Source organism: Cibotium barometz, chromosome 39, assembly GCF_041138505.1.
Source record: "Cibotium barometz isolate CiBa-2024 chromosome 39, ASM4113850v1, whole genome shotgun sequence".
Classification (NCBI taxonomy): Eukaryota; Viridiplantae; Streptophyta; class Polypodiopsida; order Cyatheales; family Cibotiaceae; genus Cibotium; species Cibotium barometz.
In genome coordinates, this window is record NC_141084.1 from 42,882,107 (window position 1) to 42,954,195 (window position 72,089).

Genomic DNA, 72,089 nt, shown 5'->3' on the forward strand with positions numbered 1-72,089 from the left:
GACACGATTGAGTGGGCAAGGTATAAAATGAGTCATAGAAATATATTCTACTTCTTGCGAGATCACTTGGTGCACGACCTTCATATTGAAGTTCCCCCACCTCACCATGTACGACATTCAAGAATCCCGTCAAGCATTGTGCAGGCTCCCACTCCTGAAGATTGGATGGGTACAAATCTGTGCAAGGCAGAAAAATGTATATCAATCACCTTATTTGCAACATTGAAATACAAAACACAAGCACTTACAATGTGGTCTGTGTCTTGGAAGTCCTTCCAATGGTCCCACGTTGATCTCTTTTTGCATGAATACATGCTGGATCAACACTTCTTTGACAGCTTTCCCTCTTGGTGCCATCTTAAAGTCAAGGATCCTTCCTTTCCAATGTTTGGCCAAGTCTTAAGATGCCTTTCCCTTCACTCGGTATAGTGGCCTTGTTTTCCTGGCTGCATAGTGACCCAAGAGTACTTCCTGTATACTTGGGGAATCCATTCTTCGTTCTCGTCTTTTATGTTATACAACACAACAGATGAGATACTGCTCCTTGCTCGTTTCAGTCCACTTTCGGGTGCCATGATAGATTAACAGACGTATGAGAAAGAAGAAGTAGCAGAAAGTGGATGACTGAGCTAACCGCTTTTGTGGATCAAGGAGGGAAGAAGAAATGAGGGACGGTGCGTTCTTTTGGGCGCCAAAGATGTTTCGAGATTCAAAAGTAGAACCAAGTTGAGGGAATAACCAGGAGAATGTGTATCTATCTATTCCAAGCATTCAATCTTCATTAGTTCTAGGAGTGGTGGAAAGAATTTTTTAGTGCTCCACGTCTAACACAGGAATGTGGAGAACATTTTTTTATTGTGTTAGGTTCTGACAAAAAAACGGTTTTAAATATTTTAAGACAAGATGATGGTTTTTTTTAATATTTCATGAAGATAAGAGTTTCTCCACGTTTTGGGTGGGTTTGTACAGAGGTCCCACCACCGGTGAATCTCGTTCGTCGATTACATGTCACTCAATCTATGTATCTATTATTATATTATTGTTGAAACAGCCCTCTTTTGAGTCCAGAATTTTCCTAATGAAAGCCTAGGCCGACGAGAGCACAAAAAGGCAAATGGATCCTCAAATAGACAATAGGTTCACAGAGTGGTCCTACATTGACAATTATGGCAGGTACATCTACAAAGGTATCCCCGGAGGTCCAAGCAAGAGAGTTCTGTAATTCTATCAAAGAATGGGCGTTACAGCTTCAGATTCAATTGTTTGGAATATGTTACCATACAAAGCTACGACACAGTTGTTTGGATGGCTGTGAATTCTACAAACAAAAGAACTAGAATAGCGAGTGAAGAACACTGCATGGTAAGGATGAGTGCACAAGCCTCATCAGCAGAAGCCCTTGGAACACATTGCTCCAAGACCTTCTATTTTTGCACAGCATATCACCTTACACATGCATTGATTGTGAGTGCATATAGGGCTACATTACACGGCCATACATAGACACTTTGTTAAACCCGTGCACACACAATACATAGCTGCCAAACAATCATACATGGCAGAGCTCCCAACCATAGTGTCGAGGGAGGACGGACATCACAATAGGTTTGGGGGAGTTGGCATGTAATGCCAGCACTTCAGAGCTTCAAAGAAGAGTCAAGAGTAATTTGGGCACTGTTTTTTGAGTGTTTTTTAGCATTTGCGTTTGATTGCTTTAATTTCTATTTGAGACTTTGCCCAAACAAGTCTAATAACTTGGGGACATCATCAGACATGAGCCCCTAGGTGTGAGTAATGTATATATTTATGTACATAGCAAATTTTGACTATTAATTCGTAGTCAATTTCAGACTCCGAAACCATTTCAATGAGCCGAAAGTTGATACCATTCACTCCGTCATGTTGAGTTTTCTTTATTGGTAATTGTTGGTATTTTTTGGCGGGTGTTTGGAAATTATTTCTATTTTCGATTACTTTTCGCTATTTTTCTTTAATTTTCACTAGAAAAATAAAAATAACAGGCAAAAAAGCTCAAAAATTGAATACGGCTGCAAACGCTTGATCTATCCCGCGGCGAACAAAGGGGACAGACCATGGCTCATTTCGACAAAGTTGAAAATTTCACTTATCCGTCACGATGCAAAAATGGCAAAACAGGTCTCCGGGACTCCAAATGATGAGCCATTCAAACCGGGAAATATCTGGGAGGTCTAGAGAGTCCATCTGCGCCGCATAAAAAATCATATGCATTAGTCGGTCGGGTCAGGGGTTATAGTCACTTAGAGCATATTTGTCATTCATTGTGTGAAATTTGCATTGTGAGAGAGAGAGAGAGAGAGCTTTGTGACCTAGAGCGCGCGTGCCTTCCGAGCCCTCGTACGCGCTACATACACATCCGACCACCATACCCTTTTACAGGTTTGTTCTTTACTTGTCAAAGAACATGTTTTTGCATACATTTGCATGTGTTTGCACGCATATCATCATTAGGAAGCATGTGTAGGAACGGGAAACCCTAGGTGAACAACCATGCATATCATAGTCAGAATGAAGCTAAAATTGATGCCTAGCATACCAAAAGGGGTCTACAAGATGTCAGCAACATGCTCATATGGTCAAAACATAACACTATGAAGCAGATAAAAAATCGTGATTTTTTATCATCCTTCTAAGTGCATGAAACCAACCACATGGCTGTGTCAAGCATATCAAAATGATGCTATGGTTGAGGTTTTGGATTATAGGATAGCCCTCCCCCTTGGTAGCCATTACATACATGTCCACTCGTGCATCTATGCTGCAAACAGTGACCTTGACCCCTTTTACTATGCCCAAACATTACACACTAGAGTTATTAGCTAGCTTGGCTTGGCATTTTGAGTTTTCCATCACATCTAACCCTAGCTTATGCATAGTCTTCTTTGTCATAACACACATTTGTGCTCCCCCATCTACATACACATTAGAAATCCTTCTACCTTTGATGTAGGCATCAACTATGGGCTCTATATCCTCTTGAGTGCTCATTCTTACCACTTTTATGACTGGGTCACTCTTTTCTTAGGAATCCTTATGCTAACCACTTTAGGCCATTGATGCCTAACCTTAGGGGCTACTTGTAATAGTTGAGGCCAAGTGATGTTAGGCTTTTGTATTTGTAAGTCTTCTAGCAAATTGTATGGTTCAAGGTTCTTACCCATTGGAAAATCATCCATGGTGATTTCTCATTGAGAACGTCAAGTCTTCTTCTTCTTGCTACTCTCAGCTTCTTCCTTCTTGTCCTTCTTCTTCTTTGGTTCATCACTCTCTTCACTCCTCATGTCTTTTTCTTTGTCTTGGGTACGCGTCCTCTTAATTGCTGGCATAATGGTGATATCCTTTGGTAAGACACTTTGAGGTGACTGTAGCTTGATGACATGAACACCTCTTTCTCCTTCATTTGGTGGTATTGGTGGTATAGCTACAGCATGGGGTGGTGGAGGAGGTGGTGGTTGTTGTCGACAAAGAAACTGTCAAGGTTGCTCATTTTGAACTGTTTGTGGGGTACGTTGAGGAGGGTAGAGATCACCAGGGTTCCTTCTTGGATAGGGGCAATGATACATACCATGCCCTATCTCTAGACAATTCCAGCACTTGAATTCTTGGGGTTGGTGCCTAGGAGCCCTCCCTTCATCCCTTTGTACTTCTCTTGGTGCCTGTACTAAATTCAAGGTGAGGGTTTCAAGAGTTTGAGTGAGCTTTTGGATGATGTCTTGTTGGGGATCCCCACTTGTTGGTGGTAGAGATGAAGGCCCAATAATATTTCCCCCAATTGGTTGAGGAGCATCCATAAATTCTCTTTCTCTCCCATCCCTAAATTTTTTCACTTTAAAGTTCAATTTTTGGTATTTTTGTGTGGCAATTTCTTGTGCTTCTTCAAAGGTGTGTGGATACCTTGCTTCTACTTTCTCACAAAGTTCAGGGAGCAAACCTGCTGCAAACCTTTCTTTCTTCAAGAAATCTGGGGCTATTCCATGATCTTCAAATGACGCTGCCCTTCGTTCCCATAAATTCTCGAAATTTGTCTCATAGTTTGCAAAGTCATTGAGATGCATTTGCTTATGTTGTATTAGTTGGTGCCACAATCGCTCAGGAGTCTCACCACGCCCATACTTGGTTGTAAAGGCCATGACAAGTCCTTCATAAGTTTCTCTAATGTTTGGGTTGAGAGCTTCATACCACCAAGTGCGAGCCTCACCTTTGAGCACCAAGGGAAATAACCTTAGTTTAACCTCTTCTTGGTCATGCCCCGAGATGAGATGTGCCATGTCAAGGTTATCTAAGAACTCCCTTGAGTCCTCTCCTTGAAAGCCACGAAATGTGGGAAATGTTCCTGCCATCTTAGTGATACTTCCGACACACAAGGATATATCACACTTACAAAAATTACAATACTAAGCTTAAAATAATATGAAGATGTAAATGTCAAAGCTTATATTGTATTTTATCAATGGAAGTATGAATGGGTTCACAGATGCGTTAATGGCTGCAAGACGTTGAGGACCAAACAAACTCAAAATTTTTCTTTGAAATTGAAACTTTGTGCTTACAATAATGTGAACTGATTGTCTAGCAATTGGCACAAAAGATGCAGTTATATTTTCTTGATTCATAGACTCACCCACAATGGAACGTAAGGATCAAGGCTAAAAGAAACAAATGCACAAGATGCAAATGAGATACTAGACTACTCACAAACCAAACACACTAGAAAAGGATAAACACATGTACATCAAAGGAATACTCATAGTTAATCAAAGGTAAGATAATAGGGTCTAGGGATGCAAGAATTTCTCTTAGTCTATCAGCCCCAACAAACATAAACACAATACGCTACTGGTAGAAGATTTTTCTATCAATATGAACATTGATTCTAATAGCATGAACAAAATGAAAACGGTGTACCACTCTTCCTCCTAGTTCAGGATTCATAAACACACAAACTGAAGTACTTGAAAGGCTCCTCAGTGGGGGCACCAAATTATGAGGGGGCAAAATGGGAACAGCCTCTAAACACTCCCACTCAATCCAAGCTCTCACAATGAACACACAAACCTACTACGAATCACTAGGCAAACTTAAACAAACAAACAATCAATCCCAACTCCCTTGGCATTCAACTCATAGGCCACACACCCTCAAGGATGGGGAACCCTAAATCCTCTAGGGTCTCTATCCACCCACTTCCCTAACCAATGTGTGCCTAAAACACTTGCCAAGGCTAGATGGGGCAACACGCCTCCACACCAACCAAGATGGGACTTACCTATAGTGATTGTAATGGCTCTTTAAATTAAAATAACACCGGCCACTCGTGAGGGCAAGCACACCTAACTCCTCAACGAGCACACAAATACACTTATTTCAACAACAAGAGATGAAAAAAGGGGGGCACCACCTCCGTGAGGAGGAACATAAAGAGAAAAGATGTAGTCCTTAAGCAATCATAAGAGTATACAATGGTTATGAAATCTATACACAATGACTAGGGATTGAGAATAATTCAATGACTTGGACTATCTTAAAGTGAAACCAATGCAAGAAAAGAACAAGAGAGAGTGAACATTGGAAACACACCTTGATTCATTGTTGAAAATACAATTCACTTGATGGAGAAGGTTTTGAGCACAAGTGCAAAGTGAGATTTGTATCCTCCTTAAGAAGTTGCTTTGGTTACTTGACAGAAACGTGAAGGTGCTAAGGAATTCATGCTCTCAAGTGATGTGTTGTGTCCAAACTAGCAAACCTTGCCTTGTGATATCCTCACACACTCAATATCCTAGCATGAGTGATCCCAAACTTGCATGCTATGTGAACAAGGTGCTGCTCAAGAAATCAAATGTGGAAACTCTCACACTAACTTAGATATCTATGATGAACCCAATGTGTGTGATAATGAGCTCAAGGTGTATTTTTGAAGGGAAGGAGGGAGGTATTTATACAAGAAAGGAGGTGCTTGGGTTACCTCTCTTGGATTTAGGATTGCAGAGATGCACACAAAGCTTGGAGAAGAAGAAGACTCAAGAGCACACAACATAGAAGTTGTATTAGATAAGTGTGCTAGTACAAAGATTAATAGCCCTAGAATGAGAATGGGCATATATACAATGCACGGGGGAAAAAACCTCCTAGTGAGGGAAAAAGTGCCCCGGCGGTCCTAAGTGTGTTCACACACATCACTACCATGATCATATCAACAAATCCCCCCTAGGAGTGATGCGGTGAATGAGAGCTCGCACTCATGTATAGGGAAGTGCCATGCCCTATGTGGATCAGTCCACAAAGGGAAGTAAGCCCAAAGCTTTGCAAAAAACTTCAAACTTCTCATGAGGAAGTGTCTTTGTGAAAAGATCAACGAGGTTGTCCTGTGTCGGCACATAGATCAAGCTGATCTCTCCTGCTGAGAGTCTCTCCCTAACATAGTGATAATGCACTTCAATGTGCTTTGTGCGAGCATGAAACACTGGGTTTCTCGCAACTGCCAATGTGCTCTCACTGTTAGTGTAGATAGTGGTGGCAGAATCCTGTCCAACACTCAAATCAGCCATAAGCCGTAGCCATACACACTCAACCGTAGCTGTGAAAGCTGCCCTGTACTCAGCTTCTGTACTCAGCTTCACAACTAGAAGTGGCCATAGTAGGCTGCTTCTTGCTCAACCATGATATACATGAGCTGTCGCGATGAGCATGAAACAAAAACCACTTGTAGACACTCTTGTGTCATAGCATCCAACCCAATCAGAGTCTAAAAATGTATGTAAATCTGGCGACAATGATCCCCCCTTGGGATAAAACAACCCAAGATGTATGGTGCCACTCAAGTAGCAAAAGATCCGTTAAACTGCCTTCCAATGCTGAGACCCTGGGCTATGCATAAACCTGCTCACTTCTTGTGAGATCGAAAACTGAATATCAGGGCTCGTAATGCATACATAAATGAGGCAACCAACAGCTGTCTGATAGAGTGTGACATCAATATGATCTCTAGCATCATGAGAACTGAGCTTTAAACCTGTCTCCATAGGAGTAGCAATAGGCTTGCAGTCCTCAAGGCTAAATCTACGTAGCAATGTCTCAATATACTTTGTTTGACACAAAGCAATACCTCCATCACACTGCTTAAACTGAATCCCCAAATAATGATGCAAATGCCCCAAATCTAACATCTCAAAAGAAGCATTCAAATTAGCCATAAAATCAGCAATATGACTCTCATTTGGTCCTGTGAGCAGCATGTCATCGACATAGAGAGCAATGATTAGATGTACATCATCCACAGATTTTGCATACAAAGTGCTCTCAGTTGGACTATTCTGAAACCATGTGCAACCAAATATGCATGAATCTTCTCATACCAAGCTCGTGGAGCTTGCTTTAATCCATACAAAGCCTTATGTAACCTGCACACTTTGTTTTCCAACCCTTCTTTTGAACAAAACCGTGAGGCTGTGATACATACACCTCCTCATGCAAATCTCCATTTCAAAAAAGCAGTCTTTATGTCCAACTGATGTACATTCCAATCATTATGAGCTGCCAATGCACAAATGCTATGAATGGTAGTCATGCGACAAGTAGGTGCAAAAGTCTCATCAAAATCAATGCCCTTTTTCTGAGCATAACCTTTTGCACAACAAGTCTCGCCTTATAGCGATCAACACTGCCATCTGGCTTACGTTTTAACTCGAAAACCCACTTACATCCAATGGCATTTTTACCAAAGGGCAAATCACATAAAGACCATGTACCATTCTTCATGATAGCATCATATTCACTTTGCATTGCAGCCAACCAATTTTTTGAATTTTGTGCCTCATCAAACGATAAAGGTTCATCCTCATCACACATACTAGACACTGCCAAAGCATAACAATCTGATGCATAAGAGGTATGCTGAAAACCTGAATGAGTACGACTAGACATAGGTGCATCAGTTTTACTATCACGCAAAGGCTGCACTAGCCATTTTGGCATACCTCTAGCCTACTCATTTTTAGCCATATCCTCATAGATTTCATCATGTAAATCTGTATCAGAAATAGTATGATCTGTGACATCATTTGAAACCTGCATAGGCTGTACATGTGCCTTAATAGAACGTACATCAGAACTTCCAGCTGTAAAAAGAGGCAACAATGTATCAAATACATCCCATGAGCTAACACCTGTCTCTTTGGTACATGATAACAAAGGTGGCACAGCATCTTCCACAAAAACATCCCGACTACTTAAGATACGCTTTGACTGCGGATGATACAACCTGTAACCCTTGCTTTCAGAACTGTAACCAACAAAAATACATTTGATAGCCTTGTCATCCAATTTGCGGCATTGTTGCATAGGCACTAAAGCATATGCCAAGCAACCAAATACATGCAAGTGACCAATAGATCGCTTCTTGCAATGCCAAGCCTCATATGGAGTGATAGTCTGCAAGGCCTTAGTAGGACACCTGTTTAGAATGTAAGTTGCACACATGACAGCTTCTAGCCACAAAAAGCATGTGGCAATGCTTGGCTCTTAACCATACATCGTGCCATTTCCATCAATGACATGTTTTTCCTCTCAGCAACACCATTTTGCTGAGGTGTATATGGCACTGTAAACTGGTGTTTTATCCCATGACTAGCCAAAAATGCATCAAACTCTTTAGACATGTACTCCCCCCCTCGATCAGAATGGAGGATGCCCACATTAAAACTAGATACATTTTTAGCCATAAGCAAAAATTGTTTGAAGCACAAAAACACTTCAGACTTTGCCTTCAATGGATATACCCAAGCATGCCTTGAATAATCGTCAATGAAAGTCACAAAGTACAAATGATTCCCAAATGACGGAGTTTGCATTGGCCCACATACTTCACTGTGTATAAGCTGCAATTTGCGAGTGGCCCATACAGAACCATCCTTTGGAAAAGAAGAACGCTGCATCTTGCCCAAAATATAGCCTTCACAAACATGTTTTGATGGTGCCTCAAGAAGGGGCAACGAAGCAACCATATCAAATTTCTACAAACGCAGCAAACTAGCAAAGTTTAGATGACCAAAACGAGCATGCCATAGTTTTACATCTAAAACAACTTTGGAATCAGAAACTGCATTTGCTGAATTTTCCACACACTTGTCATACATGTTGAGCCTATACAGCCCACGAAACAAGGTGCCAGATGCAATAATTGTATCACCAGAAGTCAAATCATGAACAGTACATCTGTCATCCATAAATTTAACTATAAGTCCAGGTCTAGCAAGTGCAGAGATAGACAAAAAATTCTTCTTTATCCCTGGTACATACAAAGCATCTGAAAGTGTGAAAGAACTGCCATTTGCAGCAGTAAGAAGCAATTTTACCAACGCCCTTCACTGGGTAAGAAGCATTGTTAGCACATGTGATAGAATTTTCGTTAGGGACAGCCTCAAGACAAGTGAACAAATCATGATGTGAGGTAATGTGCTTTGTAGTAGCACCACTGTCAAAGTACCATACACAGAGTCAATAGAAACTGCCATACATGCATCATGTACAGATGGGTCATATTGGCAATACACATTAAATGCCCATTTTGCATCCTACACAACATTTGTGGAATCAAATTCTGTAGAAGTGTCCGCAATGGTGGCTGCATTTGACTCTTTCTTCTTTGCCTCTTTAGCCTTTAGCTTAGAGCAACTCTTGATGACATGATCAGTTGCCTTACAATAATTGCATCTCATCTTTTTCTTGCCTTTGTCACCTGTTTTCTCAGATTTATTGCTGCTACCTGTGTAAGGAGATGCAGTGGTAGGCTTGCTAGAATGAGAAGAAGCATTCGAGTTGGCTATTTTGCTACTTCTTCTCTGTTGTGCAGCCATAAATGCCTGATCAACTGCAGATTTTCTAGCCTTGTTTTTCCTAGACTGCGCCTCTTGTAAGAGCTTGTTCACTAAAGTATCATTCTTGACAGCATCAGGTTTGTCCTCAAAGTAACAAGTCTCCAAGTAGAAGCAAAAGTCTGAAACGACTCTGGTAATGCATCAAGAACAGTCTACGCACAAGTGAATGATCTGGAATAATCTTACCTGTAAAAATCAACTGCTCTTTGAGATCTTTAATCTCAGCAAGAAAAACATTCATGTCATCTCCTCTTGCATAATCTTCGACTCTAGCTCTTTACGCAGGTAAGAGATTTTTGTCTCATTTCGGCCTGCATATACAAACCAGTTAGAGTATCCCAAGCCTGTTTTGCTATATGAGTTGAACGAATATGTGGGGTGATATTCTGTTTGACAGAAAGCATAATTAAGACATGAGCCTGCACATCTTTACCATCCCAATGAGCCCAAACATGACTCCAAAAACAAACAATTGATTACCTTGCCAGCACTTGAAGAAATCAAACTAGCACCAAAAATAAAATCAACTTTTAAAAATATTCCCCAAATATCCGAGCCATCCGTAAATTCACCACCTACGCCCTATGATTATGTAGATGCTACCTTGCCACTGGAAAAAACATTATTGCCAACAGCTTGCATGTCGGTGAAGAAAATGAATCGGATTTGCTTGTTCAATTAGGAAGAGGAGGAAAACATATTTTCTTTTCTTTTGTATGTACAAATTTCCCATAATACAATATTATGTGTTCAAATTTTACGAATTGATCATTATGGGTTTTTTGTTTAGATGGATGAATTTTGTGACAATGTACTTAATCTCCCGAGTCCCAGACAATCTTGAAAGGGTTATGGAGGGTGTATGGCAAAAGCTTTTACAACATTGCATGTAAACCTCCAAGACTTTAACAATTATGAGTTAAAGTTTTTAGAGTTGTGGGCAAGATGGATAGCATCTTTGGCCAATAATGAGAATGCCCGAGCCTTTCTTAAACAAGATAATGGGTGTATGGCAAAAGATTTTATAGCATCGCCAAGTAAAGCTCCAAGACTTTAACAATTATGAGTTAAAGTTTTTAGAGTTATGGACAAGATGGGTAGCATCTTTGGCCAATAATGAGAATGCCCTAGCCTTTCTTAAACGGGATAGGTTCATTTCAGGATTATTTACTCCTTTAAAGGAGGAGGTTGAAGTAAAATTTCCCCCCACCTTTGAGGATTCCCTTAGAATCGGTAGGGAAAAAGAAAGGAAGCTAAGTTATCAAGCACGTAGGGGTAGGGAAGAACGTGACCTAGTTAGAGAAGAAGGCATGCATGAGGGACAAGCAGTTCCTATGTAGCCGGTCGAACCTCCAATGGGAAAATTCACAAGAAGAGACTCTAGCTAGACTCACTCGATCGAACACTTAACTTTGAACCTTATGCAAAGACCCGAACCACCTACGAACCAAAATAGAGAACAATGTAGGCAGAATCTAGTTTATCAATGCTATAATTGCAAAGAAGTACATGGCATGACTAATTGCCCACATCCTAGAAGGTAACCTGGTGAACCAATGCCCACTCAAAGGCCTATATATCCTAGGCTACCACCTATGTTTAGACCACCATTGACACCACCTGTATACAGCCCACCATTAGCACCACCCATGTACATGCCACCTCCACAACCACCTGCTATGATACCTCCAGTTCCACCTCATCCAAATCCACCGTAGACTCCTCCACAACCCGCACCTCCAGTGGTAGAGAACATGGTAGTTAACATGATAGGATTAAAGAACTGTGAGAATGAGGATGAGAAGCCAAAGGATTTTGAAATTATGCCTACAGTAAAAAGGACGAGGGGGAATCAAGGTAAAGAAACTATAGATGAATATGAGAACATTAGGAGAACGGATATAGAGACCTCTAGAGAAGAAGGCGAGACCAACAAGAGGCCAAGAAAATCCAACAAGCCGAGGAGAAAGATAACAATCAGAGATTATCCGCTAGGAAGGGGTCATGAGTCCTATGATTTAGCCTGGGATCTAGGAAGTCAAAAATCAAACATTACCTACCCACAGCTCCTTGAGCTATCTCCTTTACTAAGGAAGCAATGGGGAAAACTTTCGAGCACACAAAAGACAAGGAAAAAGGTAGTAAGATGAACCAGTTTAATCAAAGCAAACTTGAGAGGAGATGTTGTTCCAATCCTAGATGCATGGGTAAAGGGGCAGAAAGTCTCAAAGGTGTATGTAGATGGGGGTGCACAAATGTGTGTCATGACTGAGAGGTTGATGAATAGATTGAAGCTTGAGGTAAGTTCCCCTTCACAATTTAAAGTGACCCTAGCAAACAATGCAAGCATAAAGTGTTGGGCGTCATAAAAAACAAGTGTGCGACATAGAGGTAGAAGCTGACATGTACATAATTTTGAGCAAGGGGGAGGGCTACCCAATCATTTTAGGGAGACTTGCTATGAAAGCAAATCCAAAATGGGGTACGGGAGTACTTGTAATGAAACCTGAGGGGTCAAAGGGAGCCAATTCACAAAGGGTAGCGTACGATATGAAGAAAGGAAAGGAGCTAGACATGAGGTATGAAACAACTGTGGATGAGGAAACAAGTACTTATTCCAACACCGGGAGTGAGTAAGGGTCCTCTTACGAAGAGGAGAGTAGCTCTTTAGATTCCATGGGAATTACGTTTTGTCAAGGAGAATTTGGTGAGGTTGAGACTCACAATGAGAGAGAAGATGAGGAACGAGAGAAACGATTGAGGAAAATGTTAGCTGATGATTTGTCAATAGAGGAGCAAGGTGAGTATTTAGCAATGTTGAAAAAATACGTGAATATTTTTATTACTGACTATGCCCAAATTACTGGCATAACTGCCATTCAACATCACATAGAGCTTAAACTAGATACTAAGCTAGTGGCTCAAAAGTTGAGGAGATTGGGAGTAGTGCAAAGGGATGCACTTTTGGTTGAGGTAAACAAATTATTAAAAGCAGGTTTCATTTATCCACCAGTAGAAAATTTGGAGTGGGTGTGCCGAGTTATAGTGACCCCTAAAAAGAATGGAAAATGGAGAGTATGTGTCGATTATAAACCATTAAATGCAACCACAAATAGGGATCATTTTACCCTCCCATTTCAGCATGAAATCCTCAACGAGAGGTAGCTAGGTATGAGAGATATACTATTTGTGATGTGGGTACTCGGGTTATTTTCAAATTCGTAATGTAGAAGAGGACCAAAAGAAAATGACATTCATAACACCTTAGGGATGTTTTGCATATAGGGTCATCCCCTTTGGTCTTACAAACGCACCTGCAACATTCCAAAGGTTCATGAATTTTGTTTTTCAACCCCTCTTTGGTTCCTCCATTCGTGTCTTCATTGACGATTTCTACATATACAGCACTAGAGAGGTCCATTGTGTTGAAGTTGAGAAAGGGCTTCAACGGCTCTACACTCTCAATGGACAACTTAACCTTGAAAAATGTCATATTGCTAAGAAAAAGATCATTCTTCTTGGCCACATAATCTCTATGCAGGGAATTGAGGTTGACCCTTCTAAAGTATCTGACCTTATAGCTTTGTCTGCACCCACCAATGCTAAACAGCTTGTTACATTTTTGCAAAAGGTGAGCTATATGGCTCCTTTCATTCATTTCCTTGCACAATTGGTTTTCTCATTGTAATGATTAGCACATGCTGATCATTTTGAGTGGAGTGAAGCACATGAGGAATATTTTCAAGAAGTTAAAAAGGTTCTAAGTTCTTTGCCCATCATTAAATCCGCACTGTGGGATCAACCTTTTTATCTCTATCCAAGTGTGGGCCCATATGCATTTGGGGCTGTTCTTTTGTAAAAGGATCATGAGAATTCCTTTATGAGACCCATATATTCTGCTAGTAAAATCATGATTCAAATGGAGAGAGGGTATATAGACGTAGAGCAAATGATGTTTTCACTTGTTTTTGCCATCAAGAAATTTAGACCATACCTTTTGTCTAGGCCATTTGTTATCCTTACGGTAGAGCATTGTTTTCCATTTGTGGTTCAACACATCATACCTCTCACCGAGGATATCCAAGTGGGTATTAGAACTACAAGAATTTGACTATAGTTTCACAGTTGAGGAAAGCACGAGAGCTAGCCTAGCGGATGTCTTGACTTATAGACATGGGGAAAAGAGAATCACACAGAGAGAGACACCTAAGGAGATGGAGGATGATGCACTGGTTCAAATAGAGGATACTTTCACTTTGTTTTTTGATGGTGCATATAGGAAGAAGACGGGTATTGCTCAAGGTGAAGTTCTAATCCTTAACCCAATGATGAAATCATTTTAAAACAAGGAAGGTTTTAGAGAATGTTAATTCCAATAGTGAAGCAGAGTATGCAGGCTTAAGTTTGGACTTGAGCTATGTTTAGAATATGGAATTAGGAGGGTGCTAATAAAGAAAGATTCTCTTCTCATAATCAAACAAATCAAGTGTGTTTGGGCCTATAAATGCGAGAATATTTTAGGATGGTTAAAATAGGTGCAACAATTAATTAAGAAATTTGAAATAGCACCTATTCAACACATTCCGAGGGAGCTCAACAAAGAAGTAGATGCCTTAGCCAATCAAGAACTAGCGAAGGTAGTTCTAGGGGGTATAAAATTTCAGGAGCCAAAGATGCAAGGCATAGAAGACCTGCAAGACATTAAACACTTTCTGCTCACTGGGGAGTGTCCAAAGCATCTTGACAATGTACAACAACATCGATTGGTGGCCAAGGTAATTCCCTACCAGCTTATTGGTGATGATCTATATCACAAAGGGAAAGATTTAGTTCTAAGAAGAGCTCCTAGTTTTGGTGAGCTAGTTCACATTATACAATCATGTCATGATGGATTTTGTGGAGGACACTTTGCACAAGACATCACAAGTAGGAAAATTTTAATGACCAGCTACACTTGGCCTAGCTTGCATAGAGATGTCCAACATTGGTGTAGAACATGTAAGACATGCCAAGTAGCACGGGATAAGAGGCTGACCTATGAACCTAGAGTTCCCAATTTTTCATATGGACCTTTTAAAAAATTGGGAATAGATGATATTGGCCCCCTCCCAAGAACCAGCATAAACAAAGTGTACATCATAGTGGGAGTAGATAAAGCATCATATCTTATATCCAAAGTAGAGATGAGTTGGCGAATCTTCTTCCCACATGAACTAGGAACTGTAGGAGGCTTGGGCGAATCTCTTGAATTTTTTGGGGCACATGTTGACATTTAGTATATTTTGGGGTGAATTTTGGCCAAATTTAACCCCAAAAAAATTACATTTTGGGCTAATATATTAATGAAAATATCATTTTTTGCTCTAAAATAGCCCAGGATTTTTGGAAGACAAATAGCCTTTGGGCTAAATTTCGCCCCTAATTTTTACCATGGGGGTGAGGGATTGTTAAGAGAGAGAAAGAGTGGGGAAGGGAGAAGGATAGAGAAGGTAAGGGGGAAAGAGAGAGGGGGTTAGAAGGAGAGAGCTAATAAGGGTGAGAGAAAAATATAAAAAAGAATTAAGAAAAACTAAAAAGAAATAAAATAATAATAATACATACAATAAAAAAGGTAGAATTGAAGGGGCCTCTCCCTCCCGCGCGGGGGGGGGGGGGGGTTTGAGAGGAAGGAAAAATAAAAATCGGGTAGCCCATTTTTGAATTTATTCCTGCCTGTGGATTGTATATCCAACTCTTGTTCTTACACTGGTCAAGTAGAATTCGTATTTATATCGTATGTATCGTGCTCTTTCCATATATATTCTTACTTCCATCTACTTCACTTCTTGTTGTGATGGCCTTTTATACATGCTTGCTGGTGTTTGAATTTCTCTCTCCGGATTTCAAGGCTTTGCATATGCAGATGCCTATTGAATTGGATCAGTAAAAGTCCTTATTGCATGAAGTGAGGAATTTGACAATTGAGCAAATTAACTCTTTGCCACCTGAGCAGCGATAGCAAGTATATTGTTTGTAATAATAGATTCAATATGGTAAGCATGACTCATGAAAGAAATGTATGTCTGTGTATGTTTGTTTGTTGGCCACCCATGTAAAAAATGTGCAACGACATGCAGCAATCAGGATTCTCCATCTCCACGACGCTCCTCCTTATGGCCCATTCAGTCAATGTCATGCATCCTCTCCTACAACATGATGGCCCACATCAAAACAACCATTATGGTTATGGTAGTATGAGTGCTCCAGGCCTAAATAAAGAAGATGCTACTCGAGTTCTTTTGCAATCTAGAGATGATATGGGCTTGGCAGATTCGTATGTGTAGGATGCCTTGACACCAAAGCATTGACAAATTATGGAGGAGGTTCTCAACATGTCTAGTTGTAGGGGGCAACATGGTTGCATGCTCCATCTTCCTTTGGTTCAAGAGAAAATGGCAGAGCAATGGACTAGATGTAGAGAACTAGAACAAAGGTGAAGAGCTTTTAGATTGACATGGGGTTGTGTTAGGAGAAGGAAGCTGGTACATGCTGGCTACTCCACATTCTTTGACATCACTAGCCTGCCTCTAAGAGAAGACTTTCTCTCCCACATTTCCCATGCTACCCAAACTTGTAGACTGGTTGTGGTTGTACTCTCACAGTTCTGCCTATGAGCTTTTTGTTCTTGTGTATCTTCTCTGACATTGTCTTTGTACTCGCTTTGCGTAATTTTTCTCGTATGTCACCTGCTCCTTCCATTTTTGAAGTGGATGACATGCCTTGCATTGGTCACAAAAATGCATCGTTGGTGGAAAATTATTCTCAATGCCAAAGCCAGCTTATGCAATGCTATGTCTCCCAAATAGTTCCCTTTCTTTGCATGCATACCCTTGGCCTTCATAGACTCGTATGGCGATAGTAAGGGGAAAAGTCTATTGTAGCAATGTGCTAAATTGGCCAGCAATATTGTGCAAGTCTGGCTGTGTATACCTCTGGGTGTACAGTAGTTTGAAGTGCAGGGTATACAATTCAAGTGATCGCTAAATGGATTGGTGATTTTATTGATCAAACTTGGGCTTGGATGGGTTGAAATCTAATTTTTTTGAGGCCAGTGGAAAGCGTTACAGGAGGAACGCACATTGAGACAATTGATGGAAAGACCTGAAACTTATTAGATTTCATTATCCCTTTTGGTTTGTTAGGTGGATGTGCATGACCACCTATGACTTAGATGTTGGAGGCAAGTGATTACGACACTTCGTCACCCATTTTGAGTCGATTGTTCCTTCGGTTACCTATTTGTTCTCCGGAATCTTATGAGTATAATCTTTCATTAATACGATTCACATATAGTCTCAATGAATAAGGATCTATGATCCACAAAAGGCTTTGTCATTAGAGGGAGCTTAAATGAACTCGTATGGTATGGGATGCATGATTTCATTTAAAAGAACTTTGTATAATTTTGTGCATAGCTTCCAGCACATAAAATGGCTATAAAAGGTGAATAGGTCTTTAGTCAACTATGTTTGACTTTACGACAAGTCCAAGGGATGAAATTACTTCTAACACCACACAAATGTTTCCTTGTGTCTTTTTCACATTTTATCTGTGGATAGATAAACTCCTAAGGGAGAAAGAGAGTAAAGGAATAAGAATGGTTATCCTTACAAAAATGAATGTAGAAACTCATGGTTAAAGTATTGCAACCAACTAAGAGCTCGAAAGTCTAAGGAAGTTAGAAAAGTCAAAGAATAGATTTTTAAAGGTCACATTACCTAGTGGCACACTGTAAGGTGACAGACTTACAGAACCTATTCACCTTTTGGTGAAAGGAATAATAAAAATAGATCCCAATTAGTCATGACATACTGTCTTGTGGAAAAACGAGTTGTTAATTGGCTTGGAAACATGTAAGTTTAGTGGGTAAAAGGCCAAAGAAGCCAAGTCCATAATTTTGGACATTATGAGAAAATGTTTTATGATCTTTAGAGATCTCACTAGGCCAGTGGTTATTTTCAAAGCCTCTAAAGATAGAATGGATGACAACTACCTTAGTTAGAACATTGAATTGTTCAACCAAGAAGTATGGGATGCTTGGTATATGGTATCTTTAGCGCGAAAGTGCGAGGTAATTGTATGTCATGAGAGAACCTAAACGGTTAAGGGTTGCAATCAACAATCACAAATTTGAAAGAATTCAAAATGGATTTTATGAAAATGAACTCACCAAATTGTTCATGGATTTTACAGTAGTGAAGTCACCAAGTATTAAGGAGTTTTCAAAGAGAGAACTCACAAGAAAAGAATAAAGAAGTTCTAAAAGTTGAGTTCATTTAAGGAGAGTTTTTACCTTATGGTTTTATCTCACCATGGGTTCCATAATGTTTACGAGGATGTAAACTTTCCTCAAGGGGGAGAGGCAATGTTACATCACCATTTTAGAGGAATCTCGGAGCACGACCAACATGTGTGGAGAGAGTGTGTAGAGCACACCCGCATGTATGAAGTTCGGGGGTGGAGTCCATTGCTAGTTCCAAAGGGCCACAAATGGGATTATTGTCAGGAGGCCATGGACGACCACAAGGGTGTGTCAGGAGGCCATGGACGACCACAAGGGTGTGTAGCTCGACACACCAAATGCTTGGTCCATGCTCTGACCAAGTGTGAATGGACAGTTCTACATATATGGGACTCCTATGGTTGGGCGGTGAATTCAATCAAGTGCTCCTCATATTACCCTTCTAGAGAGCTCATCTATGCAGAGCTCACCCTTGAGGGCTACACTTATGTTTCATCTCTATAACTCTATAGTTTATGGGTTTTTTTTTTTTGCTCTTGTTTTGTTTTCTTAGTGAGCATGCCCATGGCTATAGCTATCCTCACATTCAAAATCATAATATGCAAACCAATGCCTCTTTAAATTTTACTACTCTAAGGTCTTTTAAAGGGGAAACACAATGGGGCTACTACAATAATAACAATTGGGACACTCACACATGAGTACCTAAATCTAGACATGGTCCCTTTAAAGAGTGTAACTAACAAGAAAGGTAAAGAATAAATTATTTTTGACACAAGCACTCTCTTGGGTCAGTTACTAATCTAGGTGGAAACAATGTAGCTAGGTGTCATTCGTCTTTATTACAATCAAAGATTCCAAGTCCCTTTTAAGCAAACTCTCCTTAATTAAAACCATATTTGACATGTATTTTAGGGAAACATGTTGGCCATGCATGTATCAACATTGAATATTCTTACCTCACATGCTTTTGCCTCACAAATAACAAATTTTCTTCTTATTAAGAGGTTTGATAAACACACAAGGCATACTTGAGTATTTCCTAGGCTTCTCTTCTTGGATGTTTTTACATAGTGCATCGAGTGTGATACTTCTACATAATTGCATTAACATTTACATTTCCATACACATCACCCCTCCTTATTTGGGATCAGCTTATAATAAGAAATTTATTGAAAAAGTGGTTCTTTAATCTATAGAAAGTGTGATTTAAAAAAAAGGTTTGTTATATTAATAAAAAACATGGGATCCCACAACCAAACTATGAAAAACTATTAAACAACAAAGCTTTTCAAGATTAAGGTAAGAATTACCAATCGAAGCCATCCCATTCATCTAACATAAAACATGGTCTTCTCGAGCGAGTACCTCAAACACTTCTTTCTTGCTTGAAAGCCACCCATCACTCTCTCAAGAAAGCAACAATTCACACACTACAAACAAAACCCATTATTATTAATCCTTGAAGGATATGCAAAGTTTTACTCCTCATGAATAATTTATACAATTGTGTGTCTTATTACAAAACCAATGCCTTCATAACAATGCCTTTAACTAAAAATACCATAATTTTGACTAAGGCACTGATTACATCAAATATAAAAGCTTCAAAATCTTAGCAAGGGGAAACCATCAGCCCCTCTTAACATTAAAAGGCAAGAAATACACCTCAATCCAATAGAAAGTCTATGAATCAATCCAAACATAGTAGAAAGTCTATGAATAAACATGATGCACATTATATATAAACAATCATGGTTCAATCATAAATCTGAGAAAGGTTATCGTGACCAAGAGTAATGAAAAATTAGAAATTATATTTAAAAATCATGTGAGGCCTTTACAATCCACTCTAGAGAGGCAACATAAAATTGAATGTGTTTTATAATATAGTCGTCTAGCTAGTGCAGGTTGAGCATCTATGTAGCAAAACAAGATGGTCACTAAAAGTCTAATAAGGACCCCCATTCATCTTAGCATAGAAGCCTTATTCAAGCACATTTGCCAGAATCTATGCAAATAAAGAATATCATATATATATAGACAAAAACTATACTTGTATTTAAGTATCCATGTATACAATCACATAAGTCCTTTACCATTCATTCTAGAGAGGCAAAATAAAATTGAATGCGTTTGCAACATAGTTGTCTAGATAGTGTAAATTGAGCATCTATGTAGCAAAAAGAGATGATCACCATAAGTTTGCAACATAGTTGTCTAGACAGTGTAAATTGAGCATCTATGTAGCAAAAAGAGATGATCACCATAAGTCTGATAAGTACCCCCATTGATCTTACCATAGATGCCTTATTCAAGCTCATTCGAGTGTTATGCAAATAAAGAATATCATATATGTATAGACAAAAACTATACATGTATAAGTATCCATGTATACATATACTTATAGATATGTATATATGCATGTATGGATGGATGCATGCATATATGTATGTATTTATGTAAGCATGTATGCACATATTTCTCTAAGTGACACAAGAGGTAGTTAAAAGAAATCACCCATTGTTTCATTTGAAAATCTTCTATCCTGAAAATTTTAGGGACTAGAAAAGGCTAAGACCAAGAGCTTTCACACACTCAATAAAGAGGTGTATATAACTATACCTATCTCTTTCTATAATTCTTAAAATGGCTTTATAAATTTTCTCTCTCTCACACTTAAAAGAAGGGAAAATACAAAATTTCAAGGAATAATTTTTCCTTTGTTAATAGCACGTGTGTGCGCACACATGCACACACACACATGTGCACAAACACACACACAAAGAGGAAAATTTTGAAGAGTCAAACTTTTTTTGAAGGGTAAATTCAAGTATGCCCTTTTTTCATATATAAGTAAGAAGGACAATATTTGTGTGGAGGTACAAAATGTAGAGAGAGATGTAATAATACTTACCTAAATTAAAATAAAACAAAATTTTGATTATATTATCTATCTACACTGACAGTCAGAGCGCATTGGCAGTTGTTGCGAGAAACCCAGTGTTTCATGCTCGCACAAAGCACATTGAAGTGCATTATCACTATGTCAGGGAGAGACTCTCAGCAGGAGAGATCAGCTTGATCTATGTGCCAACACAGGACAACCTCGCCGATCTTTTCACAAAGGCACTTCCTCACGTGAGAAGTTCGAAGCTTTTCGCAAAGCTTTGGGCTTACTTCCCTTTGTGGATTGATCCACATAGAGCATGGCACTTCCCTATACATGAGTGCGAGCTCTCGTTCACCGCATCACTCCCAGGGGGGATTTGTTGATATGATCACGGTAGTCAGTGTGTGTGAACACACTTAGGACCGCCAGGGCACTTTTTCCCTCACTAGGAGGTTTTTTTCCCCCATGCATTGTATATATGCCCATTCTCATTCTAGGGCTATTAATCCAACAGAGGTAACCCAAGCACCTTCTTTCTTGTATAAATACCTCCCTCCTTCCCTTCAAAAATACACCTTGAGCTCATTAGCACACACATTGGGTTCATCATAGACATCTAAGTTAGTGTGAGAGTTTCCACATTTGCTTTCTTGAGCACCCCCTTGTTCACATAGCATGCAAGTTTGGGATCACTTATGCTAGGATATTGAGTGTGTGAGGATATCACAAGGCAAGGTTTGCTAGTTTGGACACAACACATCACTTGAGAGCATTAATTCCTTTGCACCTTCACGTTTTTGTTGAGGGTCGGAAAGAGCGCGCAGTCGGGTGGCCTCTCTACTCGTGCACACACTCTCACAGTGCTCAATTTGGAAATCTAAAACTAATGGGGGCACCACCTTGTCTTTGGTTTTTGGAACAAGGAAACCATGCAACACTCAAAGCTGACACACACAAAAGACTTATGACAAAAGAAAACAACTCGCACACACCAACGACCATCAACATAAAACCATAGAAGTATACACACAAATTTTGACAACCATAGCTCATGACGGCCAGCCTCTTTTAAGGCTTGGATCATACACAAAATCAACGGCAACATACACGCTTCAAATCAGCCCTCATACATGTACCAAATAAGCCATAATCTCACTTCTTTCACACCCAAAACAGCCACACACAATGAGTGATTAGTTGTGCAAACCCTTTTTCACATCCACATGCAAACACCTTTTGGTTTGTTAGGTGGATGTGCATGACCACCTATGACTTAGATGTTGGAGGCAAGTGATTACGACACTTCGTCACCCATTTTGAGTCGATTGTTCCTTCGGTTACCTATTTGTTTTACGGAATCTTATGAGTATAATCTTTCATTAATACGATTCACATATAGTCTCAATGAATAAGGATCTATGATCCACAAAAGGCTTTGTTAGTAGAGGGAGCTTAAATGAACTCGTATGGTATGGGATGCATGATTTCATTTAAAAGAACTTTGTATAATTTTGTGCATAGCTTCCAGCACATAAAATGGCTATAAAAGGTGAACAGGTCTTTAGTCAACTATGTTTGACTTTACGACAAGTCCAAGGGATGAAATTACTTCTAACACCACATAAATGTTTCCTTGTGTCTTTTTCACATTTTATCTGTGGATAGATAAACTCCTAAGGGAGAAAGAGAGTAAAGGAATAAGAATGGTTATCCTTACAAAAATGAATGTAGAAACTCATGGTTAAAGTATTGCAACCAACTAAGAGCTCGAAAGTCTAAGGAAGTTAGAAAAGTCAAAGAATAGATTTTTAAAGGTCATTACCTAGTGGCACACTGTAAGGTGACAGAATTACAGAACCTATTCACCTTTTGGTGAAAGGAAATAAGCCATAATCTCACTTCTTTCACACCCAGAACAGCCACACACAATGAGTGATTAGTTGCGCAAACCCTTTTTCACATCCACATGCAAACACCACATACAATCACCACAATGCAAGAGGGCAACAAACTCCCAAAAATGCGATTCTCGTCAACTCCACAAGCCTTCATGCTTGGAGGACTACGTGCACATGGGGATGCTATGCCACTTGCACACAAACATCAATCACACTACACATAAACACATAGGGCAAAACAGCCCGCCACCACACAAGCATGCCACATACATGTGTCAAACAAACATTCACATGGGATTTACACAGGGTTCGGGGCACACAATCACTCAAAGATAAATGACAATTGCAAGACCACACAAAAAGTCACCATATGACAAATGGAAGCTCCACTGTTGATTTTGAGATGTAGATGAAAATCACGACGAATCACCGCTGCAAGTATGCCGTCAAGGTGAAGAGGCAGGGGGCTATGGAGCATGAAGAGAGAGAGCTCCTTTTTGGATTAGGGATAGTAGAGAATGTAGACATAAGCTTGGCACTCTATGCCAAGGCTAACCCTAATTCTGACACCACCTCAAAATAACCTTCTCCTAGTAAGGCAAACTTGCAAGCTCTATTGGTGTGCTTGGTGTGCTTGGTGTGCTTTTGGGAGGGGGATATGGCTCTTTATATAGTTTTTCCAGGGTCGTTATCTCAAGGACTGATAGAAGTTAAAGTTTAATTGAGGTTAGAGACTGCATTCAATGTAGTCTTGCCATGCAGGCACCTTGTGTCATCAGGTGACAAGGCTAGATATTTCTTTTATTTTTTAGAAAGCTAAAATGGAAAGGGATAATGTGAGAGTGATGTGAGGGGGAATAATTATTTAACAAGATCTTTTTTGAAAAGGATGGGAGAATAATGAGATGTAGACATTTTCAATGGTGGAAAAGAAAATGAGATGGAACTTTGAAAAATGAGGCTTTTCCACATTCGCCATGTGATGCTTACTTATTGAGTGGGTCTCCTATTATTTTGATTATCCCATGGTTGAAAAATTCAGCCATGTGATCTTTGACTAACCCACTTGGTGGGTTGGTGATCTTTGACTAACCCACTTGGTGGATTCCTTCACCTTTCACCTTTTTCTTGTGGTAGCTTCCAAAATTGACAAAGGATTTTTGAACCTGGTAAGTAGTAATAGTAGACTCATATATTTACAGTTACTAATTAACTTTTTACCATACAGTAAATAGTAAATATTTTTTGCCATGGGGTAAATATTTTTTACCCAGGGGGGAATGAAAATAGATAGGGCTGAAGAGGAGCCCGAAACACACACACCTACATGGAAAATATGATAAATGCACACTTGTAAATGCTCGTATATGTACATAATGACTCACACACTCACACGGCCCATTGAGGTGGCCTAGCTAACGGCCTAAAACATAGAAGAAAAATCAAAATAGCATCTTGGTGATGAATGTAGCTTGAAATAAGGAGGTTTCTTGCCATGTAAAATCCCCGCATCACTGTCAAGCAACCAAAGCAACTTCTTAAGGAGGATACAAATCTCACTTTGCACTTGTGCTCAAAACCTTCTTCATCAAGTGAATTGTATTTTCAAACAATGAATCAAGGTGTGTTTCCAATGTTCACTCTCTCTTGTTCTTTTCTTGCATTGGTTTTAAGATAGTCCAAGTCATTGAATTATTCTCAATCCCTAGTCATTGTGTATAGATTTCATAACCATTGTATACTCTTATGATTGCTTAAGGACTACATCTTTTCTCTTTATGTTCCTCCTCACGGAGGTGGTGCCCCCCTTTTTTCATCTCTTGTTGTTGAAATAAGTGTATTTGTGTGCTCGTTGAGGAGTTGGGTGTGCTTGCCCTCACACGAGTGGCCGGTGTTATTTCAATTTAAAGAGCCATTACAGTCACTATAGGTAAGTCCCATCTTGGTTGGTGTGGGAGCGTGTTGCCCCATCTAGCCTTGGCAAGTGTTTTAGGCATGCATTGGTTAGGGAAGTGGGTGGATAGAGACCCTAGAGGATTTAGGGTTCCCCATCCTTGAGAGTGTGTGGCCTATGAGTTGAATGCCAAGAGAGTTGGGATTGATTGTTTGTTTGTTTAAGTTTGCCTAGTGATTCGTAGTAGGTTTGTGTGTTCATTGTGAGCTTAGATTGAGTGGGAGTGTTCAGAGGCTGTTCCCATTTTGCCCCCTCATAATTTGGTGCCCCCAATGAGGAGCCTTTCAAGTACTTCAGTCTGTGTGTTTATGAATCCTCAACTAGGAGGAAGAGTGGCACACCGTTTTCACTTTGTTCATGCTATTAGAATCAATGTTCATATTGATAGAAAAATCTTCTACCAAGAAACGTATTGTGTTTATGTTTGTTGGGGCTAATAGACTAAGAGAAATTCTTGCATCCCCAGACCCTATTATCTTACCTTTGATTAACTATGAGAATTCCTTTGATGTACATGTGTTTATCCTTTTCGAGTGTGTTTGGTTTGTGAGTAGTCTAGTATCTCATTTGCATCTTGTGCATTTGTTTCTTTTAGGCTTGATCCTTACTTTCCATTGTGGGTGAGTCTATGAATCAAGAAAATATAACTGCACCTTTTGTGCCAATTGCTAGACAATCAGTTCACATTATTGTAAGCACAAAGTTTCAATTTCAAAGAAAAATTTTGAGTTTGTTTGGTCCTCAACGTCTTGCAGCCATTAACGCATCTGTGAACCCATTCATACTTCCATTGATAAAATACAATATAAGCTTTGACATTTACATCTTCATATTATTTTAAGCTTAGTATTGTAATTTTTGTAAGTGTGATATATCCTTGTGTGTCGGAAGTATCACTAAGATGGCAGGAACATTTCCCACATTTCGTGGCTTTCAAGGAGAGGACTCAAGGGAGTTCTTAGATAACCTTGACATGGCACATCTCATCTCGGGGCATGACCAAGAAGAGGTTAAACTAAGGTTATTTCCCTTGGTGCTCAAAGGTGAGGCTCGCACTTGGTGGTATGAAGCTCTCAACCCAAACATTAGAGAAACTTATGAAGGACTTGTCATGGCCTTTACAACCAAGTATGGGCGTGGTGAGACTCCTGAGCGATTGTGGCACCAACTAATACAACATAAGCAAATGCATCTCAATGACTTTGCAAACTATGAGACAAATTTCGAGAATTTATGGGAACGAAGGGCAGCGTCATTTGAAGATCATGGAATAGCCCCAGATTTCTTGAAGAAAGAAAGGTTTGCAGCAGGTTTGCTCCCTGAACTTTGTGAGAAAGTAGAAGCAAGGTATCCACACACCTTTGAAGAAGCACAAGAAATTGCCACACAAAAATACCAAAAATTGAACTATAAAGTGAAAAATTTTAGGGATGGGAGAGAAAGAGAATTTATGGATGCTCCTCAACCAATTGGGGAAAATATTATTGGGCCTTCATCTCTACCACCAACAAGTGGGGATCCCCAACAAGACATCATCCAAAAGCTTACTCAAACTCTTGAAACTCTCACCTTGAATTTAGTATAGGCACCAAGAGAAGTACAAAGGGATGAAGGGAGGGCTTACTCAAACTCTTGAAACTCTCACCTTGAATTTAGTACAGGCACCAAGAGATGTACAAAGGGATGAAGGGAGGGCTTACTCAAACTCTTGAAACTCTCACCTTGAGTTTAGTACAGGCACCAAGATAAGTACAAAGGGATGAAGGGAGGGCTCCTAGGCACCAACCCCAAGAATTCAAGTGCTGGAATTGTCTGAGAGATAGGGCATGGTATGTATCATTGCCCCTATCCAAGAAGGAACCGTGGTGATCTCTACCCACCTCAACGTACCCCACAAACAGTTCAAAATGAGCAACCTCGACAGTTTCTTTGTCGACAACAACCACCACATCCTCCACCACCCCATGATGCTGCGGCTATACCACCAATACCACCAAATGAAGGAGAAAGAGGTGTTCATGTCATCAAGCTAGATTCACCTCAAAGTGTCTTACCAAAGGATATCACCATTATGCCAGCAATTAAGAGGACACGTGCCCAAGACAAAGAAAAAGACATGAGGAGTGAAGAGAGTGATGAACCAAAGAAGAAGAAGAAGGACAAGAAGGAAGAAGCTGAGAGTAGCAAGAAGAAGAAGACTCGATGTCCTCAATGAGAAATCACCATGGATGATTTTCCAATGGGTAAGAACCTTGAACCATACAATTTGCTAGAAGACTTGCAAATACAAAAGCCTAACATCACTTGGCCTCAACTATTACAAGTAGCCTCTAAGGTTAGGCGTCAAAGGCCTGAAGTGGTTAGCACAAGGATTCCTAAGAAAAGAGTGACCCAGTCATAAAAGTGGTAAGAATGAGCACTCAAGAGGATATAGAGCCCATAGTTGATGCCTACATCAAAGGTAGAAGGATTTCTAATGTGTATGTAGATGGGGGAGCACAAATGTGTGTTATGACAAAGAAGACTATGCATAAGCTAGGGTTAGATGTGATGGAAAACTTAAAATGCCAAGCCAAACTAGCTAATAACTCTAGTGTGCAATGTTTGGGCATAGTAAAAGGGGTCAAGGTCACTATTTGTAGCATAGATGCACGAGTGGACATGTATGTAATGGCTACCAAGGGGGAGGGCTATCCTATAATCCTAGGTAGGCCATGGCTTATAGTGTAGATACTGATCAGAAATGGGGGGCTGGCACACTTGTCATAAAAAAGAATGGTCCAGTTGTGTATGATTTAAAAAAAGAAGGGAAGCAATGAAACATGAGGTATGAAACCACATCAAATGAAGAAAGTAGTGAAAGGAATACATCATCAGATGAAGAATCAACATCGTGTGGAGATGAGTCTTCACTGGAAGTAATGGATGTAAAATAAAAAATAAAAAATTTTAAATCATACCCTTATGTAAATATATTTCTATAAGTTTCATAAATTAAAAATATGCTTCTGTTGAACGCACGTGATATTCACATTTTTTTGTGAGTGACCCCCCCGAGAGGGTAATTCACTGGCCTCACTAGTTTTATTTCACACATTTCATCACCATGGCTCATGTAGACACTTCACTATAGATAATCATTCATCTTATTAATCCCTTACCCCCTCTCTTATGTACATAAATTTATCTTTGCATGCACACCTAGATTTCACAATAGACTATGCACTCAAAAATTCTTAAATGCATATTTGACTTTACTCTAGCATAAAAGTACCTTAGAAGAAGTTTCGCCTTCACCTTGAGGATTAAATTCATCACGATATTATCTCACCTATAAATATTAAAATCATTTTATATCATAGCTTATTTGTATATATATACTTCATAATTTGAGCATCTATTGTATATTCATATTTATTTCATAGGTACTCAAGTGAAGTCATGGAATCCTCTTAAAATCTACTCATGATCTTAAGGGACCCTTCTCCTTGATTACCTCTCCCTAATTTATTTTTTATTTTTCACATATGTATGTATATATATATTTTTTAATTCATAATTATAATATTAGCTACAATCTCTTGCATCATACTCTCTCCCACCACCATTTATATATCAATTCATTTAGTTATTTCTAGAATCATTTCAATACCCATGTGATTCTTACATTAGCAAGCATCTCCTTTTGCATGGCTCAAAAGGCACTTGATTCTTCAACTCAGAGGGGGCCACTTTGAAGACTTTTGAGTTTTCAAGGAAAAGAAAAGACACCCAATTTTGATCAAAACTTTTCGGCCTTATCCCTTACGAATTTCATAAAACTTAACCATACTGAGTTGTAGAGCATGAGCTAAGCTTTCTATCCATAAAAACACTTTTCAATTTGGAGTTTGGAGTAGATATTTATGACCAAAATGGTGGACCCTATGCTGTCATTATCATGCTGACATCACTCTCATCTCTCCTACTCTACACACTCTTCTCTCTCATTTCACATACACACCCTTTCAAGTCTCTTTCTTCTCCATCAAACCTACAAGTTCTCTTCTTCTCTCTCATTTTAGCTTCTCTTCCCCATCATACTTACACCCTTTCTTCCCTCTCTCAATGTTTCTCTCTCTTATACACATATACATACATACATACACATAACCTACTTCATCTCTCTCCTTTCTTATTATTTACATTATTTACTTCACACATTCATTCTCACTAAGTTAAGGAGTCCATTCCGCGAGCACCCCATAATTGCAAGTTGACAAAACCTTGCCACGCACATCCATTAGGTGGAGATTGAACGGGCCCGCTCTAGGATCGTCATTGACATATGATAAGCACTTGAAGAGAGGCTACACCAACTTCTACCATAATGGATATCCTCATAATGGATATCATCATAACAAGTAAGGGTTTACCATTAGCACTCTCATAAGCTACACCATCAGATTTTTCTCACCCTCTTCTCTATTATCACCCCCCTCATGTTTGTAATAATGATGGCATATCTAGCCATCCCCCTCTCTCATTGTAATTTCAAAACATTTCACTCTACTCTTAGCCATCCTCAAGGCTTAGAGTAAAGGTTTGGAACCTTCTTCCCTTCTCCCTTTTTTCTTTTTAAATAATCAAGGATTCCCTTAACCAAACCCATCCATGGTTAAGAGGTAACCCAAGCACCTCCTTTCTTGTATAATACCTCCCAACTTCCCTTCAAAAATACACCTTGAACTCATTATCACACACATTGGGTTTATCATAGATATCTAAGTTAGTGTGAGAGTTTCCACATTTGCTTTCTTGAGCACCCCCTTGTTCACATAGCATGCAAGTTTGGGATCACTTATGCTAGGATATTGAGTGTGTGACGATATCACAAGGCGTGTCCCATCATCAGGCATCTAGGAGTCTCAGATTGAGCCCAACTGACTTTCAGAATTCTTAGAGCAGGCCTTCTAATCACTCTTATCAAGTCAGAATCTCATTAGCTCATCATTTGAGCAAATTGACAGAAAATTTTTTGGCATTCTTTGATAGTCTCAATATTCGCGGTGCAGGAGGGTCCTGGTTGCATCTTCATCAACTTATCTTCTTGTGACTCTTGCACACTATGAGCTACAGAGGGGGTGTTAGAAGGAATGTGAGCAATATGAAAATGAAATTGGGAAAGAAAATTTGCCCATCTCATTTGCTTGTCAGACAACTTTGTTTGCATCATGAAGTACTTGAGGCTTTGATGATCTGTTCGAATGATGAAGGGATTGCCAAACAAGTAGGTAGTGCTTCCATGAATCTAGAGCATGCATTACCAAAAGTAACCTTTCTCATAGATTCCTAGCACCCGCTCTTGTGGAAGTAGGCGGTGGAAGTAGGCGGTGACTTTCATATGCTATGGCATGCCCTTCTTGCAAAAGCAAGGCACCCAAGCAATCACCACATGCATCACAATGGACCTCAAAAGGCTTAATGAGAACGGGAAGCACCTTGAAAAACAACTCTTAGATGGCTCTTATGATCTTCCATCGTCTTGGAGTAGACTATGATATCATCAAAGAATACCCCTCTGTAAGCACGATGCTTACAAAAGATGTGTTCCATCATTCTATTGAATGTGGCTCGTGTATTTGTGAGTCCAAAAGGCATCACAAACCAATTCATAGAGACCAAATGTAGTTCAGAATCTAGTCTTATGAATGTCTTCTGGCACAATACATATCTGATGATAACCGCGCTTGAGATCTATCCTACTAAAGTAGGAAGACCCTTGAAGCTTATCAAACATATCTTCTATTCTTGGGACCAAAAAATGATTCTTAATAGTGCTCTTGTTTAGTGCTCTATAGTCCACATACATACGGTATGAACCATCTTTCTTTTGCACTAACAACACTAATGAGCAGAAAGGAGATGAGCTTGGTTGCACCATCCCTATCTCCACAAGCTCATTTCCTTGAGTCATGATCTCCTCTTGTTGGGCAAGAAAGACCCTATAGGAAGGCTTATTAGGTAGTGATACACCTGGGATAAGCTCAATCCTATGGTCATCTTGTTCTCTTGAAGGAGGTAGCTCTCCTAGCATAGAGCCAGTAAAACAATCTAAAAACTCATTAAGAAATACTTTTAAATTTACTCCTTCTTCACATGAGTTACTTGATTCAGATGTTGAAGCATTAGCACTTTTACATTAGGAGAAATATGGACTCATTTTTTGGCCTTTTAGTTTTAGAGAGAGAGAGTGGCACTCAACCAATGAGAAAGAGGCCTCCGTAATGGAGAATTTTGATTTTTTTTGAAGTAAATTGAGTAAATTGAGTAAAATAATGCGAACTTTGAAGCTTAAGGAAGGTAAAATAATAGTAAAATATTCCAAACTTCAAAGCCAAAAGATCGTGGAGTTAGTAAACGAGATCTCCAACTTCCCTCCCAAATCTTGCAAGTGGTAAAGTTCATTTCAAAAATTTCCCAAGCCTCCTCTTCTTCTTTTCTTTGTCTTCTACTACACAAGATGGCTACCTCTAGGAAGCCTCGTACTAGCATTTCAATTGTTACTGTATTCAATAGTTATAATATAGACGATGTGACATGGATACCATCTACAATTATGATTGGGAGTTGGGTACTTTTATAGAGAAGAAAGAGGAAGAAGAGAAACACGAATGAATTTGTAGAGCCATTCAAGGGACAAGTTAAAGAGTTCAAGCTCTGTAAATCTACCAAGCGTGTGACAGAGGTACTAATACAACATGCTTTCCAACACTTAGACTTGAGGGTGAAAAGATTTCCTCCTGGTCTTCCATGATATCATCCCAATTGTAAGTTGTATTTGAGTGAAATCTTCTTTTGTTTTCTATTTGCTATATTAAAGCTAGTTGTACTTTGTGAGTATACAATTTTTTTTTCATTCAATAGTCTGTGTTACGATGCAGATATTTACCCATGCAATAGGAAAGACTGGCAGCCAATGGAGAGTATAAGTGGAATTTTTGATGCTTTCCATGCATTTGTAGGAGAACAAATTTACAAAGGAAGGACTCATAGAGATCTTGCAGAAAATGGCATATTTTTCTATGATATGCATTACTCTAAACCTAACATGTCTTTTGGGTGGGGTAGTTTAACTCCATTACCCCTCCCATCATTTGAAAGCAAACATTGGTCATTGCCAACCGCACAAACAAGTGAAAGCTATAGGATCAAGTTGTATTAAGATATACAAAAGTCTCTTAAGGCATCTGTTTGCAACAAAGAATGTCAGACTTACTATTTTTATGCCTATTGAAGTGTTTGTTGACTTTTTCTTTGATGATGAAAACAGAACCACTTCAACAATGTTTATTTGCAAGTTAAATAATTCATTGGACTTTTTAGATGATGGCTCGGACAGGAAAAACACAGATGGTTTCATTTATGTTCTACAGAAGAAAAGTACATTATCAACTCTCAAAACTTCATTGCAACTTTTCACTACATGAGATATCATCAAGTTGTAGGCAACCTTGTTCCACTAGATCAAGATTTGGAGTCTGATCCAGAGAATAAGCCTCTAGTAATGGAAATTTATTTGGAAGACAATTTGCTGACAATGTTGAACACATGGTCAAAAACATCTCTTTCCCAAATTAGAGAAGACCTTACATACGAGGAGATCAAAGATTTGCCAAAAGATTATGCAATCACAATGGACACAATAAAGGTAAGCCATTCGCACATAAACTTAGAATTTATTATGCTAAATATAACTTCATATAATGGCACTAATAATACCTCTCTTTTTTAATAGGTTCCAAAATGAAAAGAGAAAATCACTTTTTGCAAAGACTCTATCTCTCATACCATTCACTTGATTAGTCGTTAAATAATGACAATCAAAACATTGTAACTCCAAAAGTGATGTAATTCAAAATATCATATCTATTGAAGATGTTTTTTTTGTTACAATGGTCTCGTGTCTCTTACAAAAAAGTTGTTAATAATATAAAACATGTTACAAGGGAAGGGTTTCAGGTCTCAGGTCCTTGACCACGACCACGACCACGCCGGTTTGTCTGTGGTGGCCTTTGGCCTCACAGTCTAGGTGTCCTTTGGCCTCGTAGAACATTGGGTTGCCTTTGTTGATAATTCTCCATATCTCTCCACAATATACCCTCTCTTTCTTTGTCGGCCTCATTTTGCTCTCTTTAGAGCCTCTCGGCCAAGAGCCGATCCTGCATGCTTGCTTGTTCTTGACTTTGCCTCCATGCCTCTACCTCTTCTGTATAAATATCAAAATTGCGTATTGCAGACTGTTGTTCCTCGACCTGCGACATGTACTCCTGGGCCTGTCGAATTGCTTGCTGTTTAGCTTCCCTTGGAAATTCATCTCTTCGTTCGACCTCCTCTATTGCACGCTCACAGCGGACAGCACCAATAAAACTTTGAACTGTTTTAATTGTGAAATTTTGTACTTCAAAATTATCGTAATCGTCGTTGACAGACAAGTCCTGTACACAAAGGGCACTGCTTTAGTAGACATGTTATACACAAAATCTTGAAGGAAAAGGTAAGTGTTGAAGCAAGTTCTCCATCCACAACTGACATCATTCGGCTACAATGGCACTCTTATCCCTCGAAGTTGCATGGTTTCATTAAGATCAGGCTCCATCAAAGGATGCTCAATACAGGAGACAAACTTTCGAGCACATCTCAGAGGTCAAAACAGGCATTAGCCAAAAGAGAAAAATGATTTATCTTTGCGCGATAACATAATATAAATGCCATAACAGACTTACTCTCTTACACGACCATGATATCCTTGACTAGAATTTGCGAAGTAGCAGGTATTATCCAGTAGTGAATACAACAGCAAACTCCAGTGCGATCTAAAAAAACAAATAAGGTTTGGTGTTATTAAAAAGAACACATTCAATTCCAAAATATGTTGCCACTAAAATATGTTACACTAACCTTTCATTATAAGCCATGAATATAACTTTGGCGTGGTCGAGGTTTACTGGTCAAAACCAATTCATGAGGTTCAAAAATGTAGTGTTCCGACTTTGTAATTTAGTAGACAATAGTGGATCAATACTATAAACAAACATTTGAATTTTTGGTGGGGCAGAAGAGATGTTATATACCTAGGCAATAATGACAAGAACAAAGAATTAGACTATTAGAATTAATTGAAAGAAATAAGTCCCATCGCAAAAAACATCAAGCTTACCATTGCATAGCAGTCATCAGAGTGTTAGTGACCTCTAGAGTTAGTGGAGCACCCAGGACGCTAAAATCCATCCTGTCAAATGTGCACACAAATCTATCCCTATACGGACTGCAAAGACAGATCTATGATTTGGGTGAGGACGCAGCAAATCAGCAACTTCTAAATTATTATGTCGTGTAATTTCATCAAGCTCTCTTTCTAGTAAAGCCCTCTCAGGTGTTGGCTGTGGTGCAGGTTGGGGCTCAGGAATAGGGTTTGGTTTAAATATAAGTTTGATCTATAGGTCATAATATTTCATAAAGAGTTCACAAATGACAATGCAAAGCTTCCTTTATTTGCATTCAAAGTCCTTTCTCGGTTCTGTGGTGGCTACACTTAATGCCGAGAAGGTGATCATGGTGGAGAAGCAGATTGCTTTGAGAGTGTTTGGCCAGGGCTATGGATGCCAAGCTCTTAGAAGCCCCTACTACCTGTCATATGCGGCTCAGGCTATCGTAGCAGGAGTTCAAGATGTAGACTCCCTGCATCCCTATCGTAAAAGATATCTAATGAGGAGTCAAAAAACCAGGCCTACTCTAGAATTGTTGCCTTCAAAAGAGGAAGTGCCAAGAATTGACCTCCCGGCAGAAGATGATGAAGAAGATGAAGGTGAAGGCCATCGAAGAGGATCAGACCCAGCTCTTGAAGCCCACCTGCTTTGAACCCTGAGTCTTGGCTGACGCCACATGGAGTGACGCTCATTTGCATTTGACTCGTCCTAGGCGCATTGTCGCTTTTGTTGATTAAGTAATTGTATAGCACGTGTTATAGATGAGGACTTTACTTTTTCTTTCTGTTGTGCTCTATGTATCAATCTCCTGTAAGTCCATTGATGTAATTCTAAAAGACTATTGGCTCTATTCTTTCCTCCACCATGTCTAGTGTGCTTAAAATAACCAGTTCTAGCCATATAGTGTGACTTCTCCATGCCTTGAGTGGACCATATTGACACTGAGCCATATGTCTTTGCAAAATATGGAGTATGATTATATAGAATATGCTACAATTTAAAACAAGTATAAAACAATATTAGTTCTCTGAATGTGAGTTTTAGTATTTTGATTTGTAGATTTGTTTAAGAATTACCATGTAATGAGTAACATGTAAATCACCCCATCCTGCAAGCAATGAATGCCTTCTTCCAAGTCTCTAATATGTTTCCAAATGATTGAAGCTCATTGTTGCTCCATTCCTTTTTCTCCATGAATGAAAACATTTTGTCAAGTAGTATCCACATATCTGCCTTTCGATTTTGGATTAAACCACCATTTGCATTGTCCTTAACAGCATTATGTAAATCTTTCCATCGATTGAACATTTTTTTCTCGTTTGTATCTTGATAGTCTTTGAGGCATAATGTCAAAAATCATTTAGCTTTCACACCACCTATAGATGGCTTTCTGGGTATTTTTCTACCCCCTTGTGATCGTTTACTGTCCTCCTCAATTTTGACATGACCTCCATGCAAGCCAATGTCTGATAGCACCCCTTCTATTGCTTTGATCGCTTTTAAAGACTCCATTGAGGCTTTAACGTCCATGCAAAGCATATATATAGATAAACTAACTTTTCTATAATTCTACACAGTGCATGCAAAGTGCATATATGCACTCTCAAAAGAGGAATATCAAGCACTGGTTTGAAATCTCCATCTTTTAAATGTCTATCAGGAGCTCTATTCCATTGTGTAGGATCTAAAGACTTGGCAGTTGACATGTAATATAGACATGGGCTTTTTGCATTTGCACCTTTTCTTATGTTATACATACATTTGAGAGTCTTCAAATTACCTACCATGTGCCATTCGACTGTATAGTCACCGAATCCATCCACATGAAGTATTCTTCCATTTCTTTGCTCACTTATCAAGCATGGAATTGTAGTTTGATGAAACACCCAGTACAGTATTTCAAAGTCTTCTTTATCTACCTGTGTCATATCACGAAACTCATGTTTTATATAGACTTCAAGTTTAATTTAATATAGACTTATACACAAACATATTGCATGACACAAAATATACCTCAAAAGATCCAAGTGGCAATACATTATTCTCTGATTGGACACTAAAATATCTTGTATCATCTTTTGAAATTGAGGGGTTTAAGGCCTGGTTCATAAGAGTAATAATAACCCTCTCCATTTTCCTGTTCTTTAAAATCTTGCACTCATCCAATTTTAAAACAAATTTTCAGAACTCCACCACATTCTTGTTGGGACTGATCTCGAAGAAGTGAACTGCGTACTCTGTTGCAAAGCTTCAAGGTCAAAGAAGATGTTGTTGTGCTGGTTAAATACTATCTCTCTATCTTTAGCAACATAAGTTGCTTCAATATGGAATGGTAAACCAAGCTTCTTAAACACTTCTGAGTTTACGTATTGGCATGCAGACTTTACTTGCATGGGTTTTGGCAGTAATGAGCCTTTATGCTTTCTATTTTGAAATTTTCATGCTAGTGCTTTAAATAGCATACTATAACCTTTCTGAGAGATGCCAGTCTCATCAAGTATTGCTTGTACCTGAGTTGCATCCAGCTGGTTCTTGTTCATGAAGACTCAGACACATGCTTCTCATTGATTTTTTGAAAGTTCTTTTGATGCAGCATCTCTTCTAATATTTTTTTTGGCAACAAATGACTATAATGCATTCCAACTTCAGAATGTACCTTGGTATCAGGATGAAGTAAAGATCTAAAAACAAACATCAAATGTCCAGTTTCAACCAATATTCCAAATTAACGAAGGAAAACATATAAGAAACAAGAGCTCACATTACCTCACGGCATTTACTTGCTTCTTCATGCCCCACTTCCAACCTTCATTTTCTCTATATTGCAAAGTCGCCTTTTTCTTTTATGTAGCCCTAGTGATGTGTCCTTAGTCCTCAAAGCATCAATCTTCTTCTCCAAGTCTTCAATTGTTTCTTTGTTTGTGCATAATCTTCTGTGCATACAATCCATTCAGGTTTTTGATTTTGATATTTTCCTTATAAAGAAAATCCCTCTGTGATGTTCTACAAACATTGCTTTCATCTCCAAGTGTTTAGTATAACCCAACAAACCGTGTCTACCATCACTTGTGAAATGAAGCAAGTTAGTAATGTTGGAAAATGGAGAAGGGGCATTTGTTATTGGATCCTTGGGATACATTAATCCATCGGTCCACAAGTCCAAATGACGCTCTGCATTGTTCCTTCTTAGTTCTTTTTCCTCATTAGTTAAAAAAAATGGCTTGTTTTGCTTTCGTAATGGTTCGTACTCAGATTGTACATCCACATGAAGATAGTAAGTATCATAAGTTCTATGTACAACATTCCTACTACTATTACTCCCCAAATTAGGATTAATATTCTCATTTGCAAAGCTTGTGTTTTCTATCGTCATTAGTTAGTGTAGAGAGGTTTAATTACTTTAGGGATGTTAGAGAGGAATTAGTTAGTTAAAACATGTCTTCATGTCTTGAGCTTCTCTACCCCCACGAGCGGGATGATTCAAACTTTTCAAATCTTTCAAATCTATACATAACTACCTTAAATCTATGATATCTTACAAGTCTGACATGTTTTACGTGCATCCAATAGAAAATGCCGCCATATGATGAACCCTCATAAAAGGAAGTAGTATTTTATTCATATTATAATGGATGAAAACTATTTTTTAAAAAACTATGAAAATAAGCCAAATTACAAATTTGAACTTTTTATTTTCTCTCTACGCTGACATGGCACTTCTTAGAGGGCCCAAAAATGAGTCCATATTTCTCCTAATGGTTTGACAAAAATGAAGTACGCAAAAATAGAGGATTTTATTGATTTTTATAAAGAGACTTGAGATACAATAGGGATTGTGTGTCCCTTCTCATCTACCTTTAAGCTAATATTTCTACCATAATGCTTAAAAGAAATAAATCTATCAGGGAGACTAAGCTTAGCCCTCATGTTATGAAACCATGGCATTCCAAGTATGACATCTTGGTGTTGAAGAGGAGAGATAAAGAAATCCTCCTGAGCAACATATCCTTGCACATGTATGCAAAGCTTTCCAATCAAAGGAGTGATTGGAACCTTTTGGCCAGTAAAAGCTCCTTCTGCATCAAGTGTATATCCCATCTCATGTTCATGAATGCCCACCTTGGCAGCTAACTTCGTTGAAATGAAGTCATGAGTTGAGCCTGGGTCAAACAGAATGAGACTATCTTGGTCATGAACCTTACCCCATGCATACAAGAGACGTGATTCCTCTTGATCATGCATGTGTTCTGTGAGAACCATAGTTGCTTGTGGATCTTGGGGATTATCCCTTTTAGCTGTCTTGTTAGGACAAGCTCTATAGGGATGACCTTGTTAGGACAAGCTCTATAGGGATGACCTTTTTCCCCACACTTGAAGCATTTGTTCTCCTTTTGATAGTGCTCCATCTCCTCATTAGAGAGACGGTTGCTACCTTTGTAACCCTTGTCCTTCTTCTTCTCACCTTGCTTCTTATTGGAAGAAAAGGGCTTGATTGGCCTTTGTCTTCTTGTTGCGCTTTATTCTCCACCCTTGTAGCATGCTTGAAAATCTTTGCCACTACCAAGGTGTGGTGGATAATCGCAGAGACACTTTTAGGATTTTGAGTGTTGACGTAGGTCTCCATGTCTTCGGGGAGTCCCGCAGAGAACTACTGCTTTTGCTCAGCAAATTCAATCTTTTTAAAGACTGTAGCTTTGAGATGTGCATCCCAAAACTTATCCACATGGCATTGGATGGTCTCCCCTTATTCTAACTTGAGGCTTCTCCAAGCTGTTAGAACATCATCTTCAGCTTCGTCGGTGAGAAACTGGTCCATGATGGCAATCCAGAAATCCTTCCAAGTCTTAGGATCTATGCCTTATGTTCTAAGGCTAGCCCACCATTGCATGGCAGACTTGGTGAAGTACATGGTGACATGACTTAACTTTGAACACTCTTGAAAGCACTCACCTCCAAAGGCCGAGTCAAATTGTTGGATGAATCCTAAGACTAGATCCGTGGCTCCATATGTCCCATCATAAGAAAGGAAGGTAACGTTTTTCCCTCCTTCCTTAAACTTTTCCAGCTTACGGGACCTTTTGCAAGCAGCATGTACACGTCTATGCCCCCTTCTTTGGGTCCTAGCCTTTGGTGTACCTACATCGGAACTTGAAGAGTAAGGTGGTGAAGAGGGAGGTGTTGGAGACCTCCTTCTCCTTTGCCGTGGGTGTCTTCTATTGCTACTTCCTTCACTAGAGGGAGAAGGAGTATAGCTTGGATTTGGTTGTCTTCGCTTTGGAGCATGAACATGAGATCTTCTTGGACGTCTACGTCTTGGTGGCACCTCATCATGGGAGTGCCCAAGACTATCCATCTCCTCTTCTACGTCCCACACTTCAAAGTCTTCATCATCATCTCTTTTATGATGCTCCCTTCTTTGAAGCCTTGAATTTGTCATAGAGCTAGATCTTCTTCTCATTGTGGGAGAAGACTTTTGACCTTCTCTAGACAAATCTTTCCATGGTGATTCCTCTCGCTCTAGAGAGTGAGCTCTCTCTTCTTGAACTTGAGGGACCAAGCCACTTTCTTGCATGGTTGCTTGAAGATTTGGGTTGCTATGAGCTTTCTTCAACCTGCAAACACAATATCTTATTGCTCTTATTCCTTCATTAGATGCCTCATGGCATTTAAGTCAATACTTTGCTCTTGATGATCAGCCATGTCTACCTCTGTCCTTGGGATTTCAAAAACCCTCTTTTAGGAAAGGTATAAATCCTTGGTACCCACACCCGTGGTGAGAGTTCTGCAATTAAATTAAAATAGAAGAGAGGGGTCTAACAGTGCGACTTCTTAGAGGTTCGGTTTTCAAAGGCTTACCTCTTACTCAATGATGCTAAAACCATTAGTACCCCAAAGGGTGCATCATTAAGCTAAGAGTTCCTTCTAATTACCAAAACAACAAGATGAAGATAATAGCTCCCTGATCTTCCTACTTTAAATTAAGAGAAGACCTACCATTCATGGAATACTTAAGGACTGCTTCTCTCTTAAGAAAGAAAGAAAAGCCTTCATGCTCTGATACCAATGTAATTGTAATTGATTTAACTCTTTATTAATTGTTCTTTGTAAATGACAATAGCATGTGATGTTGATATGATCATGGTAGTGATGTGTGTGAACACACTTAGGACCACCGGGGCACTTTTTCCCTCACTAGGAGGTTTTTTCCCCCCGTGCATTATATATATACCCATTTTGATTCTAGGGCTACTAATCTTTGTACTAGCACACTTATCTAATACAACTTCATGTGTTGTGTGCTCTTGAGTCTTCTTCTTCTCCAAGCTTTGTGTGCATCTCTGCAACCCTAAATCCAACAATTGGTATCAGAGCAGGCATCGGCTCCCCGACTCGCATTCTCCGATTGAGGGGAGCTCTCACGAGCGCTTTCAGGTGCCTATACTCTATAGACTTTCCCATAGGGCTTCTGTACTCAAAAAAATCCGTTATGAGGTCGTTTCAGGCTCCGTTTTTGCTCCAGAAGTTCTGTACAGCCGTTTTCGTCATTTTGTGCAGAAATTTTGACAGAGCAATTTTCTGCAAAACAAGCATACATTGTCTATTGTGGTTTGTGCTACATAGCATGTGTTGTTTTTTGTTCAGTATTTGCTTCATTACAAGCACCTTTTACATCAGTTTCAGTCACAGCCATGGCTAATAACAGCAATGATGTATTTCGCATATTGTCTTTGTTGATGACAAGTTGGATGGAGATAGCAATTACCCATTATGGGCATACATGATGCAACATGTTTTGGTGTCCAAAGGAGTGTGGAACATTGTAAAGGGTTTGGATGTACATCGAGGTTCTGTGGATGCAGGATCTGTTGAGGATGCTGTAGGTACTAGCAGATATGTTCCTACTGCTGGAGTTGCTGCTGTTTTACTCACTGGTTGAACAGGCTCATTGGGATGATAAAGATATGCAGGCTCATGCCATATTTGTTCAGCTCATACGACAAAATAGGCTTGGGATGTAGGTCAAAATGAGGCAAAAATCTCTTTCCTGTGTAAAGAGCTAGAATCGAAGATTATGCAAGAGAAAGATGACATGAATGTTTTTCTTGCTGAGATTAAAGATCTCAAAGAACAGTTGATTTTTGCAGGTGAGATTATTCCAGATCATTCTCTTGTGGAGACTATTCTTGATGCATTACCAGAGTCGTATCAAATTTTTGCTTCTCCTTGGAGACTTGTTACACTGAGGACAGATCTGATGCTGTCAAGTATGATCCTTTAGTGAACAAGCTCTTATAAGAGGCGCAGTCTAGGCAAAATAGGGCTAGACAACGTGCAGTTGATCAGGCATTTATGGCTACACAATAGAGAAGAAGTAGCAAAACAACCAACTTTAATGCTTCTTCTCATACTAGCATGCCTACCACTGCATCTCCTTACACAAGTAGCAACAATAAATCTGAGAAAACAGGTGACAAAGGCAAGAAAAAGATGAAATGCAATTTTTTTAAGGCAATTGATCATGTCATCAAGAGTTTCCCTAAGCTAAAGGCTAAAGAGGCAAAGAAGAAAGAGTCAAATACAGCCACCATTGCGGATGCTTCTACAGCTTCTGATTCTGCAAATGTTGTGCAGGATGCAGAATGGGCATTTAATGTGTATTGCCAGTATGACCCATCTGTACATGATGCATGTATGGCAGTTTCTGTTGACTCTGATGTATGGTATTTTGACAGTGGTGCTACATAGCACATTACCTCACATCATGATTTGTTCACTTGTCTTTAGGCTGTCCCTAAACGGAAATTCTATCACATGTGCCAACAATGCTTCTTTTCCAGTAAAGGGCGTTGGTAAAATTGTGCTTACTGTTGCAAATGGCAGCTCTTTCACACTTTCAGATGCTTTGTATGTACCAGGGATAAAGAAGAATCTTTTGTCTGTCTCTGCGCTTGCTAGACTTGGACTTGTAGTCAAATTTATGGATGACAGATGTACTGTTCATGATTTGACTTCTGGTGATACAATTATTACATTTGGCACCTTGTTTCGTGGGCTGTATAGGCTCAATATGTATGACAAGTGTGTGGAAAATTCAGCAAATGCAGTTTTTGATTCCAAGGCAATTTTAGATGCAAAACTATGGCATGCTCGTTTTGGTCATCTAAACTTTGCTAGTTTGCTGCTTTTGCAGAAATCTGATATGGTTGCTTCGTTGCCCCTTCTTGAGGCACCATCAAAACATGTTTGTGAAGGCTGTATTTTGGGCAAGATGCAGCGTTCTTCTTTTCCAAAGGATGGTTCTATACGGGCCACTCACAAATTGTAACTTATACACAGTGATGTATGTGGGCCAATGCAAACTCCGTCATTTGGGAATCATTTGTACTTTGTGACTTTCATTGATGATTATTCAAGGCATGCTTGGGTATATCCATTGAAGGCAAAGTCCGAAGTGTTTTTATGCTTCAAATAATTTTTGCTTATGTGGCTGAAAATGTATCTAGTTGTACTGTGGGCACCCTCCATTTTGATCAGGGGGAGTACATGTCTAAAGAGTTTGATGCATTTCTGGCTAGTCATGGGATAAAACACTAGTTTATAGTGCCATATACACCTCAGCAAAATGGTGTTGCTAAGAGGAAAAATAGGTCATTGATGGAAATGGCACGATGTATGGTTAAGAGCCAAGCGTTGCCACATGCTTTTTGGCTAGAGGTTGTCATGTGTGCAACTTACATCCTTTCTTATTACTTTTGCACACCTTCATACATTTTCTAGCACATTTGCACCCTCATTTGCACACACTTTTTGGCACTTTTACTCACGTGGGGGTGATGGTTAGATTGCTACCACCACTTAGGCCATGAAAACATTCTAAATTCACATTTAGTTGGTGTTAGAACCCATACTTGTCCCACTAGAGCTATAGTTTAGCATTGTCTAGCAAACATCATGCACAATTGTGTCCATCCCATTTTCACTTCATGTTGTTTACAAGTACCACTAGGGCACTCAACACAGGCACTTAACACATGCACCTACACTTTGAGCATATCACCATTACAATGATGCACTTTGAAGCAGAGCAAGCCTAATAGTTTTATCACCAATGCCCTCATTTTCACTTAATTTTTATTATATGCTCATATATTTAAGCTCTAATATGGGCGTACATTAATAAAGACTCTATATGTATATATATCACTTTGAAATATGGGTGCACCCTTTGCCCTACCTATGTGCATGTATATTATTTTCTAAAGATATATCTATATGTATATATTAAAAAAAGAAAAAAAAGAAAAAAGAAAAGAAAAAAAGAGGAAAAAAGAGAAAAAAAGAAAAGGAAAAAATCACTCTCTTGCCATTAGCTCATGAAATAGGTATTCCACATGTCATGAGTTCAAATCCAACTTTCACTGGGATATATCATTATGATCACCTTCGGGTGAATATCTCTCTCTCTCTCTCAATTCCAAGATAGCCGATTCCCATCTCTTCCCTAACTTCTAACTCTTGTATTCACGCTCTTATGCATAGGCATAGTCTCTTCATTCTATGCTATGCATTCACACTAGACCAATAACTCTCTCTCTCTCTCATTCTCTCATGAGCGCATGCACACACTTTACCCATCACGAGCTCACACACACACTATATTATAAACAACACACGTGTTCTCTTATGATACACTCACACACCTATATTGGCACGTACACATACATACAAACACACTCACACACTATATACATGCACTCATGTGGCGACTATGACAACATCAACGATAATAACATGAGAAGGTTGACAAAGGAAAAAGAAAAAAGAAAAAGAAGAAGAAGAAAAACACACACACACACACACACAATACACTCATATATTTATATCATTTATAATCATATTCATATTTTACCCTTATTATATGTCATTCTAGTTTTTCCTATATAAATAGATAAATATATATACATAACAATTCCATTCTCCACCATAATAAATATATATACACATATATATAGATGGATACATACATCTATGTGGCAATGTATGGCCATCTAAAGTAAAGTAATATCCTATATATGCAAACATAAACCTATACATGGCTACCCACCTATGTGTGCATAAAGCAAGGCCATGGCATCATAACAAAATTGTCATTTTTCACATATACATAAACTTAGCATTAATACACTTTACCACACCATTATATGTGTACTCTTAGACACATATACATAACATTAGGAGTCATATGGACTCATTTTTGGGCCTTTTAGTTTTAGAGAGAGAGTGGCACTCAACCAACAGAGAATTTTGATTTTTTTCTAAAGTAAATTGAGTAAAATAATGCGAACTTCGAAGCTTAAGGATAGTAAAATATTCCAAACTTCAAAGCCAAAAGATCGTGGAGTTAATAAACGAGATCTCCAACTTCCCTCCCAAATCTTGCACCGATCTTCATCTCCAACTTAGTGGAGGTAAAGTTCATTTCAAAAATTTCCCAAGCCTCCTCTTCTTGTTTTCTTTGTCTTCTACTACACAAGATGGCTACCTCTAGGAAGCCTTGTACTAGCATTTCAGCTGTTACTGTATTCAATAGTTATAATACAAACGATGGGCATGGATACCATCTACAATTACGATTGGGAGTTGGGTACTTTTACAGAGAAGAAAGAGGAAGAAGAGAAACACGAATGAATTTGTGGAGCCATTCAAGGGACAAGTTAAAGAGTTCAAGCTCTGTAAATCTACCAAGCGTGTGACGGAGGTACTAATACAACATGCTTTCCAACACTTAGACTTGAGGGTGAAAATATTTCCTCCTGGTCTTCCACGATATCGTCCCAATTGTAAGTTGTATTTGAGTGAAATCTTCTTTTGTTTTCTATTTGTTGTATTAAAGCTAGTTGTACTTTAAGAGTATACAATTTTGTTTTCATTCAATAGTCTCTGTTACGATGAAGATATTTACCCTTGCAATAGGATAGACTAGCAACCAATGGAGAGTATAAGTGGAATTTTTTATGCTTTCCATGCATTTGTAGGAGAACAAATTTACAAAGGAAGGACTCATAGAGATCTTGCAAAAAATAGCATATTTTTCTATGATATGCATTACTGTGAACCTAACATGTCTTTTGGGTGGGGTAGTTTAACTCCATTACCCCTCCCATCATTTGAAAGCAAACATTGGTCATTGCCAACTGCACAAACTAGTGAAAGCTATAGAATCAGGTTGTATCAAGATATACAAAAGTCTCTTAAGGCATCTCTTGCAACAAAGAATATCAGGTTTACTATTTTTATGCCTATTGAAGTGTTTGTTGACTTTTTCTTTGATGAAGAAATCAGAACCACTTCAACAATGTTTATTTGCAAGTCAAATAATTCACTGGGCTTTTTAGATGATGGCTGGGACATGAAAAACACAGATGGTTTCATTTCTGTTCTACAGAAGAAGTCGCTAATTTGCAAGTACATTATCAACTCTCAAAACTTCATTACAACTTTTTACTACACGAGATATCATCAAGTTGTAGGCAACCTTGTTCCACTAGATCAAGATTTGGAGTCTGATCTAGAGAATAGGCCTCTAGTAATGGAAATTCATTTGGACGACAATTTGCTGACAATGTTGAACACATGGTCAAAAACATCTCTTTCCCAAATTAGAGAAGACCTTACATACGAGGAGATCGAAGATTTGCCAATCACAATGGACACAATAAAGGTAAACCATTCGCACAATAACTTAGAATTTATTATGCTAAATATAACTTCATATAATGGCACTAATAATACCTCTCTTTTTTAACAGGTTCCAAAATGAAAAGAGAAAATCACTTTCTGCAAAGGCTCTATCTCTCATACCATTCACTTGATCAGTCGTTAAATAATGACAATCAAAACATTGTAACTCCAAAAGTGATGTAATTCAAAATATCATATGTATTGAAGATGTTTTTTTTGTTACAATGGTCGCATGTCTCTTACAAGACTCATGTCTCTTACAAAAAATGTGTTAATAATATAAATAATGTTACAAGGGACGGGTTTCAGGTCTCAGGTCCTCGACCATGACCAGGACCACGCCGGTTTATCTGTGGTGGCCTTTGGCCTCGCAGTCTGGGTGTCCTTTGGCCTCGTTGAACACTGGGTGGCCTTTGTTGATAATTCTCCATCTCTCTCCACAACATATTCTCTCAAGTTCTTCGTTGACCTCTCTTTGGAGCCTCTCGGCCAAGAGGCGATCCTGATTACTCGCTTGTTCTTGACTTTGCCTCCATGCTTCTACCTCGTACAAATATCAAAATTGCGTATTGCCTCTTGGTGTTCCTCGACCTGTGCCATGTACTCTTGGGCCTGTCGAATCGCTTGTTGCTGTTCAGCTTCCCTTGCAAATTCATCTCTTCGTTCGACCTCCTCTATTGCATGCTCACGGACAGCAGCAATAAAACTTCGAACAGTTTTTATTGTGAAATTTTGTACTTCAAAATCATTGTAATCGCTGACAGACAGGTCGTGTACAAAAATGACACTGCTTTCGTAGGCATGTTATACATATAGCTAGCTACATTAGACATACATATAGCTAGCTACATTAGACATACATATAGCTTTGCTGGAGATTTGTTACAACTAACATTCACTCACATTTGGAAGATGAAAATAATCTCGAAGGAAAAGGTAAGCGTTGAAGCAAGTTCTCCATCCACAGCTGACATCATTTGGCTGCAATGGCACTCTTATCCTTCAAAGTTGCATGGTTTGATTAAGATCTGGCTCCATCAAGAGATGCTCAATACACAAGACAAACTTTCGAGCACATCTTAGAGGTCAAAATAGGCATTAGCCAAAAGAGAAAAATGATTTATCTTTGCGATAACATAATATAAATGCCATAACAGACTTACTCTCTTACACGACCATGATATCCTCGAAAAATGATTTATGTTTGCGATAACATAATATAAATGCCATAACAGACTTACTCTCTTACACGACCATGATATCCTCGACTAGAATTTGCGAAGTAGCAGGTATTATCCAGTAGTGAATACAACACCAAACTCCAGTGCGATCTGAAAAAACAAATAGGGTTTGGTGTTATTAAAAAGAACACATTCAATTCCAAAATATGTTGCCACACTAGAAGATGTGACTAATCTTTCATTATAAGCCATGAATATAACTTTGGCGTGGTCGAGGTTTACTGGTCGAAACCAATTCATGAGGTTCAAAAATGTAGTGTGCCGACTTTGTAATTGAGTAGACAGGAGTGGATCAATACTATAAACAAACATTTGAATTTCGGGTGGCAGAAGAGATGTTATATACCTAGGGAACAATGACAAGAACAAAGAATTAGACTATTAGAATTAATTGAAAGAAATAAGTCCCATCGCAAAAAACATCAAGCTTACCATTGCATTGCAATTCATCAGAGTGTCTGTGACCTCGAGAGTTAGAGGAGCACCCAGGACACTGAAATCCATCCTGTCAAATGTGCACAGTAATCTATCCCTACGGACTGCAAAGACAGCTTTGTGATTCGGGTGACGACGCAGCAAATCAGCGACTTCTATATTATTCTGTTGTGTAATTTCATCAAGCTCTTTTTCTAGTAAAGCCCTATCAGGTGCAGGTTGGGGCACAGGGTCAAGTTAGCGCTCAGGAATAGGGTCAGGTTGGGGCACAAGGTGAGGTTGGGGCTCAGGGCACAGGGTCAGGTTGAGGCACATTAGGAGAGGGTTGGGGTGACGATTGGGGATCCACTTCTGATATACGTACTCTTTGAGAGCGGGTGTCCCTGCTGTCATGAGGAATGCACGAGCTCTCAGCGTTGCTTGAGCGACGATGAAGAGGGGGTACCGTCAGGATTTCCTGCATACGAATATCCCCTATGAACCCAAGAGCCACAGTTTGGTCGTACCTAAACCTAAGCCTTCGAAGAGTATGAAAGTATCTGGGCATCAATGTAATTCTATGAGCATGAGCAGCGAGGAAATAGGCGTCTTCAAAAAACTCGATGAACCAGTCTTCAGTGATTTCTTGAAGACACAGGATGGCTGATGCAGACCATCTCATACCGATGCACCATTGCTCACAAATCTCTCTCACAACCCTTTGGAAAGGGAGTCTGGCTACTGCTGGTTGCATGTGCCACTCGATTCTTCAAAGATCTCGAAGAACAGAATTATGGGCTTGGTATCGCCGTCTTCTTCCTTGAACTTGTAAAGAACCCGAAGTCTCGGCTCCCTCACTGTTCCCTGACCTTTGAGGTTGTCACTTTGTATGAGCCATCTACAACATCAACCAATACCGGTTAGAAAATAAGTGTCTATACAAGAATAACAGGAGGGGTCAATAACAGGAGGGGTCAATACCAAGCGAAAGGAGCTATTCGGGATTCAAGATGGACTCCTATCGCTTGGTATTGACTCTCTTTTAGGACTTAAGAGGAGGGGTCAATACCAAGCGATGAGAGTAGTTCGGGCTTCAAGATGGACTCCTATCACTTGGTATTGACCCCTCTTAAGAAATACACAGGAGGGGTCAATACCAAGCGATGAGAGCAGTTCGGGCTTCAAGATGGACTCCTATTGACCCCTCTGAAGAAATACACAGGAGGGGTCAATACCAAGCGATGAGAGCAGTTCGGGCTTCAAGAAGGACTCCTTGCTATTGACCCCTTGTAAGAAATACACAGGAGGGGTCAATACCAAGCGATGAGAGCAGTTCAGGCTTCAAGATGGACTCCTATCGCTTGGTATTGACCCCTCTGAAGAAATACACAGGAGGGGTCAATACCAAGCGAAAGGAGCGGTTCGGGATTACAAGATAGACTCCTATCGCTTGGTATTGACCCCTCTGAAGAAATACACAGGAGGGGTCAATACCAAGCGAAAGGAGCGGTTCGGGATTACAAGATGGACTCCTATCGCTTGGTATTGACGAAATACATAGGAGGGGTCAATACCAAAGCGATGAGAGAAGTTTGGGCTTCAAGATGGACTCCTATCACTTGGTATTGACCCCTCTGAAGAAATACATAGGAGGGGTCAATACCAAGCGATGAGAGCAGTTCGGGCTTCAAGAAGGACTCCTATCGCTTGGTATTGACCCCTCTAAAGAAATACACAGGAGGGGTCAATACCAAGCGATGAGAGCAGTTCGGGCTTCAAGATGGACTCCTATCGCTTGGTATTGACCCCTCTGAAGAAATTCACAGGAGGGGTCAATACCAACAGCGATGAGAGCTGTTGGGGCTTCAAGATGGACCCCTATCGCTTGGTATTGACTCCTCTATAGGACTACAGAGGAGGGGTCATTACCAAGCGAAAGGACTCCTCTGCAGGACTACAGAGGAGGGGTCATTACCAAGTGAAAGGAGCTGTTTGGGCTTCAAGATGGACTCCTATCACTTGGTATTGACTATCTGTAGGACTACACAGGAGGGGTCAATACCAAGCGATGAGAGCAGTTCGGGCTTCAAGATGGACTCCTATCGCCTGGTTGGTATTGACCCCTCTGAAGAAATACACAGGAGGGGTCAATACCAAGCGATGACAGCAGTTCGGGCTTCAAGAAGGACTCCTTGCTATTGACCCCTTGTAAGAAATACACAGGAGGGGTGAATACCAAGCGATGAGAGCAGTTCAGGCTTCAAGATGGACTCCTATCGCTTGGTATTGACCCCTATGAAGAAATACACAGGAGGGGTCAATACCAAGCGAAAGGAGCGGTTCGGGATTACAAGATGGACTCCTATCGCTTGGTATTGACCCCTCTGAAGAAATACACAAGAGCGGTCAATACCAAGCGAAAGGAGCGGTTCGGGATTACAAGATGGACTCCTATCGCTTGGTATTGACCCCTCTAAAGAAATACATAGGAGGGGGTCAATACCAAAGCGATGAGAGCAGTTTGGGCTTCAAGATGGACTCCTATCGCTTGGTATTGACCCCTCTGAAGAAATACACAGGAGGGGTCAATACCAAGCGATGAGAGCAGTTCGGAACATGTGTGAGACATAAATGACTGCGTGTCCAGCTGGTCATAGTGTGTGGACATTAGCTAGGGTTAGTAGAGTGTGGACACAACTCATTGTGTGGTGTGTGGATTATGGATTAGTGCATTATGCTTTGTGTGAGAGTGGACATGGCTTCCTTCTATGGTTAGGGTTTGCAATATACATTAGGGTTTGCTCCTGTGTGTGTGTCTTGTTCCCCCTCTACCGTTCTTTCAACATGGTATCAGAGCCTTGTGCTGTTTATTAGGGTTTATGAATGAGTGAGTGAAGAGGGAGAAGAAGCTGTGAAAAGAAGCTGTGAAGCTTGCCATTGGAGCTGTGAAGCTTGGAGCACACCGAATCTTATCAGATCTGAAAGCTTGGCCTACCGGGTAAGGTCTTCTAAACATCCTTGAGCGGATTGCAGGTGATACAGGCAAAAACAAAGCAAATCAAAGCAAATCAAAGCAAAGCAAAATTCTGGTTTTTGAAGCTTTCCATTAAAGCTTGGGAACATTGATGTATGGTGGAAATACAAGTGATTCAGGCAAAAGACATATGTATTTGACAATGAGGGATGTAATGGCAACTCTTATGCAAGCCCTATTGTGATTTTAGAGCATTTTGGAAGCATTTGAATGTGTGAAAATTCTGGTTTTTTGAGCTCTTACAAAACAGAGAGAAGGAAGCCCAAAATTGATGCATTTGGAGTGAGTTTTCTACAAAAATCTAAGCATTGGTGGATTGCACATGTTAGAGGTGTGTTGGGCATCTATAACCATCATCAAACAACATTATAAACACTCTCAAATCCCCTAATTGCAGGCGGCGCAGCCCATACAGAGGAAACAGGGCAGATTTCTGGTTTTTTGACTACGAGGAGGTCAATTACTCATTGGATGCTTGACATATTTCAAGTTTGCTTTAGCAATTGGATGTTTTACACTTTGGAGAAGAGGGCTATGTGATTTTTTTGGTCAATGATGCCTAATTGAGCTGGGAATGAGCTGATTAAAACAGGCTGTCCAAAGAAACAGAGCATTTTTAATTGAGCAATTAATCCTTGGTGTTTTACAATTGGACAAATTCCTCTTACATGGAGTTGATGGACACTAATGCTAAGCTAATGAATGCCTGGTTGCCCAATTTGGACAAATATTGAAGAAATTAGAGCAAATTTTCTACTGGTTTTTCCAAAAACAGAGAAAGGGGTTTTCAAAAATTGATATGTACACATGTCAGATGGTGTTGATACTCAACATTGAGGTTGATTAGGTGTCAATGCAAGTTGCCCATACTTGATTGCACCATTACATTGTGATTTGGAGCCTTGGAAGGCGTGTCAATTCAGGGTATCCCGCACTGAGTGAGTCAGTTCATCTTGGATGATTACAGGTTGATTTTCTACATCAAATTTGGAGTTTGTTGGCTATCTTGGAATATCTGGAACATTCATTGGAGTGTGGTTGAGCTGAGGAAGGCTCATTTATAGATTTGAAGTGTGCGGAAGGTGTATGCATTGAGCAAACATGTCGGATAATCCAGTTCAGATTGTTGGTGAAAAGCTGGATAGGAAGAACTTCCAGGCATGGAAGTACATGATAAAGAGTTTCTTGAAAGGAAAAGGATTTTGGAATCTCATTACAGGTGCTGAGCCTGAGCCTGAGCTACCTCGGCAACCTACACAGCAGAGCAGCTTATTGCTCATAAGCAATGGTCAGAGAGAGCATTCAAAGTGCTGCATTATTTGTCTATATGTATTTCTGATGCTATGCTCATACACATTCAGGATGCTGAGAATCCCAAAGATGCATGGGATACTTTGGTCAAGATGTTTGATACAGATACGAGTGCTCGTAAGTCTCAATTGCGACAGCAGATACACAATGTGAAAAGGAATAAAAGGAGCATACATGATTATGTGCAAGAAATTAAGAAGTTTGCAGATGCATTGGCCACAATAAATGCCCCCATGCCTGATGATGATTTGGTGGATATTACCTTGCGTGGTCTTGGCAAGGAATATAAATCATTTGATACATCTATCTCAGTGAGGAGTACAGGTTTACCCGACTTCGATGAGTTGGTTTCACTCTTGTTGGTGGAGGAAATCAAACTCAATGATTCATTTCTAGATGCATCTTCTAGCCATGATGATGGCAGAAATCAGGCTTTCTACTCGCAGAGAGGCTTTAGAGGCAGGGGGAGATTCGCATCACGTGGACGTGGTGGTAATGGTTGTGGATGGCAGGATAGGCCTCCATAACAGAATTTTCAGCCTTCATATGGTGCTCGAGGTGGTCGTGGATATACCCCTCAAAGAGGTAGAGGCAACCCCCGTGGTCGAGGACGTTGGCAAGGCCAACAAAATTCTATGCAAGATGTGGAATGCCATTATTGTGGCAAATATGGTCATATGGCGAGAGATTGTTTCCGCAAACAGTATGATTTGAGAGGGGGAAGAGCACAACGTGGTGGTCATTATGGTGGAAACTATGCACAACATGGTGGTAACTATGCATCAAGTAGCAATGATGGAACTGCAAATCATTTGTTTGCCATGAAGCATGTTGTGGGTTCTATGACAACAAATGCTGAGAATGATGATACATGGTATATGGACTCAGGAGCATCAAATCATATGACATGCCATGGTGAATGGTTTGAGCACATGAAGCCTATGGATGTAAAAGGCTATGTGGAAACAGGTGATGATACCCAGCATGTCATTACACATGTTGGAAGTGTACCATTGGTCATGCACAATGGTCAGACAAAGTCTATGTCAGATGTGCTGTATGTGCCTTCGATCACTAAAAGCTTGGCCTCAGTTGGTCAAATGGTGGAATAGGGATTACAGGCTCGTTTCAACGAGCATGGATGCTTCGTTGAAGATTTCAAACATGGATGTAGAGTGATTGCTAAAGGCAAGAAAGAAGGAAGATTGTTTAAGCTGGATGCTGGAATTCCTGAGCTAAAATCAGCCATGTTCTCAAAGAGCAGGAATGTGGTATAGGACATTGATATGTGGCATAAGAGGATTGGACATGTCAATATACAGAGATTAAAGAACATGCAAACAAGAGGCATTGTCAATGGATTGCCTAGGTTCAAATATGATGGACATATGCATGTTTGTGAAGCCTGTCAGTTTGGAAAGCAGGCAAGGTTGAGGTTTCCTAGAGAATGAAATATGAGTAACAGGCCACTTGAGATAGTACACAGTGATGTATGGGGTCCTGCACAAAACCCATCTATCAAAGGCAGTTTATACTATGTTACATTCATAGATGATTTCACCAGGATGACATGGATATACTTTCTGAGAGAGAAGAGTGAAGTGTTGGAAAAGTTCATGGATTTCAAAGCTTTTGCAAAAAAGCAATATGGCTGTTGGATTAAATGTCTGAGGATAGATGGAGGTGGTGAATACACCTCAAAAGCTTTTGAGCATTTCTTGAGGAAGCATGGAATAAGAAGACAGTTGACTTGCAGGTATACACCTCAGCAGAATGGTGTGGCTGAGAGAAAGAATAGAGTCATATGTGAAGTGGCAAGGGCGATGCTCAATGAAAAGAGCATGCCAGATTACTATTGGGCAGAAGCATGTGCTACTGCAGTGTATATATTGAACAAAACACCTACAGCAGCCATTCATGGAAGCACGCCAGAGATGCGGCTCACAAGTTACAGGCCAGACATTGGACATCTTAAAGTTTTTGGATGCATAGCTTATGTACATGTGCCTGATGAAAGAAGAAGGAAGTTGGATCCTAAGGCAGAGAAATGTGTATTTGTGGGATATGCACAGGATCGAAAGGCATACAAATGTTATAACCCTCAAACTAGACAAGTGGTCATCTCACGAGATGTGGTGTTTGATGAGCTTGCTAGTTGGTACAAAGCAAAAGATGAGGGTGTTATTGAGTCACTTGAGGCTGATGTTCATGTGAACTTGCCACAAGCAAGTTCTAGTTCTACTACTATGTCTGGGCCAGCAGCAGAAGCTGAGAGTAGCAGTGTACGTCCATGGTCAGGACGTTTGAGGCATGAGAGCGTGAGCACTGGGAGTAGTGCTATGGATAAAGGCAAAAAGAAAGTCGAAGGAATTGGAATCACAGGTTATGAGTCATCTAGTTCTGAGAGTTTGGATGAGGAGCTTGGCATACCTGTTTTACGCACACCTGGTGCTAGACAGGATAGATATGTGCCACCACATGCTAGAGTTACAGGTGTACAGAGTGACCCGCAGGCATTGCGGAGATCCCAGAGAGTCAGATATCCTGTTGACATATTGACATATAGAGATTTTGCTATGCACTATGCATATATGACATCTATGGTGAAGCATGTGGAACCTACATGCTATACAGAGGCTATTGGAGAGCATGTATGGGAAAAAGCAATGGATGTGGAGATGGACGCATTGGTCCATAATGATACATGGGACTTGGTTGCACTACCAAAGGATAAGAATGTTATTGGATGTAAATGGGTTTACAAAGTGAAGTGCAAATCTGATGGTTCTATTGAGAGACATAAAGCAAGATTAGTAGCAAAGGGTTATGCACAGACCCAAGGATTGGATTATGATGAGACGTTTAGTCCAGTGGCTAAGATGGGCACAGTGAGAGCAGTCATTACTATCGCTGCAGCTAATGGTGGCTGGGAAATGCATCAGATGGATGTTAAGAATGCATTTCTGAATGGAGATCTACAAGAGGAAGTGTACATGGCACAGCCAGAAGGGTATGTACACCCTAGATATCCCACTCACGTATGCAGGTTGAAAAAGGCATTGTATGGTCTAAAGCAAGCACCTCGTGCTTGGAGTGATAAGATGAGCAGATATCTTATCTCACTTGGTTTTCAGATTTCTACAGCAGATTCTTCACTCTATGTGAAGAAGACACAGCATGGGATTGTTTTACTAGTCATCTATGTGGATGACTTGATTATCACAGGTGATCATGGTGCAGATGTGATGCATGTCAAGAAAGCTTTGAGTGGGCAATTTGACATGAAAGATCTTGGTGAGTTGAGATACTTCCTTGGAATTGAAGTGGTGAAAGATCATGCAGGTACTTGGTTAGTACAGCGCCAATATGCATTGGATATGTTGGCAAATTATGGCATGACAGGGTGTAAGCCTATGAGTACACCATTGGAGCAAAATGTGAAGTTGCGGGCTGATTATGGTGAGGAATTGGATGATCCTTCTATGTACAGGAAGATGGTTGGTAGTCTCATATATATGAGACTACCAACCATATATATATATGACTATCACTCGCCCAGATTTGAGTTATGCTGTGGGGCTAGTCAGCCAGTTTATGCAGAGCCCCAGGAAACCACATTTGGATGCAGTGAGACGCATCATGAGATATGTGAAGACCACAGCACATTATGGTTTATTTTATGAGAGTGGTAAAAGCTTGGGCATACATGGCTACACAGATGCTGATTGGGCAGGTAGAGCATATGACAGGAGGTCTACTAGTGGATATGCTTTTACACTTGGAAGTGCCGTGGTGAGTTGGAGTAGCAAAAAGCAACCTACAGTTGCTTTATCCAGTACAGAGAGTGAGTACAGGGGTGCAGCCATTGCTACTTGTGAGGCTATATGGTTAAAGAGTCTCTTGACAGATTTATGTGAGCCTCTTGATGGCAAAATTGTCATTCATTGTGACAACATTAGCGGTATACAGTTGGCAAAGAATCCAGTGTTTCATGCGAGGACCAAACACATCATTAGGAACTCAATGGAGTCTTTTTGGGCCCTTTAATTTGCCATTGCCTAATGGAGGTGATTAAGAAATAGACAAATAGGGAGATTACATGTGGACTGAAACCAATGGTTTGTAAGAGCCTAGAAGGTAGTGGTCAAACTTAGAATAATAGGCTAAATAGGCTCTTTTTAAATTTTCAAAATCAACTAAAACTCAAAAATTTAAAACGTATATGCATTTTTTCCCTATTTTATATAGAAAAGGATAGCTGCAGCCTGCCAGCAGCCTGCAGCCATCATTAACTAAGGCCTCCAAAGTGATAGAGGCCCAAAAATGAGTTCCCATGCATTCAATGCACATTCCCCTTCACTTTCCACTATCCCTCTCTCCCACGTTCCCTCCAAAGCGCTCTCTCTTCCCCCTTTCTCATAGCAAGGCGTTTTTCACTCTCTAGACTACTTCTTTTAGCTATCTACCTCTTGATCTACCTCTCTCTTCACTCAGAAACCTAGATCTATAGCTATGGAAGCTTGATCTGCAACCTCCTCTTAGAAGCTATGGAAGCTTGATCCTCACTTACATTTCCTTCCTTCATCCTTCTTCCTTGTCCAACCTCCTTTTACAGAGTGTAACAGCAGAGCTTAGCTATGGAAGCTTGATCTGCAACCTCCTCTCAGAGGCTATAGAAGTTTGATCCTCACTTACATTTCCTTACTTCATCCATCTTCCTTGTCCAACCTCCTTTTACAGAGTGTAACAGCAGAGCTTAGCTATGGAAGCTTGATCTGCAACCTCCTCTCAGAAGCTAGGGAAGTTTGATCCTCACTTACATCCTTCTACCTTGTCCAACCTCCTTTTACAGAGTGTAACAGTGGAGCCAAGCTATGGAAGCTTGAGTTGCAAATGCTTTGGCTCTCATAATCTTACTCATTGTCTCCTCTCATCCCCTCCAATATCCTCTTTCAAAGTGCAGTAATAGCACAACCAAGCCCTTGGAACTTGCTCTACAACTCCTTCTCTTTTTTACATCTCCCTAGTCTAAGTTTTTTTCTCACCATTCTATTTTTATTTGCCATCAAGGTTTATAATCTCTCTAATACATACATCTGATGTCTTCTTCTAGAGCTCGAAGGCCTCCGATCAGTATTCAATCTCTCTCTTGTAGCAGTGGTCAAGATGAGGATGGGCACTAGAACATCAAACAGTACGAGAAGTGGAATTGGATTACGATGCAGCCTAGTACAAGAGGAAGCCACAAGGTGTCAAAGCGATACGTTGATATACAAAGTCACCATTGGAAAGGGCGGATATTGGAGCTCAAACAAGATCGTGATGGAAAAAAGCTAGCCAAGGTCCAACATGTTTACAAGGCAACAGAGTTGAAACTAGCAGACCATGACCAACGTCAACGATTTCCTGCAAATTGTAAGTTATTTCACCACTTTATATTCTTGTTTTTAAATCAATTGTGTGCTAATAATGGTATATTGAGCACTGCTTCGATTGTTCTTGGGTTCCTGTGCGTAGATATTTTTCCCTCAAACTATAGTGAATGGGAGCCTATGGAGTCAATTTCAGGAACCTTTGAAGCATACCATGTGGAGCTTGGTAGTTTAATCTTTGGAGGGTGTCTAGTTGCACAACTTCTTGCACGAAACATCTTCTTCTATGAGGATACATATGTGGTTCCCACGACAGCAAATGGTACTGGAAAATTAGTTCCAAAACCTATGCCAACTCTCACATCTATTGAATGGCCAATTCCAGACAATGCTTCAGTGGCCATGGCTTGTTTGCAGATCGAAAGCAAGGTGCAAAATGCTATGAAGTGCACATATGGATCTCACAAAGCAACCATAACCTGCTTCATACCTCTACACCTCTTTGTGTACCTGTTCCGTACAAGTGACACACATCGTACCCCAACTTTATGGATTGCAAAGGGGGAGAGAGCTCTGACTTGTTTCTTATCACCTGCATGGGATAAAAAAGTTGTTCAACACAATGGAGACACCATCAGATGCGGAGTAATTGTTGAGAAGGTTGTGATGCGCTATCATATTGCCAAGCAACAGTTGTCCATTGCGTTTCCTTACAGGCGATGGAAGCTTACAAATGGAGAATGGGAGGCGTTAGACTCCGACACAACGTCTACAGAACAGGGTGTGCTACATATATCCATGCAAGGTGGGGATGTAGAAGATGTTACTGTGAATGATGACTGGTCCCTTGCCAACTTACGTGACTACTTAGTTCTTCGATTCTCACTCAGTGGTGATTTTGCTTTGATAATCAATGGTAGAGTAGTGCGCAAAAGGTAGGAACGATCTTTTCTTTGTAGAGAAATTACTTTCCCTGGCTGTGTAGCTATCAGATAACCACTGGATATGTAATCTTGAATTGAAGTAAATACAATTTCAATTTTTTTGCCTCACTGTCTTATTAAGGTCTTTCAATTGTCTTGTGCAGTTTTATTTTTTTGTGATAGTGTAAGGTTGGTCACAGAAGCATCTGTGGCGTGAGCCACTAGTAAATTGGAAATGACCTTGCGATGGAAGGATACGTTCTTGCTTTCGCATACCATTTTTTTAAAAAAATTTGGTACTTACAAATTTTAAAAGTTTTTAAAAATTTTATAACAAGGTCGCCCATTTATAAACGATACTTTACTCATTTACATCAATTGACAATTATCGTTCTCTCCTAACACTTGCTCTCAATTTCGCACACCTTTCTGTATCACACACTCTCTATTTCCTCCAATCACTCATAGCATGGCACCTCTACTTGACGCACTTATTGCACAGCTAGGAAAGCTTGAGTTACTTCATAGGGTTGATGAGATCGTCCCTATGTTTGAGGGAGCAATTGATGTACGTGCAACAATGCATCTACACGCGGATGCTTTTACAGATGTCATTCAGTATATGGATGAACACATTAGCACGTACTCCATCATGTTTGAGGGTGATGAGGGCTTATGGGTTCCAGTTGACCTCATCAAGTACATATTCAGGGAAGAGAAGAATTTTAGATTTCGCCTATCCAGGTTTTTAAAATCCCTCGCAGAAAAGGACTACAGAAATGAGGAGGAAGACTTACTCCTGGATCTACAAATGGGCAACATCGGCACTTCTTTCCTAAGCTGGGACATGGTTTTGGTCCTTCTGTTACAAGAGGGTGTGGCGAAAGAAAGTGGCAAGGAAAAAGAAAAGGGCAAAGTAAAGCTAATGGAGCAGGTCCAAGAGGCCCATGCTGAGGAAGAGAATGTTACAGAACAATGGGAGGCCTCAATGGCATTGGTGGCTCTACAAGATAATGTCCCCGAGGAGGTTCCGAACCTAGTTCTAGAGGGCGATGAAGTACTCGAGGAGGTCCCAGACCTTGTTATCATGTCTTTTCATCCAATCATTATTGATGGGAAAGAGTTTTTGTTTTTGGATGACATTGCCAAGACACTCGGGTTTCGTGAGGATGAGGCACTTTCTATTATTGCCGTGAATGTTGGGGGTCAAGACAAAGGAAAAGTGAAAATTTCTTTTGAAGATGACAACCTCACAAAAGCGCTTGCATTATGATATTGGTAGCAGTACCTTGGAAGTTGTAGTGGCCAAAGCGCTCGTTGAAATAAAGCAAGAAGTGCAATTCTATGAGAGCGTAGCTGCCTTTGAACCACACATGCCCTTGGTTGCTGGTGATGCTCAAGACCAAGGAAGCATAAACCTGACGAATGAGCAACTAGTTACAAGTGACGATGCAACTGAGGTATGTCCTTACTTCTTAGTTGTAAAGCAAATTATTTTTTGTATCATTTCACGCTTCCTAACTTCTATACTGACATGTTGACAGACTGCTTTTGAAGTGGACAAGTTTACTATGCGCATAGGAGGAACGCGGCCAAAGTCAGAGGGTCGAGATGCATCCCTTTGGCACTACATACCTGCCCTCAGGGCCGACATAGTGCGGGTTTTTCATTTAGAATATGCAGAGATCGCCTATGCCGAGCTCCTAAAATGTAAAGCACTTAGTGCAGTCTTGTCGGAGAACCCCTTAGCCTCGAACATAAATAAATGTATTTTGGTAGCTAGGGAAGCTGCCTTGTATTGCTTCACGGGCAACCATCCCGGCTCAGTTTTAGGCCATTGTGCCCTTTCTCAGGCTCAAGGAATCAATGAGCCGAGTGATGTATTCCAAAGCTTAGGCTAGAAACCAGCCTCTAGAACTCTCTCTCCTGAGCTCTTCCAAGAGCTTATTAAAAAGATGTAATGCAAACTTCTCTTCCAAGTTTAATAAAATTTTTTTGTTGTGCATTGTAAGTTGTGATTTTTCCTGGCGTACTTGTGATATACCATTTCAAGCCTCGCAATTTTAAGATTTTGTTCATGTGTTCATAGAAAAAATTGTTTAGGATTTATTTTAATTGAGATCGTGATTAAAAAAAGTAATGGAGATTGGGTTAGAGAGGTATGAAAAAATATTGTATTTATAGATGTAAACACACTCACATATATGTATATATATATGTACATATATGTATATATATACATATATATATGTGTGTGTGTGTGTACCTATATATATATAAGATTCTGGGACTATTGAATGATATATATATACATATATATACATATATATATATAAAAGATGTATAGGATATATATATATATAAGACATAAGATATTATAAGATTTTAAGGCTATTATCAGATATATATACATATATATAATATTTTATATAAATATATAAGATTTTAGGGCTGTTAGGGCACCTAAAGGGTCTTATGAGCCTCACCAGACCAAAGATATCAAAAAAAATAAAAAAATACCATGTGCGCTACGGCGCGTAAATCGACATTTTGACCTGGTCAAAGTGCCGATTAACGCGCTGTAGCGCACATGGCAATTTTTTTTATTTTTTTTTTATTTTTTTGGCCTTGAGGCTCATAAGGCACTCTATAAGGGTCTCTAGGTGCATTTATAGGATCTACCTTTTTTGTATATATAAATAAACATATATATATATGTGTATATGTATATATATTTGCATATGTATATATATGTGTGTATATATGTTTGTGTGTGTATATATATATGTATGTGTGTGTGTGTGCACCTATATATATATATATATAAGATTCTGGCACTATTGAAAGATATATATATATATAATATATATATATATAAAAGATATATAGGATATATATACATAAGACATAAGATATTATAAGATTTTAAGGCTATTATAAGATATATATATATAAATATAAATAATATCTTATATAAATATGTAAGATTTGGGGCTGTTAGGGCACCTAAATGGTCTTATGAGCCTCACCAGACCAAAGATATCAAAAAAAAATAAAAAAAATACCATGTGCGCTACGGCACGTAAATCTCCATTTTGACCTGGTCAAACTAGAGATTAATGCGCCGTAGCGCACATGGCATTTTTTTTAATTTTTTTTTAATTTTTTTTGCCTTGAGGCTCATAAGGCACTCTATAAGTTTCTCTAGTTGACTTTATAGGATCTACATTTTTTGCATATATAAATATTCATATATATGTGTGTGTGTGTGTGTGTACATATATATATATATATATATATGTGCATATGTATATATATTTGTATATGTATATATATGTGTGTGTATATATATATATGTGTGTGTGTGTGTGTGTGTGTGTGTTTGTGTGTGTTTTTTCCTGTGTGTATAGTGCTTTTATAATTTTTAAATGAAATGTTCATTGGCACTGAGCATACAAAAAAAATGGACTCAACAAAGAATGTAACACAACTCAAAGTTTTCATTAATGTGTGAAAAAGCTACAAAGGAATTTGGGAACATTACAAAATTTTGTAGGGAGAATTACAAAATGGGTTAGCCTATTGAGGTAGAAGGCTACGCTCAAACGTAGACGTAGGGCTAGGGACATATCTACAGGCTTCAAAGTAACTCTCTTGGCATGTACCATAGCCAGCACTGAGTCTTCAAAAACAGAAACTACAATATCTTCAGCAGCTTCTTGAAGAGCTTCAAGAGCTGTGCTCTGTATGCGGTCAACCCTATCAGAATATTTTTCCATTGTTTCTCTCACCAGTCGAGAGAATGGTGCCTTGGGGATGAGAAGATCTGTGCTTTTCTGATATTTCCTAATCTCTCGTAGCGCGACTGTCCCTGGCCTCCATTTTCTCTTCTTCTTTGTAACTGGTGGAGGCGGTGGTGGTCTTTGATTCTCCCACGGTGGTCGTTCAGACCTGAACTTCTTTTTCTTTTGTGCACGCTCTTCCTCTTCTTGTTGGTCCCGAAACTTGCCCTCCATTCTTTTACCACACTTCTTGACTGGCCGCCTGAATGTTGTGGATGCCTGTGGTTGTGCTTGGCTTGCCCTCCTTGCGTCCTCTTTGGGCTGCTGTCTCTTTTGCATTTCTGTCTCCCAAGCTGCCCTCACAAGAGCAAACTCTTTGTCAATGGTATCTTTCGTGATGCCGTAGGACAAGAGCTCGACCTCCCTGTTCTGTAAGATAACCTCTAGCTGTTCTAGGGTGTCGGCCTCAATAACAATCTCCGGTGGCTGCCCTTGACCTTCCTCGGCTTCTTTTCGACGCCGCTCTTCTTCTGCTTCTCTACTAGGCCCTGCTTCTTCAGCTTCCTTCCTGCGTTGTGCTTCTGCGGCCTCCTTCCTGCGCTCTTTTTCTCTCATCTCCTTTGCCTCTTGCTCTGTTACGATAGGTAGACTTGTCCTTTTTGCTGTAGCAGGTAGTGGGCCGAGTTGATCGAAAAACCGCAAGTCTTGCTCCTGTTCTTCTGGCATGGCCTAGGTATGTACGAGTGCAAGAGATAGTGGGAGGGCAAGAGAGAGTAGAGCACAAAGAAGAAATTGAAATGTGGTGGCTATAAATGAAAAATGACTTAAATATGTCTATAAATATAATTTTTTAAAACTTTTAGAAAATTTAAAAACACAAAAAGATTATAATCAGAGAGTTTAAGCCCATGAGGAACCACACCGACGCTTGCTTGCTACCCACTGCCGTAGTCTCTCCCTAGCATTTGATCTGTTGTATCCTTCAGTTCTTCTTGCATTAACAGTTTTCATTATTTGACGCCTAAGAGACAAATTACCGCGACTTTTCTGCCTTTTTTTGCCAACCAGAACGCGATAGAACGAGTTGAACATTTCATGGAGTGCATTACTCTTGACTTTGCCACCACCATGGCGAGTGCCCTTAAAATACACGGCCTTTGCTTGGTAATGTGATTTCTCCATGCCTTGATTGCTCCAAAGTGCTAAAGAGCCATATCTATCGAGAAAGTATGGCCCATGTGCATACAATATATGCTGCATAGAAAATTACAAAAAGTCGACAAACAGTATGAAGAACATACTACAAGGACAATATAAATACAACATTACCATATAGTGAGTAATGTGTGTTTCTCCCCATGCCTCGACCATTTCTTCTGTGAATCTACAAGTGGCTTGTTTAAGTGCCTCAATACCATGGTCATCCAGGTGAGGTCGCTCTAGAAGATCGACCATTTTATTACACACCTCCCATACATGTGCACGTTTTAGGCCAAGCCTGGCATCATTTCCTCGATATGTTGTGACATCACATATCTTCTTCCAAATTTCAAAGTCAGTGTGGCTATGAGAACCCAAGTGGTTTGATAGCAAGTGTCTTGCCTTTGATCCACCCATGCAAATTTTATTAGGGTTGTCTTGTGTAGGGTTTGATTTTCTGTCCTTTGTCAAGACCACTGCTCCAGCATGTAATCCCATAGAGGAAAGTACACCCTCTAGTGCACGTATTGACTCTTCTCGTCGATCTTCAGGCTCCATGTTCCAGACATAGTTTATGTGGAGCATCAATAGCTTATCCAAAATCCTCAGTCTTGCATGTAATGTGCACACATGCACTTGACATAGTGGAATTTCCAAGATTGGGTTCCAAGCATTGTCCTCCTGGTCACGACTAGGTGGCTTGCTCTGGTCACAACTTAATATGCCATTACGCCATACCTTTGATCCTTTCCTCTGTTCAGCATCAAAAACGATTGCTTTTTTTGCACCCACCTGTTTTTGACTTTTGCCTTTGCTAGGTTGTTTCCCTTTTACTCTTGAGTCTACTGCTGTCTTGGAATGACAATAGTAAACACATGAGAATATAGTATTCGCACCTGTTTTACAACGCAACATACACTTTAAGGTTTTTAGATCGCCACCCAAGTGCCATTCAACGTTAAAGCAGCCTATTCCGGGAATATCAAGCTTCTGACCATTGACCTGACAAGAGACGACATGTTGAATGCCAGACCGTTCAAAATACCACCTCAAGGTATCATGGTTCTCTTTTGGGAGGACCCATGCTGCTTGCCACCAGATGTTCTTCTCTGATTGAATGCCGTAGTAGTCTTGCTTATGCCCTTGACCCCTATTGTTGCTGTCTTCAGTTGCATCCAACTCTTGGGTCTCTAAAGGCCTTCCTCTAAGTGCTCGGCTCATCAAGGTTAAACTAACACGCTCCAGTCTTTGACCTTTAATCACTTGACATTCATCCAGCTTCAAGACAAACACGGCATTTCCACCTGTCACTTCAAGTGTGAGGCCATAGTACTGAATCATTGCTTTTTGTAGCACTTCCATGTCAATGTAGACATTGTTATATGCATTGTATTCAAAGGGTTTGATTGTTGGCATTGGCATAATATCCTCCACCCACTTGTACCCACCCTCGAACATGGATGCAATATCACCATTAGCACACTTCTTTGCCATCTGTAAGCTATAAAGTGTTGGAAGCAAGGATTGCATAACTCCCTTTGCTCGCAACCCTAAAGTGATTGACCTGTACATTGCTCTGTAACCTTTCTGGCTAATACCTGCTGAGTCACATATATCAAGCATCTCTTTGGGGGTGACAATTTCTTTGATTTCCTTCAAGAAATGTTGACGAAGGGTCTCCCGTAGCTTATCATTACCAAAACCTGTTATCATTTCCATAATATCCTTCTCCTGAAGGACATGCTGAAGAAGGGAGGCATTAACATTGTCCTCAGCGTTGTTACATCCTAGTATAGCTGTTGCACAAGCCCTACAATCACAATGGTCAACCATGAGAGATGCTTTATTCATTAATTGCTTCTCAAAGCTGCTATAATTCCTACAAAAATTCTTACTTGGTTGTTTGTTTACGCCTCTTGCATGCGCCTGCTGTCTTTGAAAGCAACCCAACAGCTTTACGTTTTCTTTGCCTTGCGTGATATCCCATGGGAAGATGAGTGAAATGGTGAACACGACGCCGAAGATTACGAGTGGAGTGTTGAAGACGAACATAATTATCGGTAAATTGATTTATTGTGCGCACACGATCCGCTAGATTATTCTTCTGCACCTCAAGCTCCTCTGAGAGCTCTTTAATCCTCTGCATCAAACCATTGATCTGCTTAGTCGATGCCGCTTGAAACTGGTCGAAGACAAATTGTGTTTGCCTCTTTTCAGCTGCCTCATCTAGCCACAACATGTGTAATCTCCTACAATAGCCAAGAAGCCCATTGAAACCATCACCAACAAACATAAGAAAACTTGTAATGCTTTTGAATGGTGGAGGGGCACCAGATATTGGATCTGGTGGATAAAGATTTCCATCAATCCAAAGATCAATGGCCTTTGCTCCTTGCATTCGAAGCTGATCGTATGAAATATTGGGTGCAACATGCCTACTGCGTAGGGTTGCGTATTCTGTCTCCAAATCAACCTGAAGGCGGATCTTAGAAGGCTTATTGGTGATGTCTTGTAGTGCCATCTACAAGAAAGTAGGCTTGTAAGCTTGGGTTGAATAGGAGTGGAAGGAGCAGGATATGGTATCAAAAAATAATGGGAAGAATGGAGATGAGGGTTGCTTCTCTAGAACTGCATTGTGGATAGAGAAAGAAGCCAGAAAGGGAGCCAAAGAAACATAGAGAGGGTTGGCAATGGTGAGACGAAAATGCAAAGGAGACAATGCATAATGGGAAGCTTCTTTAGTGCAAGCTATGGCTGCTAAGCAATATAGAGAGAGAATACTTCATGAAAAGGTTCTTCTGTGCTACTACTGTGGGTTTGGAGAGAGAACCAAGTATTGTAGAAAGAATGCTCCTGGTAAGCTTCTTCCTTGCAAGCCATGGCTACTACTGTGGGTTTGGAGAGAGAAGGCTCATTTAGGAGTACAGACCTGCTAGCTATGGAGAGAGGACCAAGTACTGTAGAGAGAATGCTCATGGTAAGCTTCTTCCCTGCAAGCCATGGCTACTACTGTGGGTTTGGAGAGAGAAGGCTCATTTAGGAGTACAGATCTGTTAGCTATGGCTTTTGGAGTAGAGAAAGACGCTTTTTTCCATGGAGAAGGAGTGCAGGGCGTTTTAGAGAGAAGATTTAGAGAGAGAAAGAGATCTGGTGTACACACAAAAAAGGGGGGAAGAAAGTGACGAATTTTTGGAATGTTTGGAGTTCGAAAAGGTTGCTGCAGGCTATGATTACTGACTGAGAGCCCATTACAAAGCTTTAAAGTCACCTAGGTGGCCAGATCTAGGAATATCTCCTTTTTTTTTGTGAAAAATCAAATATATGCTTTTAGGACTAGGCCTCTAGGCTTGGTCAAAGATGGATTAGCATTTTAAGCATTTCACTAAACGTCCAAATTAAAGGGCCCAAGAAGACTCCATTGAGTTTCTAATGAGAGGTCCATTATCACTTTGTCAGAGAGAAGGTGCTGGATGGTACAGTTGATCTTCAGTATGTGAAGACTGATGAGCAGGTGGCTGATATCTTTACGAAGCCACTTAGCAGGGAGAAGTTTGAGTACTTCCGGACTATGTTGGGAGTACATGGGATGAGCTTGAGGGGGAGTGTTGAGAGTCTTGATATCCCAAGCTCATCTACATCTTCATCGGCAGTACATCATGAGCTTGAGAGGGGCTGTTGAGATTCAAGCTCGATGTCAGTGTGAGCCAGCTATGCTATGTGCTGGCAGATTAGGTAGGAACATGTGTGAGACATAAATGACCGCGTGTCCAGCTGGTCATAGTGTGTGGACATTAGCTAGGGTTAGTAGAGTGTGGACACAACTCATTGTGTGGTGTGTGGATTTTGGATTAGTGCATTATGCTTTGTGTGAGAGTGGACATGGCTTCCCTCTATGGTTAGGGTTTGCAATATACATTAGGGTTTGCTCCTGTGTGTGTGTCTCCTTCCCCCTCTACCGTTCTTTCAACACAAGCAGTACAAGAGCGCAGGCCATCTAGAAGAGCAAAGGCGCGTTGTGTTGTATGCAGCGAAAGTTATAGTAGATAGACTCAGGGGCGCGCGTTAATGAAACAAGATCAAATTTAATATTAAAAACATAATGCATGCGAGAGTGAGTACCTTGCATTTATGACGTCTCTCAGGGTGCAAATACCTAAACTCGATAACGATCGAAAAGGTTTTAGCTCTCGGGACTCGAAAGATCCATCTGTGCTTCGTTTGCTCTCCCTCGCCATCGCCGCTGCATAACGTCCCTCGCCATTCGCCATCGCCACTTTCTTGGAAAACCCCTTTCTCGCCATCGCCATTGCCCCTTATTTATTAAGAGACTAAGGTTATATAGAAGGGTGAGAGAAGGGTGTGAGTGTGAATGGACTTGAGGTCCACTTGCTCACCTATTTAAAGGTGAGGCCATGAGGCATTTTGTATGGGAGCAAGGCCTAGTTGTATGTATAAGCAACTTAATAATAAGCAAGATATTATTCTTGTACTTTTTGAGTCTCTCCTCTCCACACACTTGTGAGATCTATCATGAGCACCACGTTTTCTCAATATGGTATCTAGAGCTTAGGTGATTTGAACCACTTGTGGTGTAGAATAGGTCAAAAATATCCATTTTTTTGCTTATCTTTCTTGTGTGGAGCTCAACCCTCTCATGGTAGAGGACTTCCACAAGCTTGTAGAGGCAAAATCTCTCTGAGATTTCAACATGGGAGATGTAGAGGAGCTGCGGGTGAACCAATTGGTACAGTCAATTTGGTGATTCATCTCGTATTCATCGCGGCATTGCCATCTGAGTGACCCGCCAGCTGCAGCGCTGGTCATACCGAAATTTGACGCCTGTAGACCACCATTAGGGATGGGTATTGAGGCCTATGGTAGCCCAATGAGTGGAGATGTCATAGCTCTAATTTGAGCTTCAACCGTCCATGGATGCGCCGGTTGGAAGCAAAAGACCAGGCGCCCCTTCTTCTTCACCTTCAAGCTTCCATTAAAGCTTCATTTTTGGTGTTTTTTCTTGCTCATATCATCACCTCCTTTGCTCTAATCAATCAAGTGATGAAGTAAATGTTGTTGCTGAGTTTTTCTCTTGATTTTGAAGAGATTCCAACCACATGAGATATTCATAAATCTCATTCCCATCAAGCTTCAACATCAACATCAACTTTCAAGCCTTCAAAGCTTTCAAAGTGTGCTTTTTTAAGCACTAATTATGTTGTTTAATACTAATTAAGCTATTAATCCAACAAAGGGAGGTTATGATAAAGTGTTCTTAAACACTAATAGTGTTATTAAACACGAATGGTGAACTAATCACCAAAAATAAGTGTCATTTAACACTAAAAATGTGCTTTTTAGCACTAATTGTGTTTTATACACACTAATGGTGATATTAATCATCAACTAAAGTGTTGCTCAACACTAAGGTGGTCTTAACCATCAAAGGAGGAGGTCATTTACATGAAGAAGGCTCTTCTTCATCAACATGGAGGCCAGCCACACACCATAAGTGCCACATTCAAGTCTTCATCGACAAACCGCTTCTTCCAAAAAGAAATGGTGGAACCATGAACCAATTGTCTTCATCTCATAAGCTAAAGAGGTTGAAGAATTCTGGTTTTTTATCATAAAACTCACATTTTTGAGTGTTCTTAAAGTTGGGCACATGTACATTAAGTGCTCATCTTCAATGTTTATGTGTATTACCCTTGAGGCCCTTGTTTGTAAGAGACATAGGCATGCCATAAGCCATATGTTCTCACCTTCCAAGCCCAAGGCATGTCATTCCGCTGCATATTCTGCATTTTCATCGTAAGATGAGTTGTAAGGTTAAGCATAGAATCCCTAAATGCTCTACCTTGTTGTTTGTCATGATTGTAAGCATCTATTGGCATTACTTTTGTAAGAGGCATTGGCAACACTATGAGCCATGTCCTCTCCTTCTTGAGCCAAAGATGATAAATCTTATTTGTTTGAGTATTTACCTCAACCAATTACTCATTAAGCTTGTAACTTCAAACCCTAAATGGTATCATTTAACCAACATGCATAAAAGCTATTGTAATTGTGGAGTAGACACTACCCTTGACCAATCCATAAGGCAAGTGGTAAGACCCTCCCTTTCCCTTCCCTATTTAAATCTACCTCGTTACTCATGGAGGAGATATATTATTCAAGAAAGCATAAAGCATGTTGGAGGACCATCTAAAAGCAAACCATTAAAGCAAGGGTGGCCGCCTGCTTTTGATCATTGTGTGAGAATGGTCAAGGTGGAAAGCATATGGTGGAAGCAATGGCATGTATCTCCTAAGCATGTCATCTACAAGAAGCCAAGCAAACAGAAAGAGTGGGGTGCACCATTATCGAGGTGTACATCTTCATCGACAACACATACACTTAGATAGCATCAATGTAATAGTCTCTAAGGCTCTAGGAACACATTTGTAAATCCTAGATAACCACACCTATATTCCAAACCTTGTACGCCTAAATGTTATAAAGGCATCCTATGTCCAATACCACCTATTCCATTCTTTCATAGTTGGTATTGAGGGGGGGTATTAAGAGACTAAGGTTATGTAGAAGGGTGAGAGAAGGGTGTGAGTGTGAATGGACTTGAGGTCCACTTGCTCACCTATTTAAAGGTGAGGCCATGAGGCATTTTGTATGGGAGCAAGGCCTAGTTGTATGTATAAGCAACTTAATAAGCAAGAGTCTATTCTTGTACTTTTTGAGTCTCTCCTCTCCACACACTTGATCTATCATGAGCACCACGTTTTCTCAACATTATTGCCAAACAAGAGCTTTCCGTTAAAAAACACAGGCATGTCCTCTGTGTGTGTGTGTGCGCGCGCGCGCATGCACAAACCTAATATGGTTCATAGAACAATGTTCAGATATCAATCGATGTACTACTTACTGTTAGTGCCTTCAGCAACAAGAAGCAAGATATCGATCGAGGCACAGCTCTCTCTCTCTCTCTCTCTCTCTCTCTCTCTCTCAAACACACACAGATAAACCCTACTTGTGTTAAAACCATATCTTGGCGTGCCATCATTTTCAAAACCCTACCTGTGTTAAAACCATATCTTGGCGTGCCATCGTTTTTTTCGTGCCCAACGCTCTCAGTACATGGCACATGCCCTTATTTTGATTGTTTCTAAAATGGGATTTTCTAGCCCTGCTCTACCTTACTCTCTATTGGCCATGCACACACGAGGCTGTTTGAAATAACCAAGAGCTCACACGCATTTAGAACTCCCAGTCTACCTGGTTTCCCTTTCTCGGTGTCGCATCAATTTTCAGCATTATTGGGGTCAATACCAAGCGATAAGCGACTTCCTCTGGCTTTACAGGAGTCATATCGCTTGGTGTTGACCCCTCAGCCTTTTCTCCTTGGTTTTTTATTATGGGTTCAATACTGAATGAGAACGCCTTCTCAAACCTGGAGAAAGCCTCTCATCGCTTGGTATTGACCCCTTTCATGTTCTTTATTATTGGGTCAATACCACGCGATAAGGCATTCTTAAACCTTGAGAATGCCTCTTATCGCTTGGTGTTGACCCCTCAGCCTTTTCTCCTTGGTTTTTTATTATGGGGTCAATACCGAGTGAGAACGCCTTCTCAAACCTGGAGAAATCCTCTCATCGCTTGGTATTGACCCCTTTTCTCGTTCTTTTTTATTGGGTCAATACCACGCGATAAGGCATTCTCAAACCTTGAGAATGCCTCTTATCGCTTGGTGTTGACCCCTCAGCCTTTTCTCCTTGGTTTTTTATTATGGGTCAATACTGAGCGAGAACGCCTTCTCAAACCTGGAGAAAGCCTCTCATCGCTTGGTATTGACCCCTTTTCTCGTTCTTTATTATAGGGTCAATACCACGTGGCGATAAGGCATTCTCAAACCTTGAGAATGCCTCTTATCGCTTGGTGTTGACCCCTTCCCCTTTGCGGCTTCCTTTTCTCGTTCGTTTCTTTATTAGGGGGTCCATACCACGCGTTAAGGCATTCTCAACCTTGAGAAAGCCTCTTATTGCTCTACCTTATCCTTGCTTCTAAACTGTGTCGCAAGCATGTCAAAAAGAGTTGAGTTTGAGTCAGATGCCGAGGCAGAAGAGACCAGTAAAACAAAAAGCTGTACATGTTTTTACACAGAGCACGTGTCCATGACCGTACTCCCGAATTTACTTCCATGTTCAATAGAGAAATTTCTATTGAGAGGTTGATAAATTGCTCTAGGACTATTCTAGAGGAGCGAATGCGTGAGTATGAAGAGATTGTTTCTGGCAATATGGTGACAAAAGATACCAGTGAGCAGTATATTCATCTCTTAGATATTGCAAAGGAGAAAAGCATGCATAGGATGTTGTATCGTTGCTTCGAGAAGTTTCCAAATTCGGCCATTACAGTGGAGGAAAAGTGTCCAATACATTCAAAGAAGTGTCGCATACTACAATTCAGCTACTATGGCTTTTTATGTTTTCTGCATCTCCTTATTGAAGACTCCGAGACCCCCCAGACAAAGAAGATAGAGAGAAGTGCGCTGGCAATTGAGGATGATAGACAGGATGAGGAGGTGGCTATCGATGCCAAGGAGGAGATGGCAGAGGCTTCAAAAATAGGGGACTTGTCTCATCCATGCCTGCCCAGCTGGTCTTTTACAGGGCAACAAGATTTTATCTTGTTAAATGACATTATGCATCTTTTTAATATGCGTGAAGACTATTGCTTCGCTGCTCTAGCAGGGTTTAGTGAAGCTGACAAGGGTTGGGTAGAAGGTGGTGTTGACAAGCACCTCCTAGTTGATTCTAAGGTTCAGGACTCAGAATTTATTCTTGGAAAAAATCAGGTCCTGAAGGACATGTTTGATGAGGCCAAAAGAG

General features: G+C 40.0%; 1 protein-coding gene and 3 pseudogenes across 1 annotated transcript; 2 read left to right on the forward strand and 2 right to left on the reverse strand.

The window, feature by feature from the left end:
* Positions 1 to 6,311: 6,311 nt before the first annotated feature.
* Positions 6,312 to 7,061, reverse strand: LOC147616117 (secreted RxLR effector protein 161-like; annotated as a pseudogene).
* Positions 7,062 to 25,841: 18,780 nt separating this feature from the next.
* On the forward strand, positions 25,842 to 27,876 carry LOC147616118 (uncharacterized; annotated as a pseudogene).
* Positions 27,877 to 35,286: 7,410 nt separating this feature from the next.
* LOC147616119 (uncharacterized) lies at positions 35,287 to 36,297 on the reverse strand (annotated as a pseudogene).
* Positions 36,298 to 44,803: 8,506 nt separating this feature from the next.
* Positions 44,804 to 46,009, forward strand: LOC147616120 (uncharacterized). Its single transcript, XM_086777932.1, has 3 exons — positions 44,804 to 45,029; positions 45,144 to 45,910; positions 45,998 to 46,009. The coding sequence occupies exons 2-3, from the start codon at positions 45,179 to 45,181 to the stop codon at positions 46,007 to 46,009; spliced, it is 744 nt and encodes a 247-aa protein (XP_086634058.1). The 5' UTR covers positions 44,804 to 45,029; positions 45,144 to 45,178.
* The last annotated feature ends 26,080 nt before the right edge of the window (positions 46,010 to 72,089 follow it).

Coding starts and splice junctions, on each gene's coding strand:
- LOC147616120 (XM_086777932.1), top strand. CDS start 45,179: ATGGAGAGTATAAGTGGAATTTTTTATGCTTTCCATGCATTTGTAGGA.